At 44.6% G+C, this 72089-nt stretch overlaps 1 protein-coding gene across 1 annotated transcript; it reads right to left on the minus strand.

Annotated features, from left to right (window-relative positions):
- Window positions 1-16692: 16692 nt before the first annotated feature.
- On the minus strand, window positions 16693-42399 carry LOC138796465 (vomeronasal type-2 receptor 26-like). Its single transcript, XM_069976071.1, has 10 exons — window positions 42394-42399; window positions 38414-38421; window positions 36304-36595; window positions 35577-36181; window positions 30128-30214; window positions 25440-25610; window positions 24175-24353; window positions 21037-21846; window positions 18602-18816; window positions 16693-16827 (listed from the first exon to the last, which is right to left on the minus strand). Exons 1-10 carry the CDS (start codon window positions 42397-42399, stop codon window positions 16693-16695), a joined length of 2508 nt encoding a protein of 835 aa, XP_069832172.1.
- Window positions 42400-72089: the final 29690 nt, after the last annotated feature.

Raw genomic sequence — 72089 nt, forward strand, 5'->3', positions numbered from 1 at the left:
GTTCAATAATAACATAATACATTCTCTGGGTCACTACGGTTACGGCGATACCACATTTGTGTAGGTTTTTTTTAACTATTACCACTTTGGCGCTATAGAAACTATCTTCCTAGCAAAAACCCACAAAAACTGTCGCCACATTGCAAGATCCATAGCGTTCTTATCTTTTGCGTGACAAAGGTGTTTTTGGGCTCATTTTTTGCGGGAAGATCTGTAGTTTCTATTGATACCAAGTTTTATATGTATATGACTTTTTATCTCTTTTATGACGTATTTTCTAAAGCAGATTGAGAAAATGCAGCTATTCTGGTACTGTTTTTTTTTTTTTTACAGCGTGTGTAGTGCGGTACAATTATTGATATAGTTTTATAGATTGGGTCGTAATAATACCAAATATGTATAGGATTTGTGTTTTTGATCCGTTTTATGTAATGTTTTATTGGGTATAGGGATTGTAATGCATTTTTATTGTTGGGGGGGCTGTGTTGTGTTTTCTTTTACTTTTACACTAGTGTACATTACTGTACACTAGTGTAAATACTTTGATCACTCATACAATACACTGCAGTACCTAATGTGACAGCTGATCCCCCGCTCTGCTGCCGCCGCCGGGTGGCGGTTTATTCCGATGCGTCCGTCGTTAAAAGGCGTACGCATCAGAATAAAGCCCATTAGTGGCTGCAGTGAAAAGGCAGCACAGCGGTCACTAAGGGGTTAAATAAATCCGTGACCATCTTATCGCCAAAAAGTTTTGTGCCTTTGTTTCATAGTCTATATTTATTGTTGTTGGAGTTGTTTCAAGGGAAAGCAAGGTCTATCCCATATCCAAAAGTCATGTCTTAAAACAAGTTAAAAGTTGTAAGAGATGTTCTAACACCACAGAATAGAAGCCATTGCATTAGGAAGCAGTTTAATCACCTCAGAGAAAAATGTAAACGTGAATTAATCTAAAAATATATTAACAGATACTAATGTACACCATGTAATTTACTTTATTTAGCTTCTCACTAAACTGGTTTTTCTAACATTAAAATTAGGTTTAAAAAGTAGAATATAAGTTTTTGGAAGAAATATACAACCAAGAATACCAGCACATGAGGTCAGTATGGCGAATATCTCCACAGCCACCATGTATTTCCCTCTGGTGCTCAGATAGGCCGGGATCATGGCGATCCAGACACTGCAGAACACCAGCATGCTGAAGGTGATGTACTTGGCTTCATTGTAGATATCAGGTAATGTCCTCACCAGGAAAGCTAGAACAAAGCTCACCGCTGCCAGGAACCACAGGTAACCCAACATGGAGAAGAACCAGATATCTGACCCTTCATTACACTGAATGAGGATCTTCCCAGGATAAGAGTCATGGTCAAATTCTACATAAGGAGGAGATACCAACAACCATGTAACACAGATCAGCACTTGGACAGAAGAACATATTAATGTTATATAATATGTTACATTGACTGAGAGCCACTTCCTCCAGATGTTTCCAGGTTTGGAGGCTTTGAAGGCAATGCAGACTGTGAGAGTCTTTGCAAGAACAGAAGAAACAACAATAGAAAAATAGATCCCAAAAGATATTTGTCTCAGTAAGCAGGTTATATCCACTGGACGACCAAGGAAGAAGAAGACACTGAGGAAGCCAAGCAAGATGGAGACCAGGAGGATGAAGCTCACAGTACGGTTATTGGCTTTAACTATTGGAGAGTCCAAGTAATAAATGAAGATTCCCAATATAAACAATGTTACAGCAGAGAAAAAAAGAACTATTCCTAAAAATATTAAAGATACAATGTCCTTAAATGACAGATAGTTGTATGTTCTGGGGATACATTTCACTTTCTTCTCGTCAGGCCATTCTTCTTTAGGACATTTATGGCAGACGCCACTGTCTTAAATATCAAGAAGTAAATGAAAATGTTTTAAAATATAAATAATGTTATCTGTTACTTAGCATTTTCTTTCTTCCTAGAATTCCCAGTGGCCTATAAGTCTTCATATGTCTATATGATGTTCTCCTTGAGAAGAGACTTATTCCTTTGATCCCTCAAAAATAGACCTTTAAATAGCCAGCCAGTACCCTTCTCTGTACTATCCAGGGACAATAGCCCTGAAAGAAGTGTCTTCAAAGAGGAAGTATCTTCTTTTGGAGAGAGAAAGGACTAAGAAACTAACTTTGGTGGAAAGGGGGGGGGGGGGGCACAGGCACCTTGTATTATACCACTGGGAGAAGAGATGAATGTAAAGATGTAGAGGTGTTAACCTATTTTCCCCTTGGGCTTTGCGTGTATCACCCCTTAACACATGGGTCCCACACGTTCTGATGTCAGATGCAAACAACATCTGACTGTACCACTATAATGGGTAGCAGGTTTGTTCAAGTGGAGGAGTACACTGATCGACTCCCTAGCTGACTGTACCACTATAACGGGTTGCTTCCAGCAGGGGCCCTTGCCAGTGAACCGTGGAAGGTCATGCCGGGAAGGTCATGTTAAGGTCATGTGACCCAATCTTCAGAACCGTGTTAAGTAATAAGAAAAACAAAGTGTTGTGCTCTAAGTCAGTGCTATCCAAAAACAAAATTGTTCAAGAACATCCAATATTAGCGAAACTAGAACTTTACTGTACAAGGCACTTAAAAAGTGACGCGTTTCTGGAGTCTGTACCCCCTTCATCAGATCAAGATCGTGCACTCTCTGGATCTGATGAAGGGGGTACAGAGCCCTGAAATACATCATTTTTAATGTGCTTTGTACAATAACCTTCCAGCTTCTCTAATATTGATTATTTTTTAGCACTTCTGTTTTTGGACAGCACAGACCTAGATTACCACGCTTGGTTTTTCTTATCACTAACCACAGTTCTGAAACTTGGGTCACATGATCTTCCTTTAGCCACGATTTGGCTCAAGCAACCTCCAGAATATGTTGACTGAAAATTCTAACCTTTTCCTCCCAGAGTGCTGGAACCAGTTTAAACTAGTTAGTGTGGAGGATGATATTGTATGTGGACTATTGTGATTGAGTGCCAGGGTTGATTTTTAGTCCCAATCTATATACATTATATTCACCTGTTATATTGGACATTTCCCCCTCAGAACATTGGACACAGTTATAGCAACAGATGTGATATCCTCCATTAGGAGCTTTTCTGGATCCTGGAGAACATGGGTCGTTACACCGAGACTGCGGCATCTGGTATATGAAGTAAAGTATGATCTACATCAAGTCTGAGAAATTTGTTACAACAAACAAATAAGCTGTGAAAATTTTATTGGTCTTTGGGTTTTCTATTATACTGAATATATATATTTTGAATCTATTCATATTCTACCTAATAAATAGGTTGTCTGATAATGTTGGTGCCAGTGAATGTCCATTTTAGCTTGCCACTTGCTCAAAGAGCTGCTACTCCCCCATTGACTGAATGGCCACTTTATTAGAAAAACTGCTCTCGGAAGTAAAAAAAAAAAATGTTTTTCTGAAGACCAGTTTTAAAGATTACAGAATGGGGAAATGTACCACATTTTACGGTGTATAAGATGACTTTTTAACGCAGAAAAATCAGGGTTGAAGTCGGGGGTCATATTATACGCCGGGTATGATTGCCCCATATGAAGTCCAATATTCAAGTCCACAACTGAATTCTTAATGATTTAAGGGAAAGGTCTTGTGAAATTTAAAACAGGCAGGCTGGTAGAGGGGGCGGGACCTAAATAAACAAGGTATACTTACCAGTCCTTGTGCCTCAGTTGCACCGCTCCCGCTGATTGCCGCTGGTTGCCATTTACAGCTGGAATCCAGATACGTTGTGTACCCAGTTGAGTCGGAAATCGATCAGCCAGGTAATGATGTTGCAGCTAGAAGAACCAGGTACGTGGCATATCCGGATTCCAGCTAAAAAAAAGTGACAGACTTTGGCCATCAGTGGTACTCGAGAGCCGTGCTAATGGCCATGAGGATAGGTGAATATACTTTGTTTATTATGTTCCTGCAACCCCCTGCCTTTCTGCTTTTTTTCGCAGGATTTCTTCTTTAACTTTTAAAAACTCATGGCCTTTCCATGGCCTGTGTTTACCTCACTCGAAAGTCCATTCTCACCTGTAAATGCTGTATTATTTATGGCAGTGATGTAAGTTAAGGCAGTATTACTAGGTTCACTTCAATGGACAATGCTGCAATAACTCACACAGCCATTAGAATTGAATAACTTTTGTACGGACTTGCAGCTGAGGGAAATACTGAAAAGTCTGCAGTGCTGGGGACCTAAGTCTCTTAAAGCAGCTGACGTGTTGGGATGCCGCGAGTTGGCCTCCCTTCTATTCATTATTGATAGAATAGGTATTAATTCCAGGCTATATTTTTTATAGCCTAGATGAGCGAAGTGAATCTGGCAAATCAAAATTTGCTATGAATTGGGCTGTCAATTCGATTAATTCTGTGAATATCCGCCGATTCGGTAAGGAAATTCAGAAAAAAAAAAGAATGACGGCTGCACATGCTATCTGGTGCGTCACTTGGCTCCCTAGCTTCCGTCCAGTCAGCTGCAGGCCCCTCTATGATGTCAGCACCTCCCTCTCACATCATTGTATGGTGACTCCTATTGCCTTATACCAACTTACTGGGATCAGTGAATGGAGCGTGCGCCTTACATAATCAGTGCTCGCACTCCACTCCTGTCCTGGGGAAAAAATTGATATTACGCCACTGATCCACCAAGGTTCACTGCTGTCCGTGGTGGAAATTGGATGATTGGCTTATTGACTCTTTTTTTTTTTTTTTAATTGTGGTTTTCTCGTTTTTGACACTTTTGAAACGACATGCGTTAACAAATTTGTCTTTATGTAATAGTCCCGGTATCGTAGCTACTATAGATCTGGCTGTTTTAATGAAAATCGTTAAGATTCGATTTGCCATTCTTAACCAGTTTGACCCCAAATTTGCGAAGCTCGCAAAAGAATTTGCGGCTGCTTCCCTCATCTCTAACTGTATAACTACATAGCCAAGCATAAACCTGAGAAAGTTTTCAACATTGAAGATGCAAAATTCTCCATGTAAGAAAATCAAATGTGTTATGAGGTTTGATGTAAAATACAATATGCATCATACATGCATGCAAATATGTAATTGTGAAGCTGGATTGGCTCCTCGATGATCAATGTCAGAAAGTACAAGCAGACCAGCCCCTTCACACATGATCAGAGTTACACATGACTGCAGAGAGCGGGCTACATGTATCTATCTGACTGGATGCTTGTTGGCCATCTGGGACAGTACCTACATTCATCTACAAGTAAAAGTTTGGTAACATTTAATAAAGAAATCCAAAATGGAGATAGAAAAGATGTGGCACTCACCAAAATTGTTAGTTAGTCAATTTGTACAGTGGTAAGATGAAGACCTGCGAGCTGCAACCATACAGATGGAATAAAACATTAATGGTGAGTGCCCCATTTTTTCTATCTCTACTTTGGATTGCATACAGCATCGATGCTTACAGCCAACGATGGGGCTAATAGCTAATGTCTGCTATTAACCCCTTAAATGCCGATGTAGCTCTGTGTTCATGAAACTTCATTAGAGAAAGATTTTGGGGTAGTGATTTCTGACACTATAAAGTAAATCACCAGTACCAGTGTTAGGAAAAGCTAATTGTATGCTGGGCTGTATAGCCAGAGGTATAGGGCTCTAGTGAGACCACAGCTGGAATACTGTGTCCAGTTCTGGAGACGTTGTCTGCAAAAAGATAGTGTTAAAATAGAACGGGACTAAAAAGTTGCTACAAAAATGGTAGAAGGTCTGAAGCATAAAACCAGGAAAGTCAGGAAAGGCTTGAAAGTGTATTTTGCTCAGGTAAAGTACATGCTGAATCATCCCCCTTCCTGAAGACTAAAAATTGGTTCCATACTTGTTATTAACACTTCAGTCTTCTTTCCCCAGTTCCAAGCCTGCCGATTTCGGACACAGAAGACACAGAAAACTGTGCGTGAGCTGTTCTTTCCTCTACCACCCCCACTTCCGAGACGACTTATGTAAACCTTGGTTGGCTGTTTTTGCACTCTGTGATGCTGGGAGGTCAAGTTGCTTGTGACCTAGAGCTGGCCAAGGACGCTGTTTACATGGGAGAAGTGAATAGGGGAAGACAAAGAGAACAGCTCACACACAGTTTTCAGCAGGAGGCTCAGAGGTGGGGGAAGGAGACTAAAAAGGTTTTCACAAGAATAAAACAAACTGTTAGTCCCCGAGGCCCTAAACCTGTACAACAGAATGGAAAGGGGGGACATGATTGAAACTTTTAAATATATTTAAGGACTAAATAAGGTTATAGGAGGGAAGACATTTAACACAAGAACAAAGAGACAGACTGACATTTTTGGGGGAAAGAGTGGAAGTAACGAGAAAAAAAAAGTCTTTATTAAAAGTGTAGTAGATGCCTGGAGGAAACTACCAGCAGATGTGGTGTCTGCTGCAGATAGCACTGGTAATGATCTAATTAATCACAATGGCATATTAGTAACGTAGTATCTAGTGTATTACCAGTCTTCTTACCTTGTCATTTTTCCATGCAATTTTCCCTGGGTTAATATGAAGCACCTTTTCTTTTTGTGTAGAGTCTTCAAAGGTCTCCAAAAAGTTTGAATAAAAGGTGTAATTATCATGCCCATGCTTTATGAAGACCCAATTTTCAAAAATCCACTCTGAAGGCAATTTACCTTTGTTATTTATTAGAATAGGTTTATCATTAAAGTCAATGGAAATATCAATACTTCTGAAAGACTTAGACACCTATAGAAAAGCAATAAAATTGTAAAAACAGGGGAAAAAAAAAATTTCTGCTAACTTTCTATGGGACAAATAAGAGATCGCCGAGGGTCCGTCATCCCCGGCAATCTCCATATCGGGCCCCCTGAGCCTTTGTTTTGAATAGAGCCTAACTAATTATATAGATGTATACATATCACTTACTTCTTGTCTTAATCTGGTTGGCCTGAAACTATTTCTTCTTAGTAGAATTCTGTTTAGAACGTTACCCAGAATATATACAGCCGTGTACACATAGTACATATAGTAATTCTTGTGTTGTGAAGGTGGGAAATCATAGACCTTGGTGCAGTTCATGGCAGGACCTCTATACAATTTTTTAAATAAACGATTTTTCATAGTATTTTTAGTCAGGCAACGATATGCCATATACCAGAGATCTTCCAGCAGTCGGTCATCTGGACGGGTCGAGGGGTTCACATTCTTGATTATATTAGGAATTCGTCTCCTGGGTAAAATAAACGTGAAGCTACAGTTGACCAATGGAATAAACTTTTTTCTACTATTTATAATATTAATCCAAGACCCCTGAACAATCAGTGTGATATGTTCCATTTGAGTTATCCCCATCAAGAGTTCAGCATAAAATTCTTTATAAGGAGCACAGATCACCATGACTTTAACATGAGATTTTGCAATTGTGGCCAACCTCTTTTCGTTCACTTCTTTTTTCTCTTTGTGTAACTTGATGATAAAGTCTATACAGATCTCATGTTGGATCATCATTTTACCAAGGACTTCAGACTCTTTTTCACCAATCTCATTCTCTTCTGTTATGATTCCAACCCAAGTCCATCCAAAGTACTGCAGACACTTCACAATAGCTTCATATCGAACCCAGTCATCAGAAGAAATCTGGTATAAAGTAGGATAGGAGATCCTATCACTCAGGAACAGGTCACTAGGTCCATAAATCATCTACACAAACAGAACATAGAAGAACTGTAGAAATTATAATCACATTTTCCACCATATTTGGTAGATGTCATGCCCTGTTGATATGTACAATGCATTCAGAAAGTCATTAGACCCTTTCACTTTTTGTTTAGTTGATCTTGTGCTAAAAAAAAAAAAAAAAATCTGCTCCCAATACAACATAATGAGAAGGTCAAAACAGAGTCTTAGAAGTCTTTGCTAATATTTTGAAATGTAAAAACTAAAATCTCTCATTGTCATAAGTATTCAAAGCAGCTACACAGCACTTAGGTGAAGCCCTTTTGGCAGTGATCCCGACCCCCACTCTTCTCGGCTATCAGGCCGACATCTTTGCGTCTGGATTTAGGGATTTCCTCCTGTTCTTCTCTGCAGATCCTCTCAGGTTCTGTTAAATTGGGTAGGGGCCATTGATGGGTGTAATTGTCAAGCCACACAAAAGGACATTTACAATGTTGTCCGTATGCGCTCCTTTGTTGTTCTGGTTGTGTGCTTAGGGTCATTGTCTTGTCATTTGCTCCATTCAAGTTTCCCTCAACTCTGACCAATCTCCCTGTACTCCCAGAGCATGACGCTGCCCCCCACCATGCTTCACCTTAGGAATGGTATTGGGCAGTTGATTACCAGTGCCTGGATTCCTCCAGACATAGTGCCTAGAGCTAAGGCCAAATAGTTTGAAGCTCAACAAAACCCTTTGTTTCTTGGTCATCTTTCTTACTATGGCATTTATCCCCTGAATTTTTTGTTTGGTAGTGCGGTAGTTCTTCATTCATGTAAAAGTTATGGAGGCCACTGTGCTCTTGGAGCTCTTCAGTATAGCAGAAATGCATTTCGTACCCTTCTCAAGATCTGTGCCTCCACACAATCCTGTCCTCTGATATTTACAGGCAGTTCTTTCCCCCTTGGGGCTGCGTTCACACTACGTATATTTCAGTCAGTATATGTATATTTCAGTCAGTATTGCAACCAAAACCAGGAGTGGATTGAAAACACAGAAAGGCTCTGTTCACACAATGCTGAAATTGAGTGGATGGCCGCCATTTAATGGCAAATATTTGCTGTTATTTTAGAACAACGGCTGTTATATTGAAATAATTGCAGTTATTTACTGTTATATGGCGGCCATCCACTCAATTTCACCATTGTGTGAACAGATCCTTTCTGTGTTTTTAATCCACTCCTGGTTTTGGTTGCAATACTGACTGAAATATACTGACTGAAATATACGTAGTGTGAACGCAGCCTAAGGGTGTGTCCCCATTACAGAATATATGTGGAAATTCCAAGCAAAGGCTGCGTGGTGCCAGTTCCTCTTGTCCCATAGACTCAAGTTATTCTCAAGCTCAATCCGTCTTCCACCCAAAGAATTGATATGTCAATTGAGAATCTATGGGAGTCTATGGGATAGATGGAACTTCAAACAGAGACTGCGGCACAGCCTCTACTTGAAAATGTCAACGTATATTCCGTGCTGGGAACATACCCTCACGGCTTGGTTTTTGTTCTGATATGCATTTTCAGCTGTAAGACCTTATATAGACAGGTGTTGCCAAATTCAATATGGTGTGATGTCCAGCAGCACTGGCCAATCCCTCTATAAGCACTTAGGTGGATGTACGCTGGGGCTCACTATCCCAAGAAGTGGGTGTAGTAACACTAAAGAAAGCAAGTCCAACAGCATCCAAAGTACAGAAAAATCTTCAATCTTTATTGAGCTCACAAGCAGATACCACGTTTCGACTCACAATGAGTCTTTGTCAAGGCTCATTGTGAGTCGAAACGTCGTATCTGCTTGTGAGCTCAATAAAGATTGCAGATTTTCCTGTACTTTGGATGCTGTTGGACTTGCTTTCTTCACGTTTTTCCAAATTATCTAAATTTACCACAAGTGACTCTAGTCAAGGTGTAGAGAGATCAAAGATATGATGAAGAGAAATGGGAAACTCCTTGTGCTAAATTTAAAGGTCTAAAACTTCAATTTATTTTTATTATGTTTCAGCACAAAGCACAAAATAACATAACTTGAAAAAAGTAAAAAAAAAAAAAAAAGTCTAAAGACTTTCCTAAGGCACTATGCATATACTATCTGTAGTGTAGAAGTGTTGTACAATATATGGTGACTGGTGATGAATGAGCTTGCTGAACATTTGGGTTTGGCCAAATGCCAACACTCTGTCGAAGAATTCGGATGCCACCCTAGGGAGTCCTTGAAAACATGGATACAGATATAGGCTTTATCCATGTAATCCAAGCACCGGGAGTCAAATGATGAGCATTTGGGTTTGTCTGAACCCGGATGTTGAGCAAGTTCACTCATCACTAATGGTGACGCCACTTACCTGTATAAACTTATACAGAGTGAGGAACTGTATCAAGGCCCTATTTGTATTAAATCCAGAATTAATCATAAAAGCAGCCAATTTGCCATGATCCTTACAGGAGTAGTTTGGAGTCTCTTTGCCTTTTCCAGACATTATTTGAATGGCGGACTTTAAGGATTTTCTTGGACTTCCACATGTATCAAATATGTGATAGCCGAGAGTTACGTTGGGAAGAAGTTCTGGATTTTTGTTAATCTCATCAATAGCAAATATGAAAGTCAAGATGTTTTTATATTGTTCAATATTCATGCTGAAATATGTAAAATATCATGATAGTAACCATGAGCACAATAATATGATAGTAAATCATCAGCACAAAATACAGTGAGCATCATGTACGTTCTAGTTACAGTTTTGGTCCCTGGTGAAGCTGCAGTGTGAGGACATGAAATACGCCTCTGTCCCTTTATGTAAATTATAACATACTAACCTGACCCTGAATAATTTTGTGTCCATGTTTATAATCTAAATTTATAAAGACAGAAAACATATAAGGGGTATGATTCTGTGTTATGAACGCATTCCTGGTTTGGCTTCACAATACCGATGCAAAAAAAAAAACCTGATCATAATATGACTGTGTGAAAACTACCTAAATCTTCAGAGCTGATGAATGATGATTCTATGACCATGTACGCAATCACAGGATGGTTGGACACAGCATTGCCTCCAGTTATATGGGTTCAGCTCCAGTATTTTCAGAGGCTGAAGTTGCAGAGGAACTTGCCCATTTAAAGTTGAATAAGGCGATGGGTCCAGATGGCGTCCATACCAGGGTTCTTAAAGAACTCAGATCTGTGATTGCTGTCCCCCTGACATGTCTGTATAACCAATCCCTGCTAACAGGAGATGTCCCCGATGATTGGAGAACGACCAATGTTATACCAATCCACAAGAAGGGGAATAGAGAAGAGCCCAGTAACTACAGGCCAGTAAGCTTAACATCTGTAAAAGAAGATAATGGATCACCTAAGAATCAACAATTAGATGGATCCAAACCAGCATGGCTTTACTGAGGGCCGATCATGTCAGACTAATCTCATCGATTTCTTTGATTATGCCACAGTGCTGGAGTAAGGTGGTGCTGTGGATATCGCCTATCTGGACCTCAGCAAAGCCGCAGATACAGTTCCCCAAAAAGAGCTGATAGAGAAGTTGGAGAAAATTGGACTAAATCCCTGGATAGTTCAGTGGATTTGTGGTTGGCTGAAGGATAGATATCAGAGGGTTGTTGTTAATGGTGTATATTCCGAGTAGAGACTGGTTACAAGTGGTGTGCCACAAGGGTCTGTTCTGGGTCCTATTCTTTTTAATATGTTTGTAAGTGACATAGGAGAAGGTTTGGTTGGTAAGGTTTGTCTGTTTGCTGATGACACAAACGTGTGCAACAGGGTGGATATTCCTGGAGGTGTCAGTAATATGGAAAATGATTTAGCTTTGCTAGATAAGTAGTCCAAACATTGTAAATTAAAGTTCAATGTTTCCAAATGTAAAATAATGCACTTGGGGAGGAGGAATCCTCTATCCGAGTATCACATCGGCAGTACTGTGTTGGAAAAGACTTCAGAAGAGAAGGATTTAGGGGTAGTGATTTCTGATAGCCTTAAAATAAGTCACCAGTGCAGCCAGGTGGTGGGGAAAGCAACTCGTATGCTGGGGTGTATAGCTAGAGGTATAACCAGTAGGAAGCGGGAGATTGTGATCCCGCTGTATAGAGCTCTGGTGAGGCCACATCTGGAATACTGTGTCCAGTTCTGGAGACCTCATCTAAAAAAGGACATTGATAAAATAGAACGGGTCCAAAGACGGGCTACAAAAATGGTGGAGGGTGTGAGGCATAAACCATATCAGGACTTAAGGATTTGAATCTGTATAGTCTGGAGGAAAGAAGGGAAAGGGGGGGCATGATTGAAACCTTTAAGTATGTTAAGGGACTAAATAAGGTTCAGGAGGAAAGTGTTTTTAGTAAAAAACTGAGCTCAAGAACAAGAGGACATAATGAGAGGTTAGTTGGGGGAAAGATCAGAAGCAATGTGAGAAAATATTATTTTACTGAAAGAGTAGTAGATACCTGGAACAAACTTCCAGCAGAGTTAGTTGGTAAATCTACAATAACAGAATTTAAACACGCCTGGGAGAAACATACATCTATCCTAAGCTAATAAGAAAGAAAATTCTAAAAGGACAGACTAGATGGACCCAGTGGTCTTTTTCTGCCGATAATCTTCTATGTTTCTATGTAAGACCAGATCTCATATATGAAGACACACAATCTACAAAGGTCTGGCTGAAGGTTTGATGTGCATTTTATGTATCACTGTGTGAGTCACTGTCTCCTTCCCTATCGGCAACACAATAATTTACAAAAATGTTCCCCAACTCCAGTCCTCAAGGTCAGGATTTGAGTATATCCCATACAAAGAACACCTATGATGATACCAGAAGCACTGACAATAATTATAATATCTGGGAAATTACCTGTGTGTGGCCCTTAAAAACTGGAGTTGCCGAACACTGATTTACTATGTAAAGAGTAGGCACAAATAATATGGTGGGTAAAGCAGTCAAATATACTCACTCCATACAGCAGAGAAATAAAGAAAAATTATTAGATACACTGGGAACATCTATACTTTCAAAATGAGCGGCAACCAACCCTCCAATATTGATGTCTCCTTTTTGATAATATTCGTATTCAAATCCAATAGCAAGTTTCTTCAGGCTGCACGTAGAGGTTTTCTGACCACCAAGTGCAACAGATAGAGAGACGATGAGCATAAAGGACACATAGTGTGTGGAGGACCAATGCATGACAGGGTCTACCTATACAGTCTAGTCAGTGACAGCTCGGCAGATGCTCATCATAGGAGAGAACTGACAGTCAGCAGCTGCTTATATACATTACCTGCCACTGGTTTAGATAGAGAGAGCGCGTAGGAGAAGCTGAAATAATAATCCTCATAAGACCAATGTTCACTATGTAAATATATCAATGTGCTTGATTTATTCTTAGGTATTGAATTCAGAAACTTATGTTCACTATTTACTCTATTCATTTCATATAAATGATGGTAACATATATAGTGGTGCTTGAAAGTTTGTGAACCCTTCAGAATTTTTTTAAACACCTGCATAAATTTCACAAAAATTAATCAGATTTTCAGACCGGGCCTAAGTGCTTATTTCCATGTTCCGTGACACATGGATGGCACGCGCGCGCAGGCTGTCACAGATTTAAAGGGCCAGTACGCTCCTAATTGGTGTATGCACACAATCCCTTGTGTTGGAGCCTCTACATGCTTCCCTTAGTGTTTTGGCCCAGCTCCCTGTTGTTCCTGTCTGCTGCCCTTGCCCGTTGTTCCTATCCATTGCCTCTGCCACCTGCGGTTACGCCTAAGACCACAACCTGCACACCACCTGCCTACTGCTCCTGCTACACCTTGCCCACCGTCACTAGCAAACCAAGCCAGGGGTAGCGACCTGGGGGTCGCCTGCCGCAGCAAGCCCATCCCGACTTGCGGCGGGCTCTGGTGAAAACCAGCGGCCCCTTAGACTCCGCTCCCTGGTGCGGTTTATGCCATCGCTGGTGACGGTACAGAGGATCCACGACTCCACTCGTTCAGTAGGCTCCAACCATGGATCCCGGCGAGGTGCCCGATATCCGTGACATCGCCATAGTGGTCGCCCAGCAGGCTCAGCAGATCCAGCAGCAGTCCCTGCAGATCCAACAACTGACTGCCGCCTTACAGCAGCGTACTGCAGCGCAACGGTCGCTTCCGGCAGCACCACCTCCTGCGCCTGGTCCGAACCTCCAGCTTGTGCTTCCTAATAAGTACGGTGGAGAGCCCAAGATGTGCAGAGGATTCCTCCCCCAGTGCACTTTGCAGATTGAACTCCTAAGCAACCAGTTCACTACCGAGCACTCTAAAGTGGCATTCATCATCAGCCTCTTGGAGGGTAGGGCCCTGGCCTGGGCTATGCCACTGTGGGACCGAGATGACCCGCTTGCTGTCAATCTCCAGACCTTCCTGGCCGAATTTCGCTCTGTCTTTGAGGAGCCAGCCCATGCTTCATCGGCAGAGACTTCTCTAACCGGTGTCTGAAGTCCCCCCCTACTCAGGTGTTCTATGACGTCACCTGACCCTGTCAAGTCTCTACCCGGCTTACTGGCAGAATACCAAGACCTGGCTGACTTGTTTTCTGCCAAAGAAGCTTACTCGTTACCTCCTCACCGGCCATATGATTGTCCATTGACCTCCTTCCTGGGACTTCTCCCCCTCGTGGTCGAGTGTACCCTCTCTCCGTTCCCGAGACTAAGCCTATGTCCTCCTCCTTTGCTGAAGGGCTTCATCCACAAGTCCACATCTTCTGCCGGCGCAGGATTCTTCTTCATGCAGAAGAAGGACGATTCTCTCCGACCATGCATCGATTATCGGGGCCTAAATAAGGTGACGGTAAAGAACCGATATCCTCTCCCGCGCATCTCCGAATTGTTCGATCGTCTCCGCGGAGCCCCTTGTATTTACCAAGTTGGATCTCAGAGGAGCATACAATTTGATCAAAATCCGTGAAGGTGACAAATGGAAGACCGCCTTCAACACCAGAGATGGGCACTATGAATATCTGGTCATGCCAATCGGCCTATGCAATGCCCCAGCGGTCTTCCAGGAATTCGTCAACGATATATTTCGTGACCTTCTCTACACCTGCATCATCGTCTATCTGGATGACATTCTGGTCTTCTCCTCCGATTTGCAGACTCATGTGACCCAAGTGCGCCAGGTCCTGCGACGTCTGCGGGCCAACCGTCTGTACGCCAAGCTAGAGAAATGTGTCTCCCATCAACCTAGCCTTCCCTTCCTTGGGTATATAGTCTCCAATTGGGGGCTACAGATGGATCCAGCGAAGCTCTCTGCTGTCCTTCAGTGGCCACGTCCCGTTGGACTCAGGGCTATCCAACGCTTCCTGGGATTTGCCAACTACTATTGGCAGTTCATCCCACATTTCTCCACCCTGGTTGCGCCGATCGTGGCAATCACCAAGAAAAAGGCGAATCCCAAGCAGTGGCCACCCGAGGCTGAGCAAGCCTTTACCAGATTGAAGTCAACCTAAAGGTCGATGCATCTTCGGTGGGCACTGGGGCTGTGCTCTCACAGAAAGATGCTTCTGGTAAAACCCGAACCTGTGGGTTTTACTCAAAGACCTTCTCCCCTGCGGAGAGAAACTATACCATAGGCGACAGAAAACTTCTGGCGATTAAGTTGGCCCTCGAGGAGTGGCGTCATCTCCTAGAGGGAGCCAGGCATCCAGTTAATATCTATACAGACCACAAAAATCTCCTCTACCTCCAATCGGCCCAGCGCCTCAATCCCAGGCAGGCAAGGTGGTCGCTCTTCTTCTCTCGCTTCAACTTTGTCATCCATTTTCTTCCGGCTGAGAAGAACGTGAAAGCCGAAGCACTCTCTCGAGCGTCTGATTTCCTGGGACGAGAAGAATCTCCTCGCCACATCATCCCTCCTAATTGCTTAATGCCAGTCGCCACCTAGGTCCTTCAAAAGGTTTCTCCTGGGAAAACATATGTACGCCCTGCACTCCGGAGAAGAATTTAGAAATGGGGACATTCTTCCTTGATTGCCGGGCACCCGAGCATCTACAAGACCGGGCAACTGATCTTCCGCCACTACTGGTGGCCAAGCCTACCCCAAGACGTCAAGGACTTTGTGGCTTCCTGTACCATCTGCGCCAAGAATAAGTCCTCTCTTCTTAGACCAGCTGGCTTGTTACAACCCTTGCCAGTTCCGTCCCTGGTCCCACATTGGCATGGACTTTGTCACGGACCTGCCCCCTTCTGCAGGTAACACATTCGTTTGGGTGGTCACAGACCGATTTTCAAAAATGTCTCATTTTGTGGCGCTTCCTGGACTGCCATCTGCTCCACGCCTGGCCCAGTTGTTTTTCCAACACATCTTCCGTTTACATGGACTTCCTCTACATATCGTCTCTGATAAAGGATCGCAATTTGTTTCCAAGTTCTGGCGTGCTCTATGTTCTCAACTCCAAGTGAAGCTGCATTTCTCTTCGGCCTACCATCCCCAGACCAACGGACAAGTGGAAAGGGTCAATCAGATCCTGGGAAATTATCTACGGCACTCACTTTGTCTCTGCAATCCAGGACAACTGGTCCAGTCTTCTTCCGTGGGCGGAGTTCTCATACAACCATCTGGACTCAAGTTCCACAGGCAAGTCACCCTTCTATATTGTCTAATGTCGTCACCATCGTCCTCCTCTGCCTCTCTCTTCATCTTCCGAGGTTCCAGCCGTCCAAGAACTGGTATCAGATCTTTAGTCTATCTGGGAACAGACTCGACCGGCCTTGCTCAATGCTTCCGATCGCATGAAGGTCCAGGCGGATAAGAAGAGAAGACCTGCCACAAACTTTTCTCCTGGTGACAAAGTTTGGCTCTCGGCCAAATATGTCAGACTCAAGATTCCCAGCTACAAGTTGGGACCCCGATCCCTCGGGCCTTTTTCAGTGCTAAGACGCATCAACCTGATCACCTACAAACTTTGTCTACCCCTACTATGCGGATCCCAAACTCCTTCCACGTCTCCCTCTTAAAGCCGGCGGTCTTCAACCGATTCTCCAGTAAGTCTCTGTTCACTTCTCCACAAGCCATCTCGGACGATGTCTATATTGTTAAAGATATACTGGCAATGAAGACTGTCAGAGGACTGGTGGACTGGAGAGGTTTTGGTCCTGAGGAGAGATCCTGGGAACCCGAGTCTAACATCCTATACCAGGATCTTATCAAGAGATTCTTGCAGACAAGAAAGAGGGGGAGGCCAAAGGGGGGTACTGTCAGGGCTGCAGCGGCGTCCCGTGCTCTGGGCCGCCGCCGCACCCCCTCTCTGTCCTATGCAGCCGCCGGTGTCCCGCTGCAGTGACCCGGCGCTGCTGCTAGTTCGGCCCCCGGGGGCTTCTCACCTCGGCTCGCTCCTGTCTCTGTTTGTCTCGGCCGGCGCGCGCGTCCCCGCCTCCTAGGGCGCAAGCACGCCGGCTGTCACAGATTTAAAGGGCCAGAATGCTCCTAATTGGTGTATGCACACAATCACTCCGTATAAATCCCAGCATGCCCTGTCCCTCGTGTTGGAGCCTCCACATGCTTCCCTTAGTGTTTTGGCCCAGTTCTCTGTTGTTCCTGTCCGTTGCCCGTGTCCGCTGTTCCTGTCCGCTGCCCTTGCCCGTTGTTCCTGTCCATTGCCTCTGCCACCTGCGTTTACGCCTAAGACCACCACCTGCCTACTGCTCCTGCTACACCTTGCCCGCCGTCAATAGCAAACCAAGCTAGGGTTAGCGACCTGGGGGTCGCCCGCCGCAGCAAGCCCATCCCGCCTTGCAGCGGGCTCTGGTGAAACCAGCGGCCCCTTAGACTCCGCTCCCTGGTGCGGTTTATGCCATCGCTGGTGACAGTACAGAGGATCCACGACTCCAGTTGTTACAGTATCAGAGAGTTCCACAGTCTTACCACTCGTACAGTAAAGAACCCGCGTCGATGCTGATGGTGAAATCTTCTTTCCTCTAGAAGACCACTACAAAGATTTCTGTACTGACCATTCGTATATTTGTACATTGTAATCAAATCACCCCTAACACGTCTTTTTTCTAGTGTAAATAACCCTAAGCTTGATAACCTGTCCTGGTACTGTAACCCACCCATTCACTTAATGACCTTTGTCGTCCTCCTCTGCACCCGCTCCAGTTCAGCTGTGTCCTTCTTATATACCGGTGCCCAAAACTGTACACAGTATTCCATATGTGGTCTGACCAGTGATTTATAAAGAGACAGAACTATGTTCTCATCCTTAGAATCTATGCCTCTTTAGATGCATCCCATTATTTTATTAGCCTTGGCAGCTGCTGCCTGGCACTGATCACTAAAGTTGAGTTTTCTGTCCACCAATACCCCTAGGTCCTTTTTGGAAGCAGTTTTACCCAGTGTTTTATTATTTAGCACATAACTGTACTTATTATTTCTACGACCCAAATGCATAAACTTTCTTTTAGCGCCCAAGCCTCCAGCTTCTCCAAATCCATCTGTAATATGATATTATCATCCTCTGTGGTGATTACTCTACCCAGTTTAGTATCATCTGCAGAAATGGAGATTCTACTCTTTTCTAGCCCCTCTACAAGGTCATTAATAAAAATATTAAAAAGAAGTGGACCCAACACTGACCCCTGTGGTATTCCACTAGTAACTAAAACCCAATCTGAATATGTTCCATCAATGACCACCTTCTTTTTTCTATCACACAACCAGTTACCCATTTGCATACGTTTTCCCCTAGTCCCAGTATCCTCATTTTGTAGAGTAACCTTTCATGCGGCACAGTATCAAATGCCTTTGAAAAGTCCAGATACACAAAATCCACAGCATCTCCCAAGTCCAGTCTATAACTGACCTCTTCATAGAAGCCGATCAGATTAGTCTGGCAGGATCGATCCCTCATAAATCCATGCTGGTGCTGCGTTATAAGATTATTTTCATCAAGATATTCCAGTTTAGCATCTCTTACAAACCCCTCAAAAACTTTACCCACTATAGATGTTAGACTTACGAGCCTATAGTTTCCAGGGTCACTCTTTGACCTCTTCTTGAATATTGGTATCATATAAGCTATCGAATTAGAATCTTTAAATATTAGGAATAACGGTCTGTCTAACACAGTACTTAATTATTGCAAAACTCTAGGATGGATTCCTTGTGGGCCTGGTGACTTATGGATTTTAATGTTTTTAAGGCGTTGCCCCACTTGTGTTAGGCAGGTGAGATTTATGAGAGGATTTACATTATCCCTAGTCATGTCCTCTGTTATGGGATTATCCTCTGTGAATACAGTAGAGAAGAAAGTATTTAATAGATTGGCCTTTTCCTCTTCCCCCTCCACCATTACACCCAGATTTTTGCTTCTTTAATTTGTTTTTTTTCTATTCTATTCTATTTTATTTTATTCTATTCTATTCTTCTGTCTATAGTTGTTCAATGCTCCCCCACTACTTTCTAGTTTCAGTAGTCTGAATGCTTGTTTCTTATCATTTATTGCCAGGTAACAACTGTAGTAAACCATTGGTTTTCTCCTATTTCTCTTACTTTTATTCCCATATGGTATGTGTCGTTCACACGATCTACCCAGGATGCCCTTAAATATGTACCATTTCTCTGTACTTTTATTTCTGAAGGCATTGTCCCAGTCTATGTCCCCAAGGTCCTTTCTTAGTTTTTGGGAATTCGCCTTCCTGAAATTTAATGTTTTTGTAGCCCCTGTACTAATAATTTTATTGAAGGATAATTGAAAACTTATTATGTTGTGGTCACTATTACCTAGGTGACCCCCCACCTCTAGTTTTGATATTCTGTCTGGCCTATTGGTTAAGATTAGGTCCAGGAGTGCCCCCCCTCTTGTTGGTTCCTGTACTAGTTGGGAAAGGTAATTATCTTTTACTAATTCCAAAAACCCGCTTCCTTTGCTGGAGTTGCAGGTTTCTGCTTTCCAGTTTATATTTGGGTAGTTAAAGTCCCCTATAATAATTACTTCCCCCTGCTTTGCTGCCGCATCTATTTGTCTTATAAGGAGATTTTCTGATTCTTTCACTATACTTGGAGATTTATAACTCACTCCTATAAGAATTTTATTATTCTTCGTCCCTCCCCTTATTTCTACCCAAAGAGACTCCACATTTTCATCACTAATATCCTCCCACAGAATGGGCTTATATAACATTTAGGCAGACCCCTCCCCTTTCTTATTTTTATGGTCATTTCTGAATAGACTATAACCCTGGAGATTAACAGCCCAGTCATAGCTTTCATCCAGCCATGTCTCGCTTATCCCCACTATTTCATATTTCTCTTCCACCATTATGAGTTCTTATTTTGTCTCCACTGGATTTCAAACCTGTTTCTTCTTCCTTAAAAGAGATAATTTTATGGGTTTCATTTCAACAACTCAATGCATTTTCTTATTCATTGTAAAGCTTGCTGCTACTACTCCCTAAAAAGGGGGCTAATTTCAATGATTCTAAGCCTTTTTTTTCTTGACTTTATGGGAAGTTGAATCTTTTTCTAGTTCCTGGAGGCGGCCAGTCGGCTGTGTATAGTGGAGAGCAGGTTGCAGCAGGTAGTTAGAGCAGGGAGAGAAATACAGAGAGATACGGACAGAGAGGAGGGAGAGAAATACAGAGAGATAGGGACAGAGAGGAGAGGAGGGTGGATTGGGGGTGCTTTTCCGTGGGAGCAGTGAAGTCATTGTCCAGTATACCAAGTCAATGGTTGCTGGGTGTGCATTATAGGAAATAACAGTGAACGCAGTGTCCATCTTAATACCTCACTGGCTGCTCATTTACCAATGTCCACTGCTGTCCAGGGAGAAAATTGATACAACGTCCATGGTGGAAATTGAATGATTGACAGGCTGATTGACATTTTTAAAAAGTTGACATTTTCCAATTTTGACACTGTCACAGCAACGGCTGTTGAAAAGAATCGCTAGTCTGTAATAGTCCCACTAATGTAGCTACTATAGTTTGCCTGTTTTGATAAAAATTAATTTTTATGCAATTTGCGAATATTTGCAAATTCACTCCGATATTTGTGAACTCCGTGAAACGAATTTCCGAATGATACACTCATCTCTAACGGTAATTGCTTTAATTGATTTAGGAGGCATGTCAACAATTTTAGAATAAATTTAGACAAATTAAGGTTATCAACAGATAGTAATATACACATTATGATACATTATATCTTATTTTTTGTCAAAAATAGTTTTTTTAAACTTCACATTAGGTTTGAAAAGTAGAATATATGTTTTTGAAAGAAATATACAACCAAGAATACCGGCACATGAGGTCAGTATGGCGAATATCTCCACAGCCACCATGTATTTCCCTCTGGTGCTTAGATAGGCTGGGATCATGGCGATCCAAACACTGCAGAACACCAGCATGCTGAAGGTGATGTACTTGGCTTCATTGAAACTGTCTGGTAATGTCCTCACCAGGAAAGCCAGAACAAAGCTCACGGCTGCAAGAAACCCCATATACCCCAACATAGAGTAGAACCAAATATCTGAACCTTCATTACATTGAATGAGGATCTTCCCAGGATAAGAGTGATGGTCAAAATCTACATAAGGAGGAGACACTAACAACCAAATAATACAAATCAGGACTTGTACAGAAGAACAAATGAAGACAACATAATAAGACACATTGACTGAGATCCACTTTCTCCAGATACTTCCAGGTTTGGAGGCTTTGAAGGCAATGCAGACTGTGATGGTTTTGGCCAGAACAGAAGAAACACCAATGGAAAAGAAGATTCCGAATGATATTTGTCTCAGTAAGCAGGTTATATCCACTGGACGACCAAGGAAGAAGACAACACTGAGGAAGCCAAGCAAGATGGAGACCAGGAGGATCACACTCACAGTCCGGTTATTGGCTTTCACAATTGGAGTGTCCCAGTGATAGATAAAGAGTCCCAAAACAAACAATGTTATTGCAGAAAGAAATAAAACTATTCCTAAAAATATTAAAGATATAATGTCCTTCTCATAAGATAGAAACTCATAGGACTTGGGTATACATGTTACATTCTTCTTATCAGGCCATTCATCAGCAGGACATTTACTGCAGGATTTGCTGTCTAAAATATCAAGAATTAAAATAGAAATGTGTTAAAATATTAACAATAGAAAAGTTAGTATGCTCTCTAGCGTGACCCCCCCCTTAAATTGTTTGAATTGATATGTTCGATATTGAGTGTCTATCGTTTCTAAAAATAGCATAAGTAATTGGGACCAGTATCGTAACTGTTCCCAATTACTTATGCTATTTTTTAGAAACGATAGACACTCAATATCGAACATATCAATTCAAACAATTTAAGGGGGGGTCACGCTAGAGAGTATACTAACTTTTCTATTTAATTTATTGGTTTTTGGTGCCAACCAAGTAGTGCACTAGCAACACACACCCTTCATCCTAACTGTACTATTAGGTCGAGTTCTTACACTAGAATATAAAATATTAACAATGTTACCTGCAAAATAGAGGAATATACTGGAATGTTCTTTAGGCTATGTTCCCACTACCGTGAACAATATAGTGAAATTCACACTTACATGGGCCAGTGAATTTTTATTAACTTAAAGCGACTCTGTTCCCACAATCTGTACCATTGGATAGCGGCTTTTTAATCCAAGATCTCTCCTGGGGTCCATTCGGCAGGTGATGCAGTTATTTTCCTAAAAAACAACTTGTAAACTTGCAGCCCTGTGTCAAATTGGTGTGGCCTAAGGTCTCTCTGCTCTAGGCCTGCACCGCCTCTTCACCATTAGGAATGCCCCTGGGCAGGATTTCTCAAGAACACGGCACATGTACTGGATCATTAAGGCACCTGTGTAGTGTTCAGACAAGCAGTAATTAGGAGAAATCCTGCCTGGGGCATTCCTAATAGTGAAGAAGGCAGGGAGGAGGGACAGAGAGGCAGTGCAGGCCTAGGACAAAGACATTCTAGGCCATGCCAATTTGGGCTGAAAGTTTAAAAGTTGTTTTTTTTTTATGAAAATAACTGCATCACCTGCCAAATGGACCCTAGGACAGATCGTGGATTAAATCCAGCTATCCGACAGTACAAGAGGTTTGGGGAGGGAGGGGGCAGATTGTGAGTAGAGAGTCACTTGAAGTGTTATACTGTTCTAAACCGTCTGGGTTCTCCAATGGATCATTTATATTTACCTGTTTTATTGGACACTTCACCCTCAGAACATAGGACACAGTTATAACAGCAGATGTGATATCCTCCATTAGGAGATTGTCTGTATCCTGGAGAACACGGCTCACTACATCGAGATTGTGGTATCTCGTAAATTAAAAAAATATATAAAATATTAAGTAAAATTTCATAACTAAAATATAATCTGCATTAAAAAAAAAAAAACTTAAATATTTATATGTTGTATTTTAAGTGCATCTTATATTGTGCCTTAAGAACAGGTTGTTTGTTTTAAATAATTTATATATATTTATTTTATATACTGTTTATTTTATATGCCCATTGGTGATGTCAGGGGAAAGTCTCCTGTTTTAAACCCTGTCTGTTAGTTAAAGCATGCTTAATCCCTTGACAGCATGTGATGTACATTTAAAGCACGGCTGCCCATGCCGTGATTACACATGCTATACATGTACATTAAAGAGGTGCAGTTAGTTAACAGAGAAGTCCAATGAGAATAAAAAAAAAAAAAAGCAGGAACATAATATAGAAAGTATACTTACCGGTCCCTGTGCCCCTGCAGCGATACCCAGGGCCGTAGCTGGGGGGGGGGGCAAAGGGGGCAGCTGCCCCGGGCACCGAGACCAGGGGGGGTGCCATCACAGGGAGCAGAGAGAGGATGACAGTTTTTACCGCGATTTTGCGCAAATCAGGGCTAAACAGCAGACAGGAGACAGTACAGGAAAGAGATGGTGAAGGACCTTGACATGTGACTATGATGTCACCGCAGGTCCTGTATGTGCACTGCACTATGGAGGAGGAAGAAAGAAGATACAGGTGTGTGGGAAGGGGAGGACAATTGGGGGTGCACAGTGTGGAGTGAGGAGGGCGGCAGGGGGGTACAGGGTGACACCAGTCTGGGATGGGGGGGGGAGACACATAAGAGAGTTGGGGTCCAGTGTTTATTTAGGGATCTGGTTGTACATTATTCCATACTTAACCCCTTAATAACTGCCCTCTCCAAATATATATATCACATTTATATAAACCTTACCTACTATCTGCAGGGGTAGGGAAGCTTGGCTCTCCAGCTGTTGCAGAACTACAACTCCCATCATGTTTGGACAGCCAAAGTTTTAGCTTTGACTGTCCATGTATGATGGGAGTTGTAGTTTTGCAACAGCTGGTGATTCAAGGTTCCCTACGCCAATCTATAAAGCACCTGTTGTCTCCGCTGCTGAGTGGAGTTGATCAAACCTTGGGAAATCCTAGGTTCTATAGAACATTTATGTACCTGCCGCATTAGATTGGTGATGCCTTCCCGGTCCGTGGGGATGGAGGAGACAGCCCGGGTATCGCCAGGAATTCCGGGATTCAGCCTAAGTAAAAGCTGGGCAGTCTCCTCCTTCCCCACCGACGGGGAAGACATCAGCAATCTAATGCGGCAGGTTCGTGAGTGTTCGAGTTCAATTGAACCTAGGATTTCCCGAAGTTTGATCGACTCTACTGCTGAGCGTACCTGTGCATTAGGAGACGGCACCATAGAATCACATTACACTGGGGGTCACTGGAGATAGATCAGGAAGCTTCGCCTCCTAATTCACAGGTACAGACAGCAGGAAGCGGAGACAACGGCGCCTCCTCAGGTTCAGACAGTAGGGAGCGGAGACAACGGTGCCTCCGTTAAGGTACTTAGGGACCAAATTTTAAATGGGAAAAATAGAATTACCTTAAAATATGCTGATTGAGCCCAGAGCTGCCTGATATGGAGACCCTAGCTACACCTCTGGCGATACCTTACCCATATTGGACAGTTGCCGGCCTCCTGTCACATACCTTGTTGATTGATTGCCCGACCAGCCAATCAGTGACTGGGGCGGGAGAGCTGCAGCAGCCATCAGCCATCAGCAGAGCCATGACATTGCAGCAACAGGAGCTGAGGCTGTGACATACAAGGAGGCCTGAGGAAAATGACACCTGGCAGCAGTCAGGGAGCTGTGATAGCGGCTCTGCGGGGACATGGAGACGTGTAAGTATACTTTTTATATTATGTTCCTGCACCCTCCTGTCTGCAGAAGATTTTTTTTATTTTCACGTGACTTCCTCTTTAATGAAATGAGCTTATGAGTCGAAATCTTTCTCTAGACAGTGAGGACTGGTTTATATCAGCAGTCTTTACTTACAGTCAATGACTGACATCAGCCATCATGCTAATGTTGGTTATCAACTCTTAAAGAAGTCCGGACTCCGGGGTTTTTATAAAAAGAAGATAGGGGCACAGGGGAAAGTAACAAAGGGTATTAACCCCCCTTTCCCCATGCTTCTTCAGCCCCAGATTGCCTCTCAGGGACCCTTGATGGACTCCAGGATCTCCAGCGCTGCACACTTCCCGCTCCGCTGATGGACTGGCCACTCAGCCAATCAGTGATTGGGGCAGGACGCCAATCCAGTCACTTATTGGCTGAGCAGGCTAACCATCAGTGGGAATGGGCATTTTCCCCAGAGTTATCCCCCATCATTACAGGTCCCGATGGGGGTCCCGAGGCCAGTCCCGCAGCTCATCGCGGGAACAGGAAGAGGTAACCAATACGTCATAGTCACTCTCTTCCCTGCCCCTGATGCCTGCTAGAAGTTTGCTGGGATCAGACTTCTCCATTAAGGACCCAATGATGTACCTGTAGGTCATGTGATACCTAAAGGGTTACATCAGAAATACCTAGATGTACGTACAGTATTTTAACATACTGTAAAATCTTCACAGAGCAGATATCGCCCTCTCTACACACCCTGCGTAATCAAGCGTAATCAACTCCAAAATAGGAGCTCAAATATTCTTTTTTAAGAAATGATCTAGCCTTTATAAACTGATGGGGAGTGTGGTCTGACTCCTGGCACGCCCATCGATCAACTGATTAAAGAGTCTTCAGTACTCCTTTGTTTAGCTCACTTGCAAGTCCATTTGTACTTGTAGATGCTGTATTATTTATAGCGAAAGTGCAAGCTAAGGCAGCATTACCTAGTTCACTTCAATGGACAATGTTGCAATAACTCACACAGCCGCTACAATAGAATAACTTTTACGAGTACAAACTTGCAGCCGGTATAAATACTGAAAAGGCTACAGTGTTACTGGTCACAGTCTCTTCAAAGTGAATCTGTCAGCTGTAATTCACGATCCAAGTTTTTCTCCGAAATACTATACCAGCACCTGGAGAAAGGAATCCCCTGAACTGGAGATGGCGCAAGGACCTTTACAACGTAGTATTAGCGGTTAGGGGTGGCTACCTGCCGCTTTAAGGACCAGAGACCATTTTTAAATTGGACCTGTCTCACTTTACTATATGTGATTATAGCTATGTCATACTATAACTTATCCATGCGATTCTGAGAAGTTTTTTCCATGATATATTATACTTTCCCCCCACTTATACTTTGGGACAGATATGCATCTTTTATCGGCTTGGAGCTTAGAGGACTCTTGGACTTTCACCAAGCACTGCAAAGCTTAGGTCCAGACTGTGCACTTTAGGGTACAAACACACACACCGTATACGCAGCAAATACGCAGCAGATCTGCAGCAGATTTGATGGTGCAGATTTGATGCTGTGTTCAGTTATTTAGATCTAATCTTCTACGTATTTGCTGTGTATTGCAGCAGTAAATACGCTGCGTATACGGTGTGTTTTTATACCCTTATACTGCTTCTGTGGAAGGATTTATATATTTGTCATTGTGTTCGGACAAGTATCTAGGATTGAAAAATAGGGAACTTTGAATAGCAGAGATTTCTCTATTGCTTAGTGCAAACTTGTCTAAAGGAAGGAATTCTTTTCATTTATTTTAAGCATTAGGGCCCTATTCCACAGGAGCGATAATCGGCCGAATCGGCCCCATTCGCCCCGGCTTGTCCGATCTTCACTCCGTGGCATAGAGAGAACGATCAGCCGATGATCGTGTCATCGGCTGATTGTTCATTTAGGTTCAGACCTAAAATCGTCGTTCGCCAGCAGCGCATCACTAAGGTTGAATAGCGGTGCGTGCCAGAGACCAACGATTTCAGCAGAACCATACATTACCTGTCCAGGCTACAGCTCTTCTTTTCCCGGTCCCGCGTGACAGCATCGGCTTCGGAGCGGGGCTGTCTGAACTTACAGACCGCTCAGCCAATCACTGGCCGGAAATGCCACTGCCAGTGATTGGCTGAGCGGTCTGTCAGTTCAGGGGGATGGGATAAGACCAAGTACAAGCTTCCCACAGTGGGGACTATTTCCTACCTTCCACCCAAGAGAACCATAAACCCTGTGAGCCCGTAATCAAATCACCACTCACCCATGTCAGTGTCTTCCCAACGTACGTTTCACGTTTGGCGCTTCCTCAGGGGGCGTGAAACGAAGTGCCAAACGTGAAACGTTTGTTGGGGAGACGCTGACATGGGTGAGTGGTGATTTGATTACGGGCTCACAGGGTTTATGGTTCTCTTGGGTGGAAGGTAGGAGATAGTCCCCACTGTGGGAAGCTTGTACTTGGTCTTATCCCATCCCCCTGAGCACTTTCGGAGCAGTTGCCTGTTTGAGCCCATGCTACCCATCTCACTGTGTCAGTTTATCTGGATTGCCATAAAACACCATGTAATGTAGTTTTTTATATTCTTTATCATGAGCAGTGTTATTGATTAATAAAGATTTCTTGTCATTATATTTGGTCCCTTTTTTGTATATAAGGTATTATTATGGACTAAAAGTTTTGTTAAATGGACATTAGGCTAGTGTTATGCTGAGAAAGGGTGGTGCATGTCCAGTGGAATTTAAGTGTATAATGTATGAAACAAGGGCTGCAAGGACATCGGTAACGATGTCCTTGCAGCGCTTGTTTCACGATCATCGGGGCCGTGGAATAGGCCCAGTAAACGAGCACCGATCTAGCAGATCGATGCTCGTTTACATCGTTGCTCGGCCCGTGGAATAGGGCCCTTAGACACATAACATCTTAAAAACTCTTCCGACAACTGGTTAAGTCCTTTGTTTGCCCATTAGTCTGTGGATGGAAAGCAGAGGAGAAGGACGAAAGACTCCCAGGCAAGCACAGAACTCCCGCAATGTTTTCAGATACACCATGTAGACAAGGGGTGTCAAACTCAAATGCACAGTGGACCAAAATAAAAGAATTGGAAAAAGTCCCGAGCCAACCATGATAATTATTGAAGAGCCCATGCGGCGGTCCTGGCACTGTCAGAGCATCATGCACTGTTCCTGGCAGTGTCAGTGGTGTGCGTCTCCCAGCTCTGTGTACTATGATAAATGAAATGATAAATTGCTATCATATGATTAACCCCAAACCCATGATTAACGCCCAACCCCCCAATATTGCCCCATGTAGTAGCCAACCCAAGCAAAATTTCCCCACATATTAGCCAGCCCACCCAGTAGTGCCCAAATAGAAGACAGCCCCCCCCCCCCAAGTGTCCCATATAGTAGCCAGCCCTCCCCAATAGTCTGATATAGTAGCCAGCTCTCCCCTGTAGTCTCATACAGTAGCCAGCCCTCCCCAATAGTCTTATATAGTAGCCAGCCCTCCCAATAGTGTCTTATATAGTAGCCAGCTATCCCCAATAGTCTCATATATAGTAACCAGCCCTCCCCCTTAGTCTATTATATAGTATCCAGCCCTCCCCCGTAGTCTCATATAGTAGCCAGCCCTCCTCAGCAGTCTCATATAGAAGCCAGCCCTTACACGTAGTCTCTTATAAAGTAGCCAGCCCTCCCATAATCTCTTATATAGTAGCCAGCCCTCCCCAATGGACTCTTATATAGTAACCAGCCAGTTGTTAAAGGGAACCTGTCATCCGCGGACGGCCCCCCGAACCTACCCTACCCCTGGATACAGCCCCCCATACTTACCCCATCATGCTGGTTCCGCTGCTGATGCTGGTTCTGTTGCGGAGATATGGCCGCCCACTCATCTTCTCATGTAAATATGGGGGCCATATCCAGGGGTAGGGTGAGTTCGGGGGGGCCATATCCAGGTCTTACAGGTTGTCCCATTAGCTTCAACTCACCCTTTTCTGCAGACCCAGAGGCCACAGGAGGCGCGCAGCGCAGGATGTGTGTGATGATGTCACTGCGCTGCTGGCATTGGGACACTGCTCACATACTCTTAGGTCAAAATCTAAAAACTGCCTGTAGCCTGCAAAATTATAATATGGGAGGTCTGAGTGGCTGTCTGGACCACCCATATTATAATCTAATGCGATGGCGGGCCAGATGTAATTCAAACTCTGAAATGCCTCGCGGTTCAAAAAATAATGGCCAGAGTTTGACATGACTGATGTAGACGAGGAATTGGTTAATAAACGGAGATTCCAAGAGTTGTGTGCTATTTGTTGTATTCCTGGGAGCTAGGTCCTGTGAGTTTGTCACAATAAGGAGGTGCCTCTACTCCTCAAATGCCCATCTAATGGCCAGGAGTTCTTGGTTACCAATATAATAGTTATGTTCAGTGGGGAATAAGTTCCTTTAGAAAAAGGCAACAGGTTTCAAATGAGTACAGGTCTCAGGATTTTAGAAAGAAAGGCTTGCACCCCTACTTTAGAGGCATCTACCTCGATTATGAATGGACTGTCTAAGTTGATCTGTATCAATACTGGGGATTCCAGAGATCTGGAGGTGATGCATATACCTGGCCTTGTCTGGCCACTCCGAGCTGCATGGTTTCCTCTATCAAAAATCTATCAAAATTTCTTCACTCCTCAGCGATAGGGGGGTTTCACGGCTCAAGCTTGAGGATACCCCTGCAAAAGTGACCAAACCACCCCTACCATCTCCCCCTTAGTGGCAAAGTGATTGACCAGGAAATACAGATGGCAAGACTTCGCCAAGTTTCAAATTTTTATCGATCCCTTGAGAATCAGGAAGTAACATTGTGGGTTTAGGGGTGCTAACCCCAACTGGAAGGGATCAGTAGTCTTTGGCTTGTTCTCAGATAATATATGTATCTTCTTGACCAAGCCAGCCATCCCCTCAGTGAGGCTAACCAGATCTTGAATGGTTGCCATGGGTATGAGGAAAGAAAAATACAGCTGGCTATTCCGTTACAACCTTAGGTAGGGTTTGACCAGGGAAGGGTCAGGGAAGGACAGACACAGAGTGCCCTAGCTTGGTCCCACCAGCTGACCAGGTAACCAGGGACACCATCAGGTCTCCATGATGTCACCTGGCAGGTGCTGGAGCCAGGAAGTTGGGCGTGCTCCTGCAGTCTTCAACTCCTAGGCCGGTGCTCCAGATGCTGAAGAAGATATCACTGGGGCATGGAGAAGTAAGGATGTTACAGAAGGTTAGAAGTATTTAACATGCTGATAGCTCCCTAAAGTTGCTGTGGATGAAGGTACTATAAGTTTCCGTGATACTAAGAGTTTTGTCATTTTGGGCAGGGCTGGACTACTTCTACTGCACCAATTTACCCTGGCAGCCCGCTCTGCTGATAGTTTGCCTTTAAGCTGTTGGTAACTTTTTTTTTCCCCTGGCCTATTAGGGCCTTAAAGACTCCTCATCTGTGCTAGCCTATCAGCAACCAAGCTACCTCAGGTCACCTATCAGTAAACCAATGGGGAACCTTCCTTGAACTATAAGTAAGGTGACTAGTATAGGCATAGTGTGTTCCTGTACTCCCCGTTTCCTGCTGTCACTCTGTCCAGTTGCTTTCAGAACCAAAAGGTTGTCTTCCAGGGGCCTGGCCTCTGACCAGTGACTGAAACTAAGCTGTGTTCCTGAGTTCCTATTCCAGTGTTCTTGATTAACTAAGTACTTAGTGCTTGGTTGTTAGGACCCTCTTCATCAGACTACAATACCATATGGATAGCCCCCTCATAGTAGTCCACTCTGCCACTTCTGTATAGCCCACTCTTAAGTAAATCCAAGTCAGAAACTATTCCTAAAGCCATTCTCAAGTCTTCAAAAGTCACTATTCCAGTGCTAAGCAATATTCTTAAAGGTGGGATTAAACAACAAACCTGCTCCCAAACTATTGCTACTTGTGACTAAAGTGTTACCTTTGTAAAAGACTGTTATTGTGTGCTGTACTTTCACCTTAAAGAACTTTTCAAGTAAAGTTTACCATCTCTAAGTTCCTCCTGAACTCTTTGCCATTGTGTCTTGTGCCAACTCACAATTTGTCATGACTATGGGAAGAGCTAGTGTACCACTCCAGCCCTGTGACAAGAACCGCAGCGGTACTGCAACATCTACTAGTTCCTGCACATACCACATTGCATCAGCAGTTGTACCCCATACGATTTATTATTGATAGCATTTACACTGTTTCAAGGCTTTATTTTTATTGCCTGTCACATAAGCATAAACCTGAGGAAATGGCCAACACTGAAAATGTAAAATGCTTAATGAAATAAAAACAAATGTGTTGTGAATATGAGGTTCGATACAAAATACAATGAATATCTTGTAGAATACTCTCAAATTCATACAAATCTGTAAATATGAAGCTGAATTGACTCCTTGACGATCAATATCAGATAGTACAAGCAGACCGGCCCCTTCACTCATGATCAGAGTTACACATGACTGCAGAGAACGGGCTACATGTATCTATCTGACGGAATGTTTGTTAGCCAGCCGGGACAGGAATAGTAATATAGTTAATAAAGTTTAAAAAAAAAGTTAATCAAAGTCAACTTATAAACCTACTGTGTTGATCCAGAGGAAGGCAAAAAACCTCATAAAGCAGAAACCAGTTGTGCCATCACAGCGAGAAAATTTCTTTGCGACTCCAAATATGACAACCAGAATGAATCCTTGGATCAACAGGGACTATAGATAGCGATCAATTCGCCCATTCTCTATATTATTCTGCTCTGCTACAATTCAGTTTAGCCATGTTCCTGCTGCCACCTCTGTCTGTCATGCACAAAAATCTCGGCACTCACCAATAGAGTTATTCGTATTTTATTGGAAGAACGATGAAAAAACAATGTACAGGACACGTTTCAGCACAAGGCCTTTATCAACTTCCAGGTGTTGTGCCGGAACGCGTCCTGTACATAGTTTTTTTGTTGTTCTTCCAATAAAATATGAATAACTCTATTGGTGAGTGCCAAGATTTTTTATCAATGACTACATCCATTTTTCAGTATGCCGATTAACTATTTTGTTTTAATTGCCACCTCTGTCTGTGTCTGTAGAAAACCTCTCTTGCTCTGTACAGTTCCTGACATAGACAGAGGTGGCAGCAGAGAGCACTGTGTAATACTGGAAAAAATACACCACTTCCTGCAGGACATCCAGCAGCTGATAAGTACTGGAAGGCTTGATATTTTTTACAAATCATTTACAAAGTCAATTACAAATCTGTATAACTTTCTGCAACCAGCTGGGTTTAAAACTTTTTTTTAAGCTACCAGTTTGGTAATAGTGTTAAGGGGGGGTTATAGTTGAAGGTGATTTGTGGTAATGTTCATGTTCAGAAATCTCTTACATAAAAGTCACTCAGTATGATGTCATAACGTGTAACTTACTCCATTGTTTTTCCATGCACGTCTTAGTAAATAGAAATTAAGTTCCTTGTTTTCTTGTATAGAGTCTTTAAACGTATGCAGAAAAAATTTCAGTATGCGCCTCCCTCCCTTCTTCTTCAGGTAATTGAAATTTACTAACTCCCACTCCGAAGGCACGTTACCTCTCTTATTAAAGGAAAGAAGCCTCCCAGAGTTATCCGTGTAAGAAACATGTTCTATATGCTTAGAAAGCTGTTGAAATCCATAGAGTTGTCAGACATTGGACATCAATACGAGTGATAAGAATACAATAGTAACACAATAACAATACTTCTAATATGAAAAACAAAACATAATGTTGTGAACCATAAAACACAACTTGTAAGGGGAAAGATAAGTGTAACTTGAGGCTACAACATACAAATCAATAATATTTCTCTTATAACACTTTATTTTCCCTGACTATGAGGACCAGGTGGAAAACGGCTCCTAAGTATCTGAACTACCTGAGGAGCCGGTAACATGTTATGGCCATGGGCCCCTATAACCTTCAGACACAAGAACTTTTCCAGGGCCTATAGATCTCCCTATTAGTATGTACCAGTCCTCACATTCAGCAGCCACTTTAGCCCCACACTACAGTATACCTCCTCCACAGATTTCGGGTCTCTCTTAGTGCCATTGTCCCCTTTGAGAGATTTTAATCCACAGGGCCTTACCCCATCTCCTTTCTCCTTGCAGTTACTCTTTGACTGTAACTCCTCATGCTTCAATGACTCACTTTGACAGACTGACCCCCCACCTTTTCACCACCCAGATATACTTGGCAGCAGGGGCGTATTTAGAAGTGGCTGGGCCCCTTAGCAAACTTTTGATTGGGCCCCCTCCCATCTGACTACAAACCCATCAGGCGTAGTCATAACCTTTAACCTCAAGTGCTTATAAGGAATGCTTGCAGTTAAAGGGATGTTGGCAGCCCTCTGAAGGCCCGTTCGGCCACCAGGTACTGCAAATTATGGCGGCTCAGGAGGGCCAATTTTTTTTGCAGGAGCTGGTCACTAAGCCACCTTTTGCCGTAGGCCCCATAGCAGTCGTTATGGCTGCTACGAGGGTAGTTATGCCCATGCTTGGCAGCAATCTGCTACCTTTTGCTCACTGGTGTCTCCCCCACTAGCTGCACTAGTGGTTACATGGTTATTGCATTTCCATGGGCTCTTTCATAGATAAAGTCCTTTCTGCTTCCATTTAGCACAGTCCAATAAACATATAATGGGGTTTCCAGGCAAAATAGACTGATGAGCTACCAGGGCTCTTTCCTTGGACAAATATTACTTGGATAATTCCTTTTTTCCTAAACACAGAGGAACTCTGATGTTCATATTGTCTCAGCCACACACTTAATAACCTCCTGCTTATAATATCTATTTACAATGTATCCAGACATGGGAAAAAAGCCAGCATCAGATCTCATTGGATCTCCAACCCACGGAAAGCTCTAATGTAGGCAACAGGTCACAGCATATTCTATGGGTTTTAGATCCAATTCGAAAGGTTTTTTTTAGAAGTCCACCATAATACGATAGCAATGTTTCGGCAGACGCAATTGCCCAGTACAATACACTGCAAAACAGATGTATGGCAAAGTATGTAGAAGCCATCACTAAGAAAAGATTTAAGTAAAAAGAGTTTGGTATATATATTGGAGGTTAAAAAGTCATAATAAAGTTGTGAAGATTATGCAAGAGGGGATCAGGGCTTCATGGGACAGAACAGTGTGATCCTAAAAGGTACAGTGCAAACAAAACAGCAAGTGGTCAGTTGTGTCAGTGCAACCTCAGGCGCGACCTACCAAAGATACAATGTGACAGTAATAGGCGAAAGTAGAAACCCTGCCTGTCACTTTTCAAGAAAGATAAAGATAACCACTGCAAAGACTAGATACGAGAGCTGGCTTCAGTTCACATAGTCTCTATATATACACACTCAGGGTGACTGCCGATCCTTTAGCCCGCAACACAATTGCTTTTACAGATTTACTCACCCCAGCGTATAGGAAGTACAAAAACTCAGCAATACCTGGGTATCTCGTAGCAGTCTGTGGAGATCAAATGCTGGCAGGAGACAGTCCGTGGCAGAAAGCTGTTCATGGCAGTGTACCTGATCCACCAATGAAGTAAAAGAAGTCGTCTGCGGTCTGTGTGTGTGTGTGTGTGGGGGGGGGGGGGGGGGGGCAGCAAAAAATCATTATGGGCAGGGGGTGGGGGGAAATTGGAAAAGACAATATGGTCACCTGTCCCTGTGCCCTCGATGTGCCGCATCACCGCCAGGTGTCCTCTTCTCCCAGTTTCCAGGTACGTCATGACCCAGGCTGTATTTCACAAGCAGCGGTGTTCCACCACAGTGAGTGGGGCATCCGTCAACCAGGGCAAAACATAGCTGGAGGGGAGCCAAGAGGGAGCAGTCTCCATAGACTGCTCCAAGATACCCAGGTATGGCCGAGTTGTAGTACTTCCTATACGCTGAAGTGAGTAAATCTGTCGAAGGACTTGTGGTGCGGGCTGACGGATAGGCAGACACACTGAGTGTGTATATATAGAGACTATAGTGGTTCGGGAGGCAGGGCCTAATTTAAGACCAGCATATGAGTACGCCGGTCTTGATGAATCCCCCCAATGTGAACTGAAGCCAGCTCTTGTATCTAGTCTTTGCGCTTTATATTTTCCATTTGTATCTTTTTTGAATAGTGACAAGCAAGGTTTCTAGTTCCACCTACTACTGTCACATTGTATCTTTGGTAAGTCGCGACTGAGGATACAGTGACACAACTAAGCCCTTGCTGTCTTGTTTGTATGTTTTTACTCCTGTGGCCGACTGGGTCATATCACACTACCGAGGGATGCGGCGCAGGAAGGCCAAACTCCCTCTTTGGGATTACTTGTTACAGTGTAATCCTAGAAGATGTATTTTATCCTCCGCGTATCACATATTATACAGGTCGACATATCACTTACTTCTTGTCTTAACCCATCTGGCCAGAAACTATTTCTCCTTTGTAAAATTCTATTCAAAACATGAGCCAGAATATATACAGCCGTGTACACATAGTACAAATGATTATCCCTATCTGTACTGTATTTTGCTTCGGGGAAAGGATACCAAGAGCAGTTACGGGCAGTACACTTTGGTAGTCCTGGCATGTTGTGTAATTTCAAGAGCCAAATGTATTCCAGCAGGAGGTCATTTGGACGGTTTGCGGGGTTCACATTTAAAAGATCAAATTTGGGAATCTTTTTCAAGGGTATCAGAAATGTTAAACTGCAGTTAAAAAACGTAATAAAATCATCTTCTATCTCCGGAACTCTAGTCCAAGTGTCGTGAACGATGAACGTGATATTTTCCAATTGAGCTTCACGGATAGATGTAAAATAATCTATGGTATAAGGACCACACAGAACTATGACTTTAACCCTTGATTGACTAATCTTAGCCAGCTCGATTCTATTAGACTTATAACGTCTTCTGCTTATTGTAATGGTGAAGTCTACACAGATCTTATGCTGGATCATCATTTTACTAAGAACTTCTGACTCCATTTCACCAATCCCATTCTCTTGTGTAATGATTCCAACCCAAGTCCATCCAAAGTATAGCAGACACTTCACGATAGCTTCATATCGGACCCAGTCATCGGGGGAAACCTGATATACCGTTGGATATGAAATCCTATCACTCAGAAGAGGATCGGAAGTTCCATAAGTGATCTAAACAAACAGAACATAGAAGAATGTATAAATCACGATCATATATTTTATCATATACAATAGCTGGCATCATCTCTCCATAGGTTGGAAGTGTTGTATAATACTATGGTGACGCCACTTACCTGTGTAAACCTATATAGACTGAGGAACTGGATCAAGGCGCTATTTGTATGAAGTCCGGGGTCTAGAACAAAAGCAGCCAATTTGCCATGATCCTTACAGGAGTAGTTTGGAGCCTCTTTGCCTTTTCCAGACATTATTTGAATGGCGGTCTTTAAGGATTTTCTTGGACTTCCACATGTATCAAATATGTGATAGCCGAGAGTTACGTTGGGAAGAAGTTCTGGATTTTTGTTAATCTCATCAATAGCAAAAGTGAAGGTCAATATGTTTTTATATTGCCCTATTTGAATTCTACAGTGGATAGAAAATCATGAGAGTAAAGCATGAATATAATATGCAATAATTGTCATGTACATTCCATTTACAGTTTTGTTCCCCGATGAAGCTGCAGTGTGAGGACATGAAATAAGCCTTTGACCCCATTTGTGTACAGTCTCACATACTAACCCTTTCTTGACTTGTTTTGTGTCAGTATACCATAAAGACAGAAAACATGTAGTGGAAAGTCTGGCATTTCTAATGTGTTCTACTCACGCCTGGTTTGGCTTGATGCAATAAAAAAAGTGGCTAAAGTCGTCTTATGTACTCACTGTGCACAACTAAACAATAACAGAATTCCAGATTTTAAGTCAACGTATGCATCAAGATGAGCAGCGATCAACCCTCCAATGATGATGTCTCCATCCTGATAATATGTGTAGTCAATGTCAGTATCTAGTGTCGCCAGGTTACACATAGAAGTTATGTGACCACCAAGCGAAGCGGATAGAGAGAGGATGAGCACATAAGAGACGTAGTGTGTGGAGGCCCAATGCATGACAGAGTCTTCCTATGCAGATGAGTAACTAGCAGTTCCTCGGCATAGGAGAGAGATGACGGTCAGCAGCTGCTTATATATACGTTACCTGACACAGGTTTAGATGCAGAGAATACGCAGGAGAATTATTAGGAGCTGTAATTATATTCTTCATAAAGAACAATGTTCACTATGGAGAAAAAAAAAAACATCATCGTGCTTTATTCTTAGGAAATCTCTTGTTTAGCATTTCATCTGCAGTCACTTCAGTATTTACTGAAATGTATTGTATACTGTGTATGTACCAACCAGCCATAACATTGAAACCTAAGGCCTTGTAATGTGTACAGTCATGGCCAAAAGTTTTGAGAATGATACAAATATTAATTTTTACAAAGTCTACTGCTTTAGTTTTTAAAATGGCAATTTGCATATACTCTAGAATGTTATAAAGAGTGATTAGCTTAACAGCAATTACTTGCAAAGTCAATATTTGCCTAGAAAATAAACTTTATCCCCCAAAACACATTTCTACACCATTGCAGCCCTGCCTTAAAAGGACCAGCTAACATCGTTTCAGTGATTGCTCCAGTAACACAGGTGTGGGTGTTGATGAGGACAGGGCTGGAGATCAATCTGTCATGATTAAGTATGAATGACACCACTGGACACTTGGTGCTTGGCATTATTGTTTCTCTTCTGTTAACCATGGTTATCTCTAAAGAAACATGTGCAGTCATCATTGCACTGCACAAAAATGGCATAACAGAGAAGAGTATCGCAGCTAGAAAGACTGCACCTTAGCCAACAATCTATCGCATCATCAAGAACTTCAAGGAGAGAGGTTCCATTGTTGCCAAAAAGGCTCCAAGGCACCCAAGAAAGACCAGCAAGCGCCAGGACCGTCTCTTAAAAGTGTTTCAGCTGCGGGATCGGGCTGCCAGCAGTGCAGAGCTTGCTCAGGAATGGCAGCAGGCAGGTGTGAGTGCATCTGCACGCATTGTGAGGCGGAGACTCTTGGAGAAAGGCCTGGTCTCAAGGAGGGCAGCAAAGAAGCCACTTCTCTCCAGAAAAAACATCAGGGACAGACTGATATTCTGCAAAAGGTACAGGGAGTGGACTGCTGAGGACTGGGGTAAAGTCATTTTCTCTGATGAATCCCCTTTCCGATTGTTTGGGACATCTGGAAAACAGCTTATTCGGAGAAGACGAGGTGAGCGCTACCACCAGTCTTGTCTCATGCCAACTGTAAAGCATCCTGAAACCATTCATGTGTGGGGTTGCTTCTCAGCCAAGGGAATTGGCTCTCTCACAGTCTTGCCTAAAAACACAGCCATGAATAAAGAATGGTACCAGAATGTCCTCCAAGAGCAACTTCTCCTAACAGTCCAAGAGCTGTTTGGCGATCAACAATGCCTTTTCCAGCATAACGGAGCATCTTGCCATAAAGCAAAGGTGATAACTAAATGGCTCAGGGAATAAAACATAGAGATTTTGGGTCCATGGCCTGGAAACTCCCCAGATCCTAATCCCATTGAGAACTTGTGGTCAATCATCAAGAGACGGGTGGACAAACAAAAACCAACAAATTCTGACAAAATACAAGCATTGATTTTGCAAGAATGGACTGCTATCAGTCAGGATTTGGTGCAGACGTTGATTGAGAGCAGCCAGGAAGAATTGCAGAGGTCCTGAAAAAGAAGGATCAACACTGCAAATATTGACTTGCTGCAGTAACTCATTCTAGCTGTCAGTATAAGCTTTTGTTACTCATAATATGATTGCAATTATATTTCTGTATGTGATAAAAACATCTGACAAACACACATAAAAACCAGAGGGCAGCAGATCATGTGAAAATATAATATTTGTGTCATTCTCAAAACTTTTGGCCATTACTGTAGATGCCCTTTGCTCCATCAAAACAACTTTGAGACATCAAGACATACGGGGACATTTATCACTTTTTTTTGCGAATACAGTTGCGCCCTGGATTATGAGCATAATTCGTTCTGGGACTGTGCTTGTAATCCAAATCCACTCTTAAACCAAAGCAAATTTTTCCATAAATCATAGAAATGCAGACAATTGGTTCCAGACCCCCAAAATAATGATTTATTATTTTGAATAACATGTAAAACAGATGAAACAAACATTCAGAAGCAGCAGAATATGTGATATTATAAGTTACTGTACAGTAATGGAGAGAAGGGAAACACAAGGGCGGACAGAGACTGCAGGGAGCATGAAGGAATGAGCAGGGCAGATGTGGGCACATACATGCAGCGCTCTCTGTCCGGAGAGAGAGGGGTTACAGCTATGGAGAGATTACCTCCACAGTCCTGTCCCCTGATGTAAGCCCCAGCCTGAAGTAGATTTGCTATGATTTAGAAGGTGGGGGAGACTTCCTGGGTCAGAGTACAGTGCTGTAGACCCCGCTATGCAGACCATGCCACTGCCCCACCACCCCACCCCCACCCAGTACAGGAAACTCTTAAACCAAAGCAATGCTCTTAAACCAAGTCACAATTTTGAAAAACTGTGAGCTCTTAAACCAAAACGCTCTTAAACCAAGTTACTCTTAAACCAGGGTACCACTGTATTTTTATCACTGTGCACTGGCTTATATGTTTGCAGCCTAGTCAAGTATTTATGAATATTCACATGTTGGTTCATAAATCACCTGCCGTAGCTTCCCTGGCGCTGTGCATGTTACTGCAGGTATTCATGAATTGACCTTAGTTAGGAAAGTTCCGCTACCCTGGGACTGGAGTACAGATGCGAATAAATATGTGAATATTCCAAAATGCTTACATAATAAATCACAGCTAAGAAAATTCTTGATCGACTTCCGGTGGGGATCGACTTCCGGTGGGCAGGCGCATTTTAGTATACCTCCGACTGCAGCTCCAAACTTGAGTAACCCTTTAGGGTGTCGGGACCCCCGCAATCACACATCCACCACCCCTGGACGACGAGCAGACCGAGAGGGACCCGACGCCACCGGATCCGACCCACTCCGGATCACAGCACAAGCCCCTCTGCGCAGCAGAAAGGTGCCTCAGGGACCCAGCGCCATTTTCCCCACCGCGCCTGCAGCTCACCAACGCCCCTGGCACGCCACCTGACTGTCACACAAGCGGGCATTAGCCGCCCCCCCCCCCCCCCCCCCCCCCCCCGTGACCGGAGGTGATACCGGACATGCCGGTGTAGGAGAGAACCCGTTACCCCTTCTCCCCCCCCCCAATGCCCGTGGGTCCCCCCCTGTACTGTGCTCCTCGCCTAGGGCGATGCCGCCTACTCGCTGGGATAGGACCAGTTCGCCTCCGCCTGCCCTTATCTAATCTGGATCCGGAAACGCCACACCAGCGGAATAGAATAAGTACCTCACAATCACATGACGCTCACACATACAATACACCTACTGAATTCAATTTCATATCCTGGAACGTGGCGGGTCTCAACACACCGATCAAACGATCTAAAGTCCTCACACACCTAAAGCGGCTGAAAACCAATGTTATTTTCCTCCAAGAGACACATTGGAAACGGGATGCCCATCTCGCTCTAAAAGCTCCTTGGCTAGATAGTTGCATGTTAGCATCATATACATCCAAGAGAAGAGGAGTGGCGATACTATTTAGCAAATCCGTCCCCTACACTATTGACTTTAGCTATGAAGACCCTGGGGGGAGATTCCGATGCTTAGATGTCCGCATAGCAAACCGAGCCTACATACTACTCAATATATATGCCCCAACAACATCTAACCAAGACTTCTACTCAGCACTCCTACAGTTTTTACTAGCCCGACCTCTCCATACTCAAACTCAAAGGAGATCTCAAACAATCCCTTCTACCTGACCTAGACAGATCACATCACACAGCCTCACAGACGCCCCTCCCGCCTCCTCTCTCCGCCACCTTAACTCAGCTAGACCTCTGTGACCCATGGAGATCATACCACCCCCTAGACAAAGAATATACTTACCAATCCAGAGTACACAACACCTTCTCTAGAATCAATTATATATTGACCACATCCGCGCTTTTCCCAGCCGTACGAACGGCCACCATACACCCTATCACTATCTCAGACCATGGCCCGGTGTCCCTAACACTTGAATTGGCCCCACCCTCCCAGAAAACAGAAATATGGAAATTTCCAAATTACTTAGCTTCCTCCCCTGACTTCCAGACTTACTTGAAAACCCAGTGGGCTAATTATGTAGATGACAATATTATCCACACTGATGACCCCCACCCCCCCCCCCCCCCCTGCTATGGATAGCGTCCAAACCAGTTCTACGAAGCCCCATAATCAGCTGCATGAAGCTCCAGAAAAAACACCACACCCGCCCATTCCAATCCCTTCATAACTCTCTGCGCGATGCACAACTGGCCCACGCCACAGACCCTACCCCAGTGACCAAACAGAATCTGACGGACCCACGCACCCTCTTAGACACATTCCCACAAACGCAAGCACATTGGCACACCTCTGCCATTCAAAATAAATATTACAGGTGGGGAAACAAGACAGGCTCCTTGTTAGCCAAGCTGACAAACCCACACGCCCATCACATGATCCTTTCCCTAACAGACCCAGCCACGGGACAGTTAGTTCATGAGGAGGTGCAAATAGAATCAATACTCTATGACTATTATGAAGGATTGTATAGTGCCCCCCCAGCTGACTCTGCAGCCATCCATTACTTCCTGGACTCATTGTCCCTCCCCGATCTGACAGCGACACAAAGGGCCATATTAGAGGAGGACATAACCGAGACAGAAGTGAGAGACTTGATTAAGACCTTACCCAATAGCAAAACACCTGGACCTGACGGCCTCACCAGCAAACACTATAAAATCCTGACCCAGGAGGTGACCCCCTATCTGACCAGACTATACAACATTATCTATAAACAAAATATGACAGTCACTGACTTCACAGACTCCAGAACCATTTTGCTGCCAAAACCCGACAAAGATCTGACACTACCCCAATAATACCGGCCTATAGCACTATTAAATCAAGATTATAAACTTTTCACAAAACTCATAGCAACCAGACTTCAGCTAATCCTACCCTTCAGTAAAAGGCTCTCTTACTGAAGGGCCCGAGCTGCCCGTTGTAGACCACCACCATACCACTGCGCTGGAAAACGACATCTATAGCTTACCTGGGTGTGACTATACCCAAATCGCCAGTTAAACTATACCCCTCCAATATAAACTCCTACATCAAAAACCTAGAAAACTCCCTCCTTACATGGAAGAAATTTCCTCTTACCTTCATGGGCCGAGCCAATTTGCTAAAGATGATAGAAGTACCCAAACTGTTATATCTCTTCCAATCCCTGCCCATAAATCTCAGGCCCAAGGATGAGAAGAGAATAAACTTTCTTTACAGAACCTTCATCTGGGGATTAAAGAAGTCTAAAATAGCATTTAACATCTTGCAACAAACTAAACTACACGGCGGACTGAATTTTCCCAATATCAAAGCACTCAACTTATCCGCCCAATTTCATATTATTAAGGACTGGATTCAGCATACAGAGATACATGCAGACGCGCAACTAGATAGCCACATGGCACTGCCATATTCCCTACCCAACCTGTTGCACTGTACTTACGCAAATCTCCCCACTTGGACAAGGGAGAACCCGCTCCTACTCTCCACTTGGAAATCCTGGAACAGAATCAGACCCTCACTCCACCTGCACCCCTCCCGCTCACTGCTCATAACCCTGTTAGGTAACCCAGACTTTCAGGACGGTCACCCCCATGCAACATTCAAAACCTGGCACCAGCAGGGCCTCACTACCATATACCACCTGGTCAACGTAACGACCAAAGCGCCCCTAACTCTACAAGAACTCCGTTACCGGTTCCCCAATGTCACCTTTCCCCAATTCGCATACCTGCAAGCCGTGAGTTTTCTCTGCAAATACCTGAAGGAATTGCCGCCAGAAGAGTGGGAAACCACATTCCACACGGCTCTACACCGTTCCACGTTCGCCAAACGACAGATATCCCACGCATACCTCTATCTCCACTCCTCACTAGATTATGCCGCACAAACAACAGGGCTGCCCCCAATGGCTTCAACACTTCCCTGAACTTCTCACTATGTTGGAACATTCCGTAAAAATGCTTCCGGCTGTAAGATACATGGAAATGACCCTACAAATATTCCACCGTTCTTACATATCCCCGGTACGGGGTCACAAGATGGGACTGTTCCCTACCTCCTCGTGCTTTAAGTGCGAAGCCTCGGACGCAGATCTTGCCCACTGCTTGTGGCATTGCCTATCATCCAAAGCTTCTGGCGGGTTGTGGAGAGATTTGCAAAAACCCACCTGGTGAACTACATACCTTACGACGCCCAATGGGGTATATTTGGATGGACAGACCCAAAACGGTTCAAATCTGGGTGGGGACCAAGGAAGCTCCTCCACCTATTGTCAGCCGCAGCTCGCAAAGCAATCCTCCAAGTGTGGATATCCCCTCAGCCACCATCCCGCAAATTATTTCTAGAAAAACTATTATACATATTCCGCATGGACTGGGTGGAAGCGGCCATACTAAAGGAACGCTGGGTGGAGGGTTTCTTCTTGGTTTGGGAAAGTTTCATCCAGATACTACCTGATAGAGTCCAGACACAGGTGAAACGGAGCTTCTCTCACACAACCTGGTACTTAAACCGTGAAATTGCAGGAGACCCCCCCGATCTGACAAGATAGCTGTCACACGAGCATCCACTGAGAGCACAGAGGACCTGCGGGCACCTTCTTTCCCCCCCCTCGCCTTCCCTCACTTATTCTTTTGTGTATGTTTTTTTTTTTTTTTTTTTGAGTTTGGTTCCCTGCACCCATCACATATGCCAGCCTCTTTCTCAGGGAATACACTTATACCCAACCGAAGTCTTCATCAATAGACATTCTGATCCCTTAGGGTGCTTTAGGTTCAGGGAACCTATTGTTCTGTTGTTCTCTTGACTGTTCCATCACACCTATCTTGTGGAACCACCTGATACTGTGTTTACTACACTTGGCCCCCATGTGTGCTGAATACCCTCTATTTACCGAACACAGTGATGCACCACGTGCCTTTGTTTGTCTATGTGTTTTTATTTAAAAAATTCACTAAAAACAGTTTAAGGCTATGTTCACACTACGTACGAATCCATACGCATTTTGTACGGCGACGTACATGTGCGGCTGAAACAACGGGCGTGCGAATATTCGATGTGCGGGCGGATGCGTACGCAATGTGTACGCAATGCGTACGCAATGCGAACGTACGCCCGTAGTCTACTTACGCTTCCCGAGCCCCCTACGAAGCGATCTGACAGCGGTCTTTTACTTGGATATCTTCGCCTAGCCCCGGACACCCCACAGAACCTTTTGGATCGGCATAAAAGAGTGGAAAAATGAAGAAATCACAACTTCGTACGGATTCGCGCGATACGCTATGGGCGTAAGTTACAGCCTTCCGGCCGGAAACAATAGTCTGGTTCATTTCTTACGGCGCCGTATACGATCCCGGCGTACATTCGTACGAAGTGTGAACTGTGTGCCCGGGATAGTATACTTTGCATTGTACGCTAACTACGTAAGTTTCCGGCCGCATATTCACGGAGCGCGCTACGGCCAGAAGTTTATGTAGTGTGAACTTAGCCTTAGAAGAAAATTCTTAAGAATAAACATGCCAACATAAGTCAAGAAGGGAAAAAAACGGCGCAAGCTGTCATATTCACACATACACCGAGCTACACTGTTTAGTTAAACTGACAAAGGTCTGTACACATCACACATACGCCAAAAAATGCTAAGGAGCACAAGGTACACTGCTTGATACATGTCCCCCATAGACTCTCCAAAAACTCTGATGGTGTCCCGTAGTATTCTGAGGTCTAACCTAGAGAAGGGGGAGCAAAGCACCTCTTCACACTTTGATAGTTAAGCCTAGACTTTGGTTTAGACCAGATTTCCTCCCTTAGGACTGAGGAAGATTGAGTTAGGCAATGGGCATAACCAATCAAACTCAATATAATATTGCAAACTCAGGGACATAAATCCAGCAGCAAGTGGTGTAGAGCCACTAAAACTAAATAAAACAGCAATGCTAGTAAAGGTTTACATTTTGTGAATATGGTGTGAAGTGGGGTCAGATGGAAATAGCCCAGTCAAGGACTGATTTTTTTTAAGTGGTTGGAATAACACAATTGGGGTAAATGTACTGTTAGCAAAACAGTCTTTGTAACTTGGTGTATGTTAACAGTCAACGCAGAGTCCAAAGTACTTAACCACAAGAACACGTTTACCGGCAAGTTTTCTTAAGGGTACAGTACAGTGCGGTTTTGGTAACAAGTATAGATACAGCACTTTAGCTTAAGAGAAGATTTCCAGCGTTTCTCTTGAAAACTGGTGATAGAAATTTTGGTAGTATTGGACTTTAGATAAGTAGTACTTGACTTGAACAGTCTCTTGTGTTAGGTTTTTAGTAGAAGACTTGTAGTTAAGCTAGGGGGCCACTAGGAGTGACCTGTCTAGGTAGGGCAGAAATCTGTTGGTGCGACTCTTGCGACGTTGGCTTGGTTGCGTGACTTATGAATAATAATTAGAATCCCATACTCAAGGCTTTGAATACCGCCTATTACTATAGAAGATCACAGAGTGCCAGCTCCAGGAATTAGGCTTCAGTGGATCTAATCCCTTGATAACTCCCAAGAAGATTAAGCAGTAGGTCAGTGTCAAACTGGCGTGGCCTACAGTGACTGTGCATTAGGCTGGCACAACCTCTCTTTCCCTCCTCTCCGCCTTCTTTATCATTAGGAATGCTCCAGGCAAGTATTCCCCTACTCCTCACTTGTCTGAACACTGCACAGGTGCCTTAACGATCCAGCACATGTGCCATGCTCACACAGGTGATGAATAGTAGAAAATCTGCCTGGAGCATTCGTAATGATGAGGAGGGCAGGGAGGAGGGACGGAGAGGTTGTGCCAGCCTAATGCATAGTCCCTCTAGGCCATACCAGTTTGACACAAGGCTGAAGTTTAAAAGTTGATTTTTAGGACAATAACTGCATCACCTGCCGTATGGACCCCAGGACAGATCTTGGATTAAAAGCAGCTATCTGAAGGTACAAGCGGTTTGGGGTGGGCAGATTGTGAGTAAAGAGTGATTTTAAATTCTGTCACTAACTACTGCCATTTTTCCCTCTCCATATAAACATATAATCATCTGGCCAATCTTTAAAAGCCATGACTTGATCCAGCCTCCTTATCCAGTTACTGGCTTATCTCACTTCTCCCTTGTGCCTCGAAACTCCTTGAACAACATGTCTAGCTTTAAATGTCCTACTTTCCGACCAACTCATTCTTTGTCCCCCTGAAATTGGGCTTTCAACCCCACCACTCCACAGAAACTGTCCGTACCAAAGTGGCCAATGACTCGCTAACAGCCAAAGCCTCACACCAATACTGTGCTCCACACTGTACTTCCACAGAGCCCTGGCTCTCAAACTCAATGGGCCTCAGTGGGCACCCAGTAATCAGCATTGCTGATAATGCGGGCAACATGGTGGTTGTCGCTGGCACTTCTGCATGTAGTCACTGGGGTGAGCCAGGCTGCCCAGAGGAGAGGACAAGCTGTGTCAATCTCTCTTCTGGGTCCACTGCATCCCCTTAGCCATACCGTATTAAAGCATGGGAGCTGATTTGGATCCTACCCTGCTGCAAAGACAAATCCTCTTCCATCACCCCATTCATCAAACACAGCAACCTACCCTATGAGCTATGTAATTGAGGAAAGAGGTACCACTGCCCGTGTCCCACTGCTGCGTGTTGGGTAGGAAGGTCCAAGTTAGGCTTATGCACAGTGCAGAGCAGAGTGCAGTTACAACCAGTGACTTACAGGAGGCGTCTTCTCTGATCAGCGTCTTTTACTTTTTTTTCTTTCTCTCTCCATCCAGCCTGGGCCACCTTGAAGTCTTCTCCCGGCTGGTAATCTTCCCTCCAGAATCTGTCAGAGAAATATTTTAGGCTCAAACACATACAGTAGTTAGGTCCCCTCTATGTCTATATAGTAGTTACGCCCCTCTGTGCCCCCACAGATTAAAGGTGTCCCTGTGCTCCCACTTAATAATTAGGTATGTTCTGTGCCCCAGTATAGTAGTGAGGCATATAGGCACTTCTGTGCAGTCCCAATGTAATTAAGACCGCTGTGTGCTGCCCCCAGTTATATAGACCCCTTGTGCGCTGCCGACAGTAGTAAATACCACTTGTGTGCTGCCCCAAGTAGTATATACCTCTTGTGTGCTGTCCCCAGTGGTATATAGACCCCTATGTGTGCTCCTGCAGTTATATATAGACCTGTGTGATCACCCAGTTATACATAGCCCCCCTGTGTGCTCCCCCAGTATACTATATAGACCCCCTGTGTGCTGCTCCCAGTCGTATATACCCCGTGTGCTCCCCCCAGTTGTATATACCCCCCATATGCTGCCCCCAGTTGTATATACCCCGTGTGCTGCCCCCAGTTTTATATACCCCCTGTGTGCTCCCCCACTGATATATACCCCCCTGTGTGCTCCCCCCTTATATAGTACCCCTGTGAGCTCCCCCACTTGTATATAGCCCCCTGTGAGCTCCCCCACTTGTATATAGCCCCCTGTGTGCTCCGGTTTATATAGCCCCCCTGTGCGCTCCCTCCGTTTATATAGCCCCTGTGCACTCCCCCACTTATATAGAGCCCCCCTGTGTGGTCGCCTGTTTATATAGCCCCCTGTGCGCTCCCTCGTTTATATAGACCCCCACTGTGTGCTCCCCCCGTTTATATAGCCCCCTGTGCGCTCCCCCGTTTATATAGCCCCCTGTGCACTCCCCCCCGTTTATATAGCCCCCTGTGCGCTCTTCCCGTTTATATAGCCCCCTGTGCGCTCCCCCCGTTTATATAGCCCCCTGTGCACTCCCCCCGTTTATATAGCCCCCCTATGCGCTCCCCCGTTTATATAGCCCCCCTGTGCGCTCCCCCCGTTTATATAGCCCCCCTGTGCACTCCCCCGTTTATATAGCCCCCTGTGCGCTACCCCTATTTATATAGCCCCCCTGTGCGCTCCTCCCGTTTTATATAGGCCCCCACTGTGTGCTCTACTTCCTATATAGTATATAACACAAAAAAAAAACATTTTTACTCACCTGGGACCGGCATCTCCTCTTCTCTTCTCGTCTCTTCTCTTCCCTCTTGTGGCCGCAGGAAGTGTTTCCCCTGCGGTCACATAAGGCCGCTCTCCCGTTGTCATGGCACCGGCGCTCCAGTGACGCCTCGAGCGCCGGCACCAGAGACACAGAGCAGCCTCTTGTGACCGCAGGGAAAACACTTCCTGCGGCCACAAGAGTGACTGACAGGGAGGGAGCCAATGGCTCCTGCCCTGTCAGTGCCGCTGCTGCCTGTAACTATGTGCGCTCGTTACGAGCGCACATAGTTAGCCGCAGCGGTCTTGGGCACCAGAGCGGGGCCCCCCTGGATGTCGGGGGCCCCACACAATTGCGCGGGATGCGTGGTGCCCAAGACCGCTACTGCATACAGTACATGTCTCCCACCTGTGCAGCAAGATACAGTACATGTCTCCCACCTGTGCAGCCACATACGGTACATGTATCCCACCTGTACCCCAACAGTGATTAGGGGCCCATATGTTCTTTCCCCTATTAGTGCTGTTCTGGGGTCACTTACACACTCTGAGATATATATTCTAATCCCCCAGACAGCATCCAGTGTAGCATCCCAGATCCTCCAAGCACAACAGCTGCAAACACTACAACTCCCAGCATTTACTGCAGTCTGAAGTCCTCTGGATATGCTGATAGTTGAAGTACAAATGAGCAGACAACTCAAGGGGTTGAAACTACAACTCCAAACATTCTTTGAGAGCTTGTAAGGATTCTTAGAGTTGTAGTTATTGTTATTCTGGGAGTTGTGGTCACAGATACATCAGTGCAGGATGGGACCAGGTCAGCATGTCGCTTCTGACGGGTTCTTTATTTGGGTGCCCCCCATGATCAGTTCTATTGGTGGCCACAGGTATCTCAGTCCCAGACTGGGGCCTGCACAGACTACAGTACAGTCCTTTAGTGGCACAACAGAGAAAGATTGCACCGACACTACAGGCCGCAAGACTCCGCCACTTGTATCAGGTGTAGGATACTCTCACCTTATGGTGTGGTGGTGGTGGTGCTCTGTTCAAAATAGCAGTCCATGAAACATATAGAAGAAATCAGCGAACGGCACGTCACCTTAAAGAATTTCCACCTTTATTTTTCCATCAGACAGTACAACTTAGAGACATCTGAGAGGACCTCACTCCTTGCCCACACACATTCCGAATGCCTTGAGAAAGCCCTTGTAAGCGAGAAACGTGCGTAGGCAAGGAGTGAGGTCCTCTCAGATGTCTCTACGTTGTACTGTCTGATGGAAAAATAAAGGTGGAAATTTTTTAAGGTGACGTGCCGATCGCTGATTTCTTCTATATGTGAGTTTCATGGACTGCTATTAGTGGGCTCTGGCATTTCTGCTGTACTGTAGGGCGCTGGCGAGAAACCAGGACACATGTACTGGATACCTAGGAGTACATATGTTTGCGCCTTCAAGGCAGAAAGGTGGAAAAACTAAAGGGTTATGGGGGCCCAAACACATTTTTTGTACAAGGGACCTCTGCGGTCTGGGACCTGCTCCAGCTACAGCAGCACCCCCTCCCCCTTTCCTGCAGCAGCACCCCCAGCTTGGAGCACTGCATGTACCCCCAGTATTACCAGCCCTGTCCCCAGCATCCTCCCCTTCCCTCCTAGGTGCCGAGCAGCCCCACAAGAGGAGCTCTTCCTGCTGCAACCCCTGGGCCATCCTGTCCTATGCCCACCTGATCAGCCAGGCCATAGAGGGCTCCCCTATCCAAGATCTAAGACTGGATGCTTAAGAGTGCCCCCTACTTCAAGGACAAGGGGGACAGCAACAGCTCCACTGGCTGGAAGGTGGAGTCTACTCTCACATCTCTGTGCTGCTTTAACACTTACACAACTACAACTCCTAGCACGCTGAGAGTTGTAGTTCTTTAACAGCTAGACCTGCTGCATCTGTATGTGCTAAAAAAACTACAGCCCCCAGTATGCCCTGACCCATTGCAGCAGTCAGTTCATGCTGAGAGTTGTAGTTTTTCAAGCACTATTAACAGACAACTTGCTTCATATATATGCGGCTCTCCAGCTGTGGAAAACTACCACTCCCAACCATCAACATCGATGTGAGTTTTAGTTTTTCATACAGATGAAGCGGGCTAACTGTGGTGCAGAACTGCTGGAAGTTGTAGTATTTCCACAACTAAATAGTCATAGGTTTGTGTGGGAACCTGTTGCAGCTGTACGTGGCTGCCCCAGCTTTTATACTACTTCAATTTCCAGCATGTCTTGCCATTCATACTGGGGGTTGTAGTTTTGCAGCTGGTGTCTGATGTGTTGTTTGACACAGTAAACCTGCTGCTTCAGCTATAGCAAGACTACAACTTCCAATGTGATGGCCACAGGTTGTCAGGTTATGTGTTGTGAACTTAATGCATGTGTATCAGACTCTCAAGCAGTGGAAAAACTACAACTCCTAGCCCTAGTGGGAGGTCTAAAAAAAAAAAAAAAAAAAAAAAGAAGAAGTTGAATTTTGGCGCTGGGGTATTCCAATCATTCAGCAATGTCCTGACGCCAATGACCACCGCTGCCGACTCCACCCACCTTCCTTTCCCCTGCAGCAGCAGCAGCAGCAGCAGCAGCTCACCAGTGTTCTGTACAGGGGGTGGGGACTGGGGAACAGGAGGAGAGAGTGGGTGTCACTGATTGGTCCAGTTCCAAGACCCGCCCTAGATTCTCCCACTAGCCTCATCCTTCCTGCTTTTAGTGCCTGCCGCTCAACCCTGGCTGCAGATAAAAATGTATCTACCTACAAGGGGACATGTATCTGGCTACGGGGGGGGGGGGGGGGGGTATATGGCTGCAAGGGGGCATACCTGGCTAAGGGCATATCCAGCTCCATGGGACATAACTGGCTGCAAGAAGCATATTCAGCTGCAGGGGGCATACCTGGCTAGGGGAAAATCCAGCTGCAGGGGGCTACCTGGCTAGGAACATATCTGGCTCCAGGGGGCATACATGGTTGTATGTGTCATATCTGGCTAAAGGGGTCACAGCTAACTGCAAGGGGCATATGGGGCTGCAAGAGTTATACCTAGCTACTCAGGGCATACCTGGCTACTGGGGCCTTTCTGTCTAAAGGGGCATATTAGGTTACAGGGGGCATTTCATCTAGCTACAGGGTGGGCATTATTACTGGCCACAGGGGCTCTTATTATTGGGAAGGTGCATTAATCGTGACTACAGGGGCGTTATTACTAGGGTAGGGACATTTATTATTGGGGAAGGGGGCATTATTACTGACTATTAAATGTCTGTGTGTGTGTGTGGGGGGGGGGGTGTTATTATTTTTTATTACTTGAGCGGCTTTATTAAGGCACCATTTCTAATCGATCGCATCCTTGGGAGTACTCCGTTGGAACATCCCATCAAATGGGGGTGCTTGGCTTGAAAAAAGTTGGGAAACACTGGTCTAGGGGTTAAACTTTTCCTTTTATTAGCCAGTCTCAGATATGGCTTTTTCTTTGCCACTCTGCCCAGAAGGCCAGCATCCCGGAGTCGCCTCTTTACTGGAGATGTTGACACAGAACAAGAGTCCGTGGAGCCTCAGTTACGAGTCTCAAAACACGGGATAGCCAGATATCTCTAGCCTGTTGCCAACGGGGTGCCTCCATGATGGGGAGAGCACCACACCACCCTGAAAAATAACCCCTTAAGTCCCACTCGGTTGCGAGTATTGGAACATAGACAGGGAAACAACAGGGTGGCCCCTTTTGTCAATGTCTAACTCAAGGTGCGAGTATTGCGATCATGACAAGGGCTTGCAAAGGCAGGCTTCCACCCACAGACAGCCGTTTCGGGGTTTTTGCCCCTCGTCAGTGTGGGGTAGGATTCTGGCTAGTTGGGGCAATGAAAAATCAACCAACAAAACACAGTAATCACTGAACTCAAGGAGAACAGCGAAAAAAATTCCAATGAAGTACTCAATCAAGAGTCTCCACTGATGCCCCCAAGAATTTAAATATACAAAACAAGAGTCCGTGGAGCCTCAGTTACGAGTCTCAAAACACGGGATAGCCAGATATCTCTAGCCTGTTGCCAACGGGGTGCCTCCATGATGGGGAGAGCACCACACCACCCTGAAAAATAACCCCTTAAGTCCCACTCGGTTGCGAGTATTGGAACATAGACAGGGAAACAACAGGGTGGCCCCTTTTGTCAATGTCTAACTCAAGGTGCGAGTATTGCGATCATGACAAGGGCTTGCAAAGGCAGGCTTCCACCCACAGACAGCCGTTTCGGGGTTTTTGCCCCTCGTCAGTGTGGGGTAGGATTCTGGCTAGTTGGGGCAATGAAAAATCAACCAACAAAACACAGTAATCACTGAACTCAAGGAGAACAGCGAAAAAAATTCCAATGAAGTACTCAATCAAGAGTCTCCACTGATGCCCCCAAGAATTTAAATATACAAAACAAGAGTCCGTGGAGCCTCAGTTACGAGTCTCAAAACACGGGATAGCCAGATATCTCTAGCCTGTTGCCAACGGGGTGCCTCCATGATGGGGAGAGCACCACACCACCCTGAAAAATAACCCCTTAAGTCCCACTCGGTTGCGAGTATTGGAACATAGACAGGGAAACAACAGGGTGGCCCCTTTTGTCAATGTCTAACTCAAGGTGCGAGTATTGCGATCATGACAAGGGCTTGCAAAGGCAGGCTTCCACCCACAGACAGCCGTTTCGGGGTTTTTGCCCCTCGTCAGTGTGGGGTAGGATTCTGGCTAGTTGGGGCAATGAAAAATCAACCAACAAAACACAGTAATCACTGAACTCAAGGAGAACAGCGAAAAAAATTCCAGTGAAGTACTCAATCAAGAGTCTTCACTGATGCCCCCAAGAATTTAAATATACAAAACAAGAGTCCGTGGAGCCTCAGTTACGAGTCTCAAAACACGGGATAGCCAGATATCTCTAGCCTGTTGCCAACGGGGTGCCTCCATGATGGGGAGAGCACCACACCACCCTGAAAAATAACCCCTTAAGTCCCACTCGGTTGCGAGTATTGGAACATAGACAGGGAAACAACAGGGTGGCCCCTTTTGTCAATGTCTAACTCAAGGTGCGAGTATTGCGATCATGACAAGGGCTTGCAAAGGCAGGCTTCCACCCACAGACAGCCGTTTCGGGGTTTTTGCCCCTCGTCAGTGTGGGGTAGGATTCTGGCTAGTTGGGGCAATGAAAAATCAACCAACAAAACACAGTAATCACTGAACTCAAGGAGAACAGCGAAAAAAATTCCAATGAAGTACTCAATCAAGAGTCTCCACTGATGCCCCCAAGAATTTAAATATACAAAACAAGAGTCCGTGGAGCCTCAGTTACGAGTCTCAAAACACGGGATAGCCAGATATCTCTAGCCTGTTGCCAACGGGGTGCCTCCATGATGGGGAGAGCACCACACCACCCTGAAAAATAACCCCTTAAGTCCCACTCGGTTGCGAGTATTGGAACATAGACAGGGAAACAACAGGGTGGCCCCTTTTGTCAATGTCTAACTCAAGGTGCGAGTATTGCGATCATGACAAGGGCTTGCAAAGGCAGGCTTCCACCCACAGACAGCCGTTTCGGGGTTTTTGCCCCTCGTCAGTGTGGGGTAGGATTCTGGCTAGTTGGGGCAATGAAAAATCAACCAACAAAACACAGTAATCACTGAACTCAAGGAGAACAGCGAAAAAAATTCCAATGAAGTACTCAATCAAGAGTCTCCACTGATGCCCCCAAGCATACTGAGGAAAAGGCGAGAAATTAGGTGAGGAATTGAAGAGGAATTTCAGCTTGAAATTCCTCCCGTAATATACGTACAGAGCAAAGTCCCATTGTGTTCAATGGGTTTTCTGCTCTGTTGTTCACACTGCAGAATTTTTTAGCAGAATTTTCTGCTGTAGATCTGCTAGAGGAATCCTATAGAACACTTTCTGCTTCAATTCCTCGAGAATTGCTCAGTGCGTATATACCCTTAATATTTACGGGAGGAATTTCAAGCTTGAAATAAGAGCGGATTCTGCTTCAATTCCTCTCCTATTCCTCACCTTTTCCTTAATGTGCACATACCCTTCGCAAATACAATGTAATATTAGAACACTGGACCGATGGATGAAATGGGCCTCTATACACCTATGTAGATATTAGTTACATAGTTGATACAGTTGAGGAAAGACACATGTCCATCAAGTTCATCCCAGGAGGGGATGGATGCAGGGAAGGGGGGTATAAGGAGGGGATAGATACAGGAAAGGTACAGATGAGGATAGGTTCTATACATATGCATTTATGTTATTTTGGTCTAACAACTTGTGTAAGGGGCCTATTCCATGGAGCGATAATCGGCCCAATTTGGCCAATTATCGCTCCGTGGAATAGAGAGAACGATTAGCCGATGATCGTGTCATCGGCTGATTGTTCATTAAGGTTCAAACCTGAAATCATCGGTCGCTGAAAATATTATACTTTACCTCACCAGGCTGCAGGTCTTCTCCCGATTCCGTGCGGTAATATCAGCTTTGGAGCGGTCTGTCTGAGCTGACAGACCGCTCAGCCAATCACTGGCCAGGACCGCCGCAGCCAGTGATTGGCTGAGCGGTCTGTTAGTTCAGACAGGTCGCTCCGAAGCTGCTACGGTGCGGGACCGGGAGAAGGAGAAGACCTGCAGCCTGGTGAGGTAAAGTAGGAAACAAAGGTAACAATGTCCCTGCAGCGCTCGCTAAACGATTGTCGGGTTGTGGAATCGGCCCAGTAAACGAGCGCCAATCTAGCAGATCGGCGCTCGTTTACATCATTGATCGGGCCCTGCTCGGCCCGTGGAATACCTCCCTAAGCCTATTTTGAAGCCCTCCACTGTTTTTGCTTTGACCAGATCCTGGGGTAGTAGACAGAAGAAAAAAGTACCTGGGTAGGTATCCTGGCGCTGCCAAAAATTCCTTCACAACGAGTAGAGTATAAAACATAAAATGGCTGATTTATTGGATAAAATCAGTAAAAATGTACATAAAATAAGCAATTACGCGTTTCGGGAGTTGCGTCTCCCAGTCCTGGGGTAGACTGTTCTACAGATTCACAGTTCTCATGGTAAAGAAGGCTTGTCGCCTCCGGAGATTGAACCTTTTTTTCTCCAGGCGGAGGCAGTACCCCCTTGTCCTTTGAGGGTGTTTTACCTGGAACAACTTTTCCCCATATTTCTTGTAGGGGTCATTTATATATGTAAATTAATTAATCATATCTCCCCTTAAACATCTCTTCTCCAGACTAAACAAATGTAATTCTTTTAATCTCTCCTCATAACTAAGATGCTCCATTCCCCTTATTAGTTTTGTTGCCCGTCTTTGTACCCTCTCCAGCTCTAGAACGTCCTTTTTATGAATCGGATTCCAAAACTGGACGGCATACTCCAGATAAGGCCGCACCAAAGCTTTAGAAAGCGGTAATATTATATCCCTGTCCCGAGAGTCTGTTTGCCTGTTTTAATGCATGACAATATCCTGCTGGCCTTAGAAGCAGCTGACTGACATTGTATGCTGTTCTGTTTGCTGCTCTGTAGCAATATTGCATTACTGACCAGACGTTTGCCGCTAGAATAGCCATTTACCACATTAACAATGTATAGAGTGTATTTCTTATTCATTCAATGTTAACTTCATTAAAAAAAAAAAAAAAAAAAATGTGCTTTTCTTTAAAAAATAAGGACATTTCTAAGTGACTCGCAACTAGAGATGAGCGGTATGGGATCCGGTTTGGATTTTTCCAAAAGTCCGAGTTCGGTCTGATTCGGATTTTTGGAAGTCCACTCCAAATTTATTTTATTTTTTTACTTGCTTTCTAAAATGGCAGCCACCATTTTAGAAAGCAGGAAGTGTTTTGGGCGGGAAAAGCGATTTCCCATGATGCCCGGAACACATCCAATCAGCAGGGATGTTGCACTAGCCCACCCCCAACGTAGTCTGCAGAGAGAGGAAGGAGACTGTTAGCAGTGCACAGAGCTCGTCAGTGACAAAACGCTGCTGCTGCACGCTGCTGTTCTGAGAAGATATTGTACAAAAGCAAAGACAAAAAGATTATTAGGAAAGCAGAGAGGAGAAACATATAGTGATTGCGAGAGAAAAATAGAGAGGGCGAAAGATAGATAGGTAGATAGATTAGGCATAGGAGAGCAAAGGGTGCACAGAACAAAAACGTGCTATACAGATATACAAGTACTATAGTTGGACCCTTGGAAGAGTGTATATGACATATGTGTTTTCCTGAGGCACAAATATATACCTTGTGCATGTGTGCAGAATAAAACTCTAAAAAAGTGCTATACAGATCTACAAGTACTATAGTTGGACCCTTGCGAGAGTGTATATGACATAGGTGTTTTCCTGAGGCACAAATATATACCTCGTGCATGTGTGTAGAATAAAACTCTAAAAAAAAGTGCTATACAGATATACAAGTACTATAGTTGGACCGGAACGTCTTCAGGTGTAGGGCAAATGGCACAGTGGCAGCAGGAACCCTCACAAAGCATTTCAGGCAGAGGGCAGAGAGTCTGACTCAAGGGGCAGAAGAGTAAGTAGCGCAAGAAGAGGGTCCAGTGGCAGGCCTGAGCTTCTTTTGTCACACCAGGGTCGTGTCCACACGTCTAATTCCACAGTCCTGGAGTGGCTGTCTCACACTTCGACGTCCACAAGCATGAGTAGTGAGACAGACAGCCAGGTAACTGTGGGTACCTCAGACACGACCCTGACTTGGCACGGGCACAGAGCAATTTCCCCACATCCTCCATCTGACATCATCAGCAACATCCCGCTAACTTTTGACCCGCCCCCTGCAAGGGAACTGTTGGCGTCTAAGAGCAGCCAACTGCTCGACGAGATGAGAGAGAGAGAGTGCTGTGCAGGAGCCTGATGAGGATGATAGCATCATCCTGGAACCGGATAATGCTACATTGGATGTTACATGGGATCCACGGCAGGAGTTGGCTTATTCGACGGATTCGTCAACCGGGAATCCGTCTGCCAGCAGGCCCGCCACAACTAAGAAGCAGACAGGCAGCAGTACTCAAATAAGTCGAAAGCGTAGCCAGGACAAGCAGATGACCACTGGGGAAACCTCCTCCACAGCAGGTCCTAGTATCGGAAGCACCCGCCCATCCTCGCAGCCTGTCGGTAGTAGACTCTACACCTCACCTGTATAGCAGTTTTTTAAAAAGTGCCTGGAGGATACCTATGTGGTCATCTGTCGCCTGTGCAACAGGCGCATTAAAAGAGGCAAGAATTGCCATCCTGTCACCAGCGCCATGGCTGCCCATATGAAGCGCCACCACCTTTCCGCCTGGGAGAAACGGGGTGACAGTGGGTCACAGCAGGCCCAGGCAGACCCACGGTCAACAGCAGCAGGAAGCAGCAGTAGTCAGGGGGGCCTTTCACAGAGTCAGACCTCCTCTGTGGAAGGAAGTGTGGCTTCACTCCCTTCTTCAGCTGGTGGCCCCTGTGTTGCTAGCAGTAGGCAGCCTGTCATCATGGAGTCCCTATACCGGAGGCAGACATATGCACCCAGCAATCCCGCAGCAGTCAAGCTGAACGCCCACTTGGCCAAGTTGCTGGTGCTCCAGGCTTTGCCGTTTGGTCGACTCGGCCATGTATAGGTATGTTCGCGAAAAGTTGTGAGCAGACATCTGGAGCTGTAATTTCAGGCAAGAGCAGTATATGTCCATTACTGCTCAGTGGGTAAATATAATATGGCTGGCGGACCCCCAGCAACTTGGCCAGGGAAGGGCGATAACACCACCCCGTTGTCACAGCAGGGTTCCTGTGAGTCGTGGTCCTCCTCCACCTCCTCCAGTAGGTCCAATGCCCTTGACCCCCAGTGGATCTCCCTTGTACCACTTGGGTGTAGCACAGAGGTGTCATGCTGTGCTGCACCTAGCCTGCCTGTGGGAAAGAAGGCCCACAGGGGAAGAGCTGCACCGCCTGCTTGAGACGGAAATCCTCTCGTGGCTGACTCCACGCCATCTTAAAGTTGGGACGGTGGTGAGTGACAATGGGAGCAACATTCTCTCCGCGCTGCATCGAGGAGGTATGAGGCACGCCCCGTGTATGGCACATGTTTTAAACCTAATAGTTACACCTTTTCTAAAGTCTACATCCCAGTTACAGACTGTGCTGTCAATGGCTCGAAAGCTGTGTAACCATTTCAGCCATTCAAGTCACTCTCACCACATTCTCCTTGACCTGCAGCGGAGGAATGGTCTTCCCAACCATCGTCTTATTTGCGATGTAGCACGCGGGGGAACTCCACCCTCCACATGCTGGACCGGCTCTATGAGCAGAGGAAGGCCTTGACGGATTTCCTCTTGATGCAGGCGGACATGGCGACTCCCCTGTGTAACCTGCAGCTCAGGCATTGGCAGCTCATGCGTGACACCTGCCCCTTGCTACGACCCTTTGAGGAGGCCACCTTTCTGGTCAGTGGGCAAGACACAGGACTGAGCGCCATCATACCCATGCTTCATGTACTGGAGCTGATGCGACTCAGTGGCGAGTGGAAGAGGTCTTGCCACTGGGTTGCCTGGGTTGCTGGAGGAAGGCTTTGCAGAGGAGGGAGAGGAAGTTGAGGAGGAGGACCTGAATGCACAGGAACTCTTAAGGGAGACGGAAGGAGGTAAGCCTTCCTGCCAGACCAGAGGAGGATATGCAGGGCTATGAGAAGGATGGAGGCAGTACCCATTGGCAGTATGCTGTGGAGACAGAGGCGGGGACTCCTTCCCACTCCCTGGTTGAAATGGCTAAGCGCATGTTGATATGCTTTCGGGCTGAACCACGCTTGCAAAGGATTCGTCAACGGGACGACTTCTGGCTGGCCACACTACTGGACCCACGGTATTGCAACAAGCTGTGTGAATTCATTCACCCTTCCCAACGGGAGGAAAAAATGAATTATTGTAGAGAGGAGCTGGGTGCACAGTTAGTGGCAGCCTTTGGAACACGGCGCTCTCATTCACGCCATTCCCACCAAACCCACACCAGCAGCGATGTCTCCTCTACATCCTCCTCTAGCAGCTTGGGTGGCATGAGTAGCGGCACCAGTCTGAGCCTGATGTCCATGATGCACGCTTTCATTCAGCCGGGGTAACAGGAGCATCGGCACAACAGTAGGACATGGCGGCACACCTCAAACAGCAAGTCCAGGTGTTTTTGGACTCTACGTTGCTACCTAACGTGCCGGAACCCCTGGACTACTGGGTGGGAAAATTAGATGTCCGGCCACAACTCGCTGAATTTGCTTTGGATATACTCTTCTGTCTGGCCACCAGTGTGTCATCCGAGCGAGTTTTTAGCGCAGCAGGTCATATTGTCAGCCAGGAGAACCAGGAGAACATTGTCCGGTGATAATGTGGAACGTCTGACTTTCATCAAAATGAACGCCACATGGATAGATAAGGACTTTGCGACACCTGCTCCAGATACCACAGAGTAGGATTTGGTCCTGTCGTCACCAAGATGTAGGACCTTTTCTGCTTATATTATGGCCTATATGTGAACTAGACCTTACTGGTCATTCCACCATTCCTGCTGCTGCTGCCCTGCTACCTTTCCCCTGTCCATGGACCTTATTCTTCTGCTTCCGCTGCTCATGTCACCCCATTACAACTGCTTACTCCTACTCCTGCCCTGGCCTCCATGTTGGCTATTGCCGCTCCTGCCCTGACCTCCATGTTGGCTACTGCCCTCCTGACCTGGCCTCCATGTTGGCTACTGCTGGGCCTTCACCGGCTACCATGTTGACTTCTCCTGCCCTGGCCTCCATGTTGGCTACTGCCTCTCCTGTACTGGCCTCCATGTTTGCTACTGCTGGACCATAACTGGCCTCTATATTGACTACTGCCGATCCGGTACTGGCCTCCATGTCTGCTACTGCTGGGCCTTCACTGGCCTCCATGCAGAGCCCTAAATTCAACCAAATACACTACCCCCATATCATATAGATGCTTTAAACTATGAAATCCAAAGAAATCCGAAATTCGGTCGAACCAAACTTTCCGAATAAATCCGGAAGTCCAGTCTGAACGAACTTTTGTAAAGTTCGCTCATCTCTACTCGTAACCTTTGAACAGTAGTGTATAGTAAAAGTTCTCCCTTGTTAAAGTCTCCAGAGATTTATACTTTTTCTGTTTGTTAAAAAAAGAAAATTAACAATAAAGTGAGTCTTGGTGACGTTACTCTGCACCTGGAGCTGTGAGCTGGAGAGATGAGTTATATAAGGTGCAGCCAGTCAGTATATATCATACGGAGACTACAGAGAGCTGAGGATCTGCAGAGCTGTCACTTACCACACAGAATGGAATAGTCCTGTATCCATGGATCGCTCTCTAGTAGATACAGCAGCTTACGTACTTACTGTTACCTTTTGGCTTATTGTCCTGTGTGCTCCATCCTGCGGACTGGTAAACCGTCATTTACCAACATTATCATTATCATCATCCCGGTGTCATCTTAAACTTACTGATCCAAAACCTCGGTATGAATATTATGAGAAAGGAGACGTCATCATCGGAGGACTCTTCTCTGTACTCTGGACATGGAATAGAATCCCCAGTTTTATAGAACCTGAAGACAGGATTACACGGACATTGTAGGTCTTACATTTTTGACCATTTATTTGTGAAGTGTCACTGTCGTTTAAATAGTACAGGTGATTTTAAGAAACTTTGTCATTGGGTTTATTAGCCGAAAAATGCATTTTGATCATGAAAAAGCAGTTTAAAGCTCTCACCACTGTCTTCATGGTTCTCTTATGGAGAGGGGAGGGGTGGAGGGAGATGAGGCACCAAAACAGGACAACAAAGAGTTAATTCACAGCTACTTTACTAGGCTATCTCCTCTGAAGTCAGTACTGACTTCTCTGACCTCTGAATACCAGCTTTCACACAGCTGCCACTGTGTAATCCTTTGTTCTTTGCTCTCTGCTGGTGACTAATCTCTCTCCCTCTCCATAAGTTACACAGGGCTCGACTGATGTAAAAGAGTCGAGAATTCCTGATAATGAGCAGTGAACGAAAGACGCGGGGGGAGGGACCTGGGGAAAGTCTTTTTGAATGCAGATAATGGAATTTTTGCCTAAGAAACACAATTACAAAGTTTCTTAGAATTGCCTGAACTATTGATTTCTGCAACAAATAAAAGGCCATAGCACTTGCATTTTTCCACCTAGAAACCCACATGAGCCCTTATTTTTTGCGTCACTAATTGTACTTTGCAATGGCAGACTGAATTTTTGCATTAAGTACACTACGAAACCAGAAAAAAATTCAAAGTGTGGTGAAATAAAAAAAAAAACGCATTTCTTTTATTTGGGGGAACTGTGTTTTTACGCCATTTGCCCTGGGGTAAAACCGACTTGTTATGCATGTTCCTCAAGTCGTTACGATTAAAACGATATGTAACATGTATAACTTATATTGTATCTGATGGCCTATAAAAAATTCAAACCATTGTTAACAAATATACGTTCCTTAAAATCGCTCCATTCCCAGGCTTATAACGCTTTTATCCTTTGGTCTATGGGGCTGTGTCAGGTGTCATTTTTTGCGCCATGATGTGTTCTTTCTATCGGTACCTTGATTGCGCATATACGACTTTTTGATCGCTTTTTATTACATTTTTTCTGGATTTGATGCGACCAAAAATGCGCAATTTTGCACTTTATGATTTTTTTGCGCTGAAGCCGTTTACCGTGCGAGATCAGGAATGTGATTAATAGTTCGGGCGATTACGCACGCGGCGATACCAAACATGTTTATTTATTTATTTATTTATTTACTTTTATTTAAAACCTGGGAAAAGGGGGGTGATTCAGACTTTTATTGGGGGAGGGGGCTTTTTACTATAAACAACACTTTTTTTTTTTTTTTTTACACTTATACTAGAAGCCCCCCTGGGGTTAGGGTTATTCCCCCCTGGGGTTAGGGTTATTCCCCCCTGGGGTTAGGGTTATTCCCCCCTGGGGTTAGGGTTATTCCCCCTGGGGGACTTCTAGTATATATATTTGATCTCTCATTGAGATCTCTGCAGCATAGATATGCTGCAGAGATCCATGAGATAGGTACTCGTTTACTTCCGGCTGCTGCAGCCGGAAGTAAACGAGTGCCGATATGGGGACGGCGCCATCTTGGAGCGGTCCCCGGCCGGCATCAGTAACGGAGATCGCTCCTCCGGGACAACGTCCCGGAGGAGCGATCTCCCCCACTAGACAGCAGGGAATGGTTGCCTCCGGTAATCGGAGGCAGCTGTCAACTTTGACAGCTGCCTCCGATTAGCTAATTAGCGGGCACGGCGATCAGACCGTGCCCGCTAATAGCGGTGGTCCCTGGCTACAAGTGGCACCCGGGACCGCGGCGCTTCAAAGTGGGGCTGCCGCGCGGCCAGCTTTGAAGTGCTAATGAGGACATATGACGTACCGGTACGTCATATGTCCTTAAGAGGTTAAGTTTAAGTATTCTGTAATTTATATGGCATCGACAGATTCTGTACAGAAAACCCTTCCATTCATATCCCTGAGGCTCACAATTCATTCTCCATCTTGTACCCTCATTACAAGCCTATGAGCATGGTTTTTGGAGTTATGGAAGCACGAGGATCGCTTACAGGCTATAGCCACACACTGTTTTTTGCCCCCTTTTGCAGCCTGTTAGTGTTGTAAAATTAATAAATAATTAAAAATAAAGCGGTTTAATTTGCAATTTGAATAAAAAGTTGGCAATTTCTTTCCATTTTAGGGTGGAAAATCCAGTGTTAGGTAAGATGTAAAAAAATATTAGTCACGGGAGGCCCATAAAATCAACGTAATAACTGTGCAGATATCGGGGGACATTTATTAAATCTGTCGTTTTTTGTTTTTTTTGCGCTGGGCTTAAAAATGTCCCACTTTGCCAATGCTTCACTGATTTATGGAGAGGCCACTGATTCTACATAAATCCTGTGCGTACAAGCATGTGCATGGAATGAAACCTACTGGATGCCAGCTCAGACCGGACCTAGGTTTTCTTATCATTTTTCCATGAGAAAAATAATAAATTTGGTGGACCCTGACATGTCTTGTATTAAACAGTGGCTAATTTTCTGTTTAGCTTTGAAAAACACATTTTGTTTTTTTTCCTGTTTACATATTTTACAAGAATATTTTTTTGGAACAGTCTATGGAGAATTTTTTAAGAACTGCCCTTTTTTTGTTTGTTTTCTTGAAAGAATCACAAGACTTATAATGAAAAAAAAAAAAAAAAAATTATTATATATATATATATATATATATATATATATATATATATATATACATACATACATACATACAGTATGGGGATAAAATTCCTGAAAAAAAAAAGATTATACTAATATAAATGAAATAAACCTTGAAGAAATGCTCAAAAATGCTATGACACCAGTTCTTGCCTTTCTTCCCTTTTAACCCCTTAAGGATAGAGCCAATTTCGATTTTTGCGTTTTCGTTTTTTCCTCCTTGTGCTTAAAAGGCCATAGCAGTTGCATTTTTCCACCTAAAAACCCACATGAGCCCTTATTTTTTGCGTCACTAATTTTACTTTGCAATGACAGGCTGAATTTTTGCATAAAGTACACTGCGAAACCAGAAAAAAAATAAATGTGTGGTGAAATTGAAAAAAAAAAAAAGCATTTTGTTTATTTGGGGGGTATGTGTTTTTACGCCATTCGCCCTGGGGTAAAACTGACTTGTTATACGTTCCTCAGGTCGTTGCTATTACAACGATATATAACATGTATAACTTATATTGTATCGGATGGCCTGTAAAAAATTCCAACCGTTGTTAACAAATATATGTCACTTAAAATCGCTCCATTCCCAGGCTTATAGCGCTTTTATCCTTTGGTCTATGGGGCTGTGTGAGGTGTCATTTTTTGCGCCATGATGTGTTCTTTCTATCGGTACCTTGATTACGCATATACGACTTTTTGATCACTTTTTATTACAGTTTTTCTGGATTTGATGCGACCAAAAATGCGCAATTTTGCACTTTGGGATTTTTTGGCGCTGACGCCATTTACCGTGCGAGATCAGGAATGTGATTAATTAATAGTTCGGGCGATTACGCACGCGGCGATAGCAAACGTTTATTTATTTTTTTATTTGTTTACTTTTATTTAAAACCTGGGAAAAGGGGGGTGATTCATACTTTTATTAGGGGAGGGGGCTTTTTATTGACAACAACACTTTATTTTTTTTTTACACATATACTAGAAGCCCCCCTGGGGTTAGGGTTATTCCCTCTGGGGTTAGGGTTATTCCCCTGGGGTTAGGGTTATTCCCCCTGGGGTTAGGGTTATTCCCTCTGGGGTTAGGGTTATTCCTCCCTGGCGGACTTATAGTATATACACTTTGATCTCTCATTGAGATCTTTGCTGTATAGATATAAAGCAAAGATTAATGAGATCTGCACTCATTTGTTTTCGGCTCCATCTTGGAGCGGCACCCGGGATCACGGCGGTTCAGAGCGGGGTTGCCGCGCGGCCCCTCTCTGAACACCCTTACTGGCAATAGGCAGGGTGGGGAGCTGGGGGAATGTCTTTGAGATTAGACAAGTGCACTGACAATGTGTGAATATTTTAGAGAATAATGAAGGTTGAAAGCAAATCAATAGAAGATACAGTGTGTAAAATATATCCAGCATGTTGGAAAATGTGATGGTCTGAAATGCCAAGTGGTGGTAAAACGGACAGAAAGGAGGGGGGATTGGGAAAGAAGGTTGCTGCAAAAAGAAGAAGACTGGACGTACAGATTCAAAACAATGAAACCGCATGGCCTAAATGATTTTATATCATATACAGGATATAAAAATATAAAATGTTTCACAAATGTAATGTACATAACTGGTGTATTTTTTTAGTACACACAATGTAACATCAGGAGAACTGTGATATATCTTACCTAATGGTACAATTGTTACAATAGTGGATATTATTATTGTGCGTTTAGGCTATGTTCACACTGCGTAAAAATAAGGCTGTTGTTGCCATCGGAAACAACAGCTGTACTTTGTTTACCGTGGTAAGCCGCATATTCTTCTATGGGATCTATGTCCCGGAGCATATACACATAGGTGGACATTTATTAAGTCCGGCGTTTTTTACGCCGGACTTATAAATGTCCCAGCATCTCCGGCACTACGGGGATTTATGTAGAGGCGGACTGCCTCTACATAAATCCTGTGTGCTCCGGTGCGCACAGCCGAAAACCTACACCAGCTGAGGATTGGAGTAGGTTTTCGGCGTATCTTTTGGCGGAACGGATGGTGAATCGCGCGGACTCTGAGTCCACACCCTCCGTTCCGCCCCCTTCACACCCCCTCCCCGCCCCCCGGCGGAAAGTGCTGATTTGCAAATATTTTATTCGCAAATTGCCCATTTGCGAATAAAATAATGCGCAAATCGCCGCGTCCGCCGAAAACAAATCCTGGAATGACCCTAATTGAATTCCTTCAAATAAGTGGCCAATAGAGCTTAGCAAACTGAGGGTCCTCAACCCAGATTCGTTCTGAACTTGGCAAAAAGTTTGATTCTCTATAGAACCAAACTTTTTGCAAAGTTATGACAGCTTCGGGAAGTGCAGCGGCACTCGTCGGCTCAATGTGAACCTTCCTTTATTCCAAGTCCAGGGATACAGGTGCAAGGTGAGGGAGGACATGTGCATAACTGTATTAGCAACGGCCGTTTCGTGCGCTTGCACACTTTTACACTTTGTGCCGTGATGTCAGCTGTTGTGGGCATCTCTTGTTCCAAGTTGTGCCGTCCTCCTCTTCATACGCAGCGTATCAGCGCTGTGCCAGAAGATGACAGTGGCACAGCTTGGACCAAGAGACGCCCACAACAGCTGACCTCATGGACCAGCATGGTGGTGCTGGGACGCAGCCGTGCCAAGACGTCATCCTTCATGGCGCCTGCACAACTGAGGAAGTAAGGCAGTACCTGCAGTACCGCTTTAAAACTTTTTTTTTTCTCCAGGCGGAGGCAGTGCCCCCTTGTCTTTTGAGTCGGTTTTACCTGGAACATCTTTTCTCCATATTTCTTATAGGGGCCAGTTATATATTTAAATAAATTAATCATATCTTTTCTTAAAGGACAACTCCGGCTAAAAGTATTTTTTAATATGTTATTACTTAAGTAAAGTTAGACAAATGCCTAATGTACATTAATTATGGGAAATGCACATATACTGCTATTTCCCTTAATTTAGCAGATCAGGCAGGCTTCAAATTCTTTAAAAAACCTTGACTTCACAAATCAGTTGTAATTCATATGGAGAGTCCAGCAGGGGGCGCAGTATATGTAGAAGTCTGTGGAACTGTATTGTCTATGGAAGTGTATGTAATGTAGTGTTAGGGGCAAGTTACACAACACTATTCTTTATTCATGGAATACGTTTATGGAATACTTTGGGGAGCAAGGACACTAGCTCCCTAAATGAAGGGCAACAAACACATACACACTCTACTCCTCCTCAAATCATGTGTTCATAGTATGAGCAGATGATGGGGGAGTAGTACCAGGGCCAATCCCCATCAACACCAACTTATTACTTAAGTAATAAAATATTAAAAAAATACTTTTGGCCAGACTTCTCCTTTAAATTATTCCTCTTAAGTTTAGGCTATGTTCACACAACGTAAAACTACGGCCGTAGTTCTCGCCGCAGAAAATAGTCCTTTTGTTAATGGGATCCCGGCCGGAGCGTATACACATCGTATGCGCTCCCGATGGGATCCAGGCAGCGCCTGCCAGTTTTCTCCGGCCGAAATTCACTGTGTGCAGGGGGAAGCTCTGATGCGGGCGCACACTGATGCACCCGTATCAGAGCTCCGCGGCCGGAAAGATCACCCAGCCGGTACTTAAGTACCGGCCGGGATGATCTGGGCTAAGACCAGCCGTTCCATGACCCGCCCGGGGTCACGGAACGGCCGGATGTTCACGTAGTGTGAACTTAGCCTTAAACAAATGGAATTCTTTTAACCCATTCGTGACCAAAGGTCATTGAAGGTCGTTGTTCAGATCACACTGAAGCAGTGTTCCTCCCCGCTTTTATTTTTCCATCTACAAGGTTGTTTAGTTAAAATATATAAGTAGAGTTTTTATTTTTCCTGATATATAATTAAAAAAAAATCAGCAATCCTGGTGATCCCCCCCTCCCCCCTTTTATTTTTTGACACTGCTAATCATACAAGAACAATTTAGTTATATTTTAACATAAAGCATTGATTAGTACTATCAGCATAGCATTGATCAGTATTATAGGCAATCTTCACCTGAGGCAGACTCTATGAGAAGATCACTGATCCAATACAGAATGGAGCTAGGTATTTCTCCTCCACCTGTCAGGGAAAGTGATTGAGACTATTGTGTAATGCAACGATTTTTAAAATTCATTCAATTCATTTCCGCAGTCCACTTCTGAGGAGTTATGCTGCGTTCTTGGCTTTTATGTTTGCAATTCATGAAATAAACGAGGATCCAGACCTTCTCCCTAATATCACTCTGGGCTATCACATGTTTGATGCTTTTGGAGATGAGATTAAATCAGTGCAAAGTGTTTTACAGATTCTTTCTGGTGTGGACTACGAGGCTCCAAATTATTCCTGTATGAAACATCGGGAAGTAGCCGGATTTGTGGGATATTCATTTCTAATGGATCAAATACTGGGACTATACGGCTATACCAAGGTGGGTCTGAGCTGCAGTGAATTTTTGGTAAAGTTTGTAAATCTATTTTTTTTCTATAGTAGATGAATAAAATGTATCTCTGCATAAACCATGGAAGACAAAAAACTAAGTAAAGAATGAACAGTGTTCAGAGAAGGAGCAAAAAATTAACCGTTACGGTAATATTATCAAGGCCCACATTAGCTGTGACCACTATACTGTGAACACTGCTCAACAATGAAAGTGCAACACAAGCAACAGAAGCTATATGGTTGTTGTAAATCAAGGAAGTAGTAGATGTCACCAATAGAGATCAGCAAAGCGAATTCTGTGCATAGCAAATGAAGAAATTTGCTATGCATGGTAGATGCACATGTTTAGTTACAGTACTGTCACTTGGTGAGTGCAAGGAATCAGGGCCGTAGGCACCCACTAGGCATTCGTGGTCTGTTGCCTAGAGCAGCACCATGCACCAGGGAGCAGGGGAAAGGAAACAATTTTTTTTAATTTTTTTAGTCTCCCACCTCCCGTTCAGACTTGCCAGTAAATCTGTTGTGTTTTCGAGGGTGATGGGGGGAGAGTATGGTGGAATTGGTAAGGTCTGGTATGGCAGTGTTTTCCAAACACAGTATGGCAGTATTGGTCAGGTCATGTTTTAAGCAGTTAAAAACCATGGAAAACGTAATTCAAACAATGTTTTTACATGTAGAGAAACGAATGAAAGCCTATTGGTTACCGCATGAGTGTCTATTTTCGGCTGCATGTGGTGATGTACAGTAAGGCTGGGTTCACACTACGTTTATATTTTAGTCAGTATTGTGGTCCTCATATTGCAACCAAAACCAGGAGTGGATTAAAAACACAGAAAGGATCTGTTCACACAATGGTGAAATTGAGTGGATGGCCGCCATATAACGGTAAATAACGGCCATTATTATAATACAACAGCCCTTGTTTTAAAATAACAGCAAATATTTGCCATTAAATGGCGGCCATCCACTCAATTTAAACATTGTGTGAACAGATCCTTTCTGTGTTTTTAATCCACTCCTGGTTTTGATTGCAATATGAGGACCACAATACTGACTGAAATATACGTAGTGTGAACCCAGCCTAAATGTGGGAACACGGCCCAAGACCGATCAGATATCAATATGATGTTCAGAAACTAGAAAATCATGATGCTAATTGGTGAGTGAAGATGGGGTTTAGTGCCTAGAGCCTAGGGCAGCTGTTAATACGGCCATGCAAGGTATTATCCATAATCTCTTGCAGCCATCCAATTGCACGTCTCCCTGTTATGTCAGCATGCGCACCTCACTCGCCTATGGAGGATTACAGCTTAGGAGAGGAAACGTTTGTCACAGATGTCATCCTCGGTGTCATCATCAGGGGAGAAAGCTGTTTTTCTTCAGCCATCCCAGTGTCAGGTCCCCTCTACAGCTCATGGGTCCAGAGGAAAAAGGGTAGGCATAAAGCATCAGCAAGTAGACATCGTCAAGGCCCAGGAACTCAATGGGTACCCAAAGGTAGCGACAGCACTCCACAACCACCTAGCAGTGTGTCTGCTCCAAAGAATCGCCCACTGTGATCAGTGGTTTGGCAGTTCTTCCGTGTTTGTGGTGGCAAAGCTATTTGCAGCATCTCTGACCATAAAGTGGGTCGTGTTTGGATTTTAAGCCAGGCATTACTGTGTCAGCATATGGAGCACCACCACCCCACTGTCTGGAAGAATCAGAACCCCTACGTCACTCATTGCAAGGAACAACAAACGGCTGCAGCTACCACCGTGCAGCCTATCATTGCAAGTCAGGATTTTGTGTTCTCAGTTTAAAGCAGTCTGTCCTTGAATCCTACCTCTGCCTCTTCTGTGGGGCTCAGTGACCAAACACTGCCCACCGCACTAGGGGTACTGGGAAGAGCAGGGTGCCAATAGTCCTGGAACGTCAAAATTGGCACTTCTGAACTGGCCAGGCGCAGGCTGGCATTATTAGGTGGGGAGGGCAAAAATACATGGCCCTTCCCACTTTGGCATTACTAGGCTGCTGCTGTTTGTTTGTTTTTTAACCCAGCTGGTTATGAAAATGTGTGGAATCCTACCCAATTTATTTGGTACCTCAGAACAGCCCCACAGCCTCTGCTTGGCTGAGCAGGCTGTCACTCTTATCTGCAGGGCTGTCAACAGGTGAGAGGAGGCCAAAGAGAACACCTGAGAACCTGAGAGGGTAGTTGTGTGACGTTTTATTGGCTCTGGTTGGTTCTTCAGTGGTTTAAAGCTATAGGCACGGTTCTTGATGGGGTATATATCATGGAGAATTATGTCCTCTAAATGAGACATAAGAAACTTCAAAAACTACAATCAGAATGGTTGCTTTGTGGTTTCTGCGGCCTGAGACCAGGATGCACAGCTGTTTTTCAGCACCGTCAGTACTATGGAGTAGGTGGATAATACAAATTTTAGTGGGAAACCATCTGGTTCACCACTTAAACTGTGTATTTCCGAAACTCTACATAAAAGATCCACTGATGGTTTTATGCAGCATCCCTGGAGCGACAAGTAAATGCACTATTACAGTGCATTGGGAGTGAACAAAGCGAGGGTGGGACGGTCACTCCCATACACTATCAGGGGCTTTCCCCTTCCCAGTTCATTTAAGTTGAAAACAGCTTAAACACCCCAAGAGAAGAATGGATGGGTTGCGTCTTGCATTGTACGCTAACTACGTAAGTTTCCGGCCGCATATTCACGGAACGCGCTACGGCCGGAAGCTTACGTAGTGTGAACGTAGCCTGAAGTTGTAAAATTTGCCACTCTTTTATTTAATACAATAAATGTAAAGCCTTTTTGAATCTGGGCTTTTCTCTAGTCTACTCCTCTGTCACATGGTACAGTATTTGCTTTTGTGGGTGGGATTTTCAAGTCTATTTAAGTGTATCCTAATTGACTAGGTGTTCATCTCCATTTTTAGCAGTTGGATGACCATTCAGCATAACTGTTGGACTATGGTATTTAAAAAAAAAAAATGGTTAAGTGTGGGTCTATTCAATGGCGGCTTTCTTTTTTTTCCTGAATGCTTTAAAGAAATAAAGAAAGTCCTGCTACAGTTACCACAATCAACTGTCTGTGCTAGGCCCCTTAGGGTCGAAGAGCTGCCACCTCCAGGTCTATATTCTAGACTGCTCAGGGTCGAAGATAGCCTGAGTGCTGCTGTTGCCACCTCCAGGTCTATATTATCGACCCTTCAGGGTCAAAGAGAGTCTGAGTGCTTTTTCTGCCACCTCCATATCTATATTGGAGGCTGCTCAGGGTCAAAGAGAGTCTGAGTGCTGCTGGTGCCATCTCCAGGTCTTTATTCTAGACCCCTCAAGGTCAAAGAGAGTCTGAGTGCTTCTTCTGCCACCTCCAGGTCTATATTCTAGGCTGCTCAGGGTCGAAGATAGCCGAGTGCAGCTGTTGCCACCTCCAGGTCTATATCCTCAACCCTTCAGGGTCAAAGAGAGTCGAGTGCTTCTTCTGTCACCTCCAGGTCTATATTGGAGGCTGCTCAGGGTCAAAGAGAGTCTGAGTGCTTCTTCTGCCACCTCCAGGTCTATATTCGGTTTTTGTTCTATGCATGGGGGGAGATTTTAGGTTACACCAGTATACAAAACTTTGTTTTTGATAAATCCCTCCTTACAATGTCCACAGAAGAGAAGTTGCCTCTGCCATTTCAGAAGTTCATGTATTTATTTATCTATTTCTGGTAGATCAGTTACGATATGATGGATAAACTGTTGAACAGAAATGTTTATAAAGAGTCATTTTTCACGATGGCTCCGGATAATCGGTTTCACCATCTGGCTATTGTGCTTTGCTTGAAACATTTTGGATGGAACTGGGTTGGAATCATAGTCCCTGAAGTTGACGGCACAGAGGCCGAAGTGCGCGCGCTCACCAGAATGATGAGCAGACATGGAATCTGCATCGAGTTTCTAGTAAAAACAGTCCCCTTAAATCAATATAGGGATTATGAAAATCATAAAATCATTGCTAGATCTAGAGCAGAAGTTAT

This window comes from Dendropsophus ebraccatus, chromosome 7, assembly GCF_027789765.1.
Source record: "Dendropsophus ebraccatus isolate aDenEbr1 chromosome 7, aDenEbr1.pat, whole genome shotgun sequence".
NCBI lineage: Eukaryota > Metazoa > Chordata > Amphibia > Anura > Hylidae > Dendropsophus > Dendropsophus ebraccatus.

Excerpts from the sequence above, each read along its gene's own strand:
- LOC138796465 (XM_069976071.1), bottom strand. Across the intron at positions 30,215-35,576 it reads ACTGCCCGTAACTGCTCTTG|TGATATCTTCTTCAGCATCT; the intron begins GTATCCTTTCCC and ends TCCATGCCCCAG. Across the intron at positions 25,611-30,127 it reads CTGGCTCCAGCACCTGCCAG|GTATCACATGACCTACAGGT; the intron begins GTGACATCATGG and ends GTAACCCTTTAG.